Source organism: Panicum virgatum, chromosome 5N, assembly GCF_016808335.1.
Source record: "Panicum virgatum strain AP13 chromosome 5N, P.virgatum_v5, whole genome shotgun sequence".
Taxonomy (NCBI): Eukaryota; Viridiplantae; Streptophyta; class Magnoliopsida; order Poales; family Poaceae; genus Panicum; species Panicum virgatum.
The window spans coordinates 8,566,099-8,632,326 of record NC_053149.1 but is presented as its reverse complement, the minus strand read 5'-3'; the positions used below and the strand labels follow the sequence as shown (position 1 = coordinate 8,632,326).

The following is a 66,228-nucleotide window of genomic DNA, read 5'->3' as shown; positions in this document are numbered from 1 at the left end:
ATTATGCTTTAGTTCCTTTTTCTCGGATTTATGTGACATTTATCTGGAGTTAGCCGCAGTGATGTCTGCGCAATGTTGTCTAAATGAGATAGAACCTTAAATAGTGGAGTTTTTCTCTTTTCCTTGACCTTACAAATCTGTGTTTTCCTCTTTACCCAGCTCAGATGTCGGCAGAACAAAAAGACCTTGGAGTCAGTGCAATGGGTGATGGTGAGAAAGCTTGCCCGTGTTGTCAATTCTATGGCGTTCCTTGTCGTCAAGCTCGTGCGACTGAAGATGAAGCTACAATTAGGAGGAACCAGAGGTTGTTCTCCGGTACGAAGAGAAAGAGGTCTCATCAAGAGCAGCTGACAGAGGATTCCCTTTTCCTTGACGGTCCATCGGTCGGAGAGCTACAGATCATGCCAAAGAGAAAGGATCCTAAGTGCTCTAGAGATACACAGGTCGAGAATCAAGCTCTCCATGATTATGTTGATGGGTTGACTATCACTATGAAAGTGATCCAGCCACGCGGTCGCAAGGAGTCCAAAGAGCAAGCAGCAGAAATAATGCAAGATGTGAAGATAAGTTCACAGGGAGGTCGACGAAGAAGCGCCATTCACCGCCACCGCATGTGCTACAAATGCGGGCAGAAAGGTCATTATGCTAAAAGTTGTCCAGCACCTCAGGCTCCACGGCAGGCAGGACAGCAGGGGCGCCCAGCCCAACCCAGGGCACCACGACAGGGGAAGGTGAACCATGTGACGGCCAAGTCAGCTGCTGCGGCTCCTAATGTGGTTATTGGTACATTCATGGTCAACTCTTATCCAGCTATGGTGCTTTTCGATACCGGTGCTACCCATTCTTTCATTTCCAAGTCATTTGCCGAGCAGCATCGTATACCAATTTCTTGTATGAGGACAGCTATGATAGTTACTTCACCTGGGGGCCAGATACACACATGCTCTATATGCTCCAGAGTTAGAATTGTTATAAGGAGGGCAGAATTCTGCACTGGTTTGATCGTCATTGATTCCTCAGAGATAGATGTGATTTTGGGCATGGAGACCCTTACCAGATGGGGAGTCCGTATTGATTGTGCTCAGCGGACAGTTCACTTGTCAGCATCTGATGGCCAAGAGGTGACAGTCAGTGCTACAGAGCCTTATGGTTTTCTTCATCAGATGGAGGCTAGACCCACGGATGATATTCGCGTAGCTGAATGCCCGGATGTCTTTCCGGAAAACTTGTCAGAAGAAGGAAGAGAAAGTGATGAAGGCATACCCGGATCTCTTTGCTAGCCAGCCCAGAATCTCGGGACGAGATTCCTGTAAGGGGGTAGGATTTGTAACACCCTAATCTAAATTTCAGTATTTAATAATAAATTTAAATGGTTTATTTAATTTTCTAAGGATTTAATTTGTTTAGTCTTGCATTTAATCTAATTTTTGTTCCTCAAGAAATTAAAATTTGTCTAAGTTTAAATTGTGTTGTTGCATTCATGCTGGAGCATTGTCTTACTTGTTTGAGTGCTAGGGTTGAATTCGAATTCAAGTTTGAATTCAAATAGTTTGAGTGTGGTTTGAGTTTGTTTGAAAAAGAAGAGGGAAAACAAGAAATAGAGAAAGGAGAAACCCAAACCCAACCCAGCAAGGCTCAGCCCAAACTGCCCTGGAAACCCAACCCAAACCCCACGCGGGCCCAGTTTCCCCCCTCAGCCCAGCCCGCCTCAGCCCAGCCCGCCTCCACTTCCCTCCCTCCCGCTCTGGCCCAAGCCGCACGGGCCTGCTCCCACTGCAGCCCAGCGTCCCACACAGACCGCGCGCGCTCGCTCCCCGCCGTGCACGCCCGCGCGCGCTTTCCCTCCCGCTGACACCGGGCCCCGCTTGCCAGCACGTCAACGCCCGAGCGGACGCGCTCGCGCCAGCGCCCTCCAACCGACCCAGCGGCCCCACACGCCAGTGACATCCCGGCCCACGTGTCGGCGCCGTTCAGTCCCCGCGCGCGCTCTTTCTTTCCCTGACCAGGCGGGCCCATGCGTCACCCGTTTCCCCCCCCCCCGTGAACCGTTTCCTCTGCCGCTGACAGCCTGGACCCACCAATCAGGTCCGCCTTCCCCGCCGCGACGCCCGCGCTGAACGGCTCCGCCGTGATCTTCGCGGCCCGATCCGCCTGGCACGCTCACCCAAGTTGACCGCAGCCGCCCTATAATTACCGCCGTGGCTCCCCTGAACCCTAAGCCGCCGCGCTACGCCCCCTCAAACCCTCGCGCCGCCTCCACGAATTGCTCCGCCCGGAGCAGAGCCCGCACCGCCGCGGCCACGCCACACCGCCACGCCGGAGCCCCGGACGAGCAGCGCGCCAGCTCCGCCTCGACGCCCAGATCTTCCCCGAGCCGCTTCCCTTTTGCTCCGACCGCTGCAGCACCCGTTCCCGCGCATCCGACGCGCACGCCGCCGCTTGAGTTCGCCGCCGACGTCCCTCCGCAGCAACCCCGGCTAGCCTGAGCCCTTGGTAAGCATCGCTCACCCTTCCTGTCGCTGTTGCACTGGATTGGACGGGCCGTAGCACCCTGGGACCTTTAGAACCTCGCACGCCGGCGGGCGCCGCCGCACAGCCCCGCCCCCTTTGCTGCGCACGCCATCCCGAACTCCGGTTCCCCATTTTGAGTGCACAGGTGGATCACGCGCTCCGCGTAGATCCTCCCTAGCCCAAATACCAGCCATTTTGACCATCGGAGCGTCGAGTTCGATGAAGTCCGGCGAGAAAACGAGGAGCGCCACCGCGAGAAGCTTCGCCGGCGACTTGCGCCGCCGCTCCGTCACCACCCAGCCCTGAGCCGTCCGATCAAGAATGGACGCTCAAGATTAGATCCAAATCCCATCGAACCAGAGCCATGAGATCCCGATCTAACGGCCCGTAAGCGTAGATACCGGTTCGCCTGCAAGTTTTGCATAAGAGCCCCCCAGCTTTCTGACAATCAACCCGCGATCCAGCCCTTTTCAAAATTAATTACAGCTTAGGCCTGTTTTTAACACATAGCACCCTGAGTTCCTTTAAATTAGTACCCGCCGTCCAGCCCTGGTTCTTTTGTGAGTTAGACCCTGAAGCTTTAGTTTAATTACGTTTTAGCCCTCGGTTTTTGCAGAAAACCCCCTGGAACTTAGTTTTTCTTGCAAATAAGCCCCTGAACCTTGTTTTAGGCCTAGTTTATGCGTTTTAGCTCCGTTTTTAGCGTTCTTTATATCCACGCGATCGTTGTAACGCGTAGAATAGTTTTAGACTAGTTTAATGTGCTGTTTTTATGTATTGATGTACTGTTTCTTAGCTTTTTGTTAGTGTTTGCCTGTATACTTATTTTGTGCATTGTTTTGGCCATGTGTTCGTGAGTAGACGTTGATCCATCTGAGGAGCCCCAGTACCAGTACCCGGAGCAGCCGTCTTCGGAGCACTTTGAGCAGCAGCAGGAGCAGTACGAGGAAGGCAAGTATAACATGAACAACCTATCACCTTTAAATACAATGTCATACTGCATTTTAATACTGTATGCCTATAAGGACATTCCTAGCCACTTTATATCCTTTATTTATACCTTTGGGTTGCATTTTGGTTAGTTGTGCTAGGTTGCTGCGCTATAACACACTCTGGTCCTTTTTAATTAAATTGATTAATGTTTTACTTGAACTTAATTCTGAGAGTGGCACTCTGTGTGGCTTGAGTGGCTCACTTCTCGTTAAAAGATGTTTTTTTAGAAACATGGTTTAGGGGGCCAGCACGGTGCTTACTGCCTGGTTGGCCACTCTCCATAAGGACCGGTTCATAGAGCGACAACCTGGGACAACAGCGCTACCACAAGGCTAGAATGGGATAGACTTGGCGTAATAACTAGATCTTTTTGGTTTGGAGTAACTTACCTGCGGGGCAAGAGTAGTAAGCTTCAATGGTCCCTGCTCCTCCGGCTTGGTCTGTGCTACGTGCTTGTACCCCTGGAGGTGGGCCCCATCGTCGCCGACCTAACTCTCGCGGTTACGCCTTACCAACGAGATTCTTTTTAAAGGCCTCGTAGTGAGTCGCTGGCCATCTCACCTAAGGAAGTGTGATGAACAACTGGCGTAGCTCACGACTTGTGGGTAAAGATGTGCAACCTCTGCAGAGCGTAAAACTGGTATACTAGCCGTGCTCACGGTTATGAGCGGCCCAGATCCTCCTTTTGATTAGTGAAGTTATCTCCTTCCGACGAGGGAGGTGCTTCTCGGGGTTTACCTTGGTGGCTTGGTTTCAGTTTGGTTCTCAGTAGTTTCTTAATTAATTCTGATTAATTACTATGTAACTGGGTTAATGGTAATTCATCAATTCGTAGTAAATAGCTTTAATAAAATTTTGCCAACACTTAAAAGCTAATGCAGTTGAGTCAGCCAGCCTAGAGCCTCATAGTTTGTGTTATACTTGTTGAGTACAAGTTGTGTACTCACTCTTGCCTCTTCTCTACTTTTTTCTCTTGGTTACGCTACTGCTGCTCAGTTCCTGCCGACACGAGGGAGTTCGTCCAGCGCTACCAGGACTACGAGGACTTCTAGGTGTTCGTCTCCCAGTCGACGTCCCTGTGGCGCCCTGCTTCAGCTTCGGAGAGCTTTATCGTATTTTGTACTTCGCTTCCGCTGTATCAGACATTTTTGTCATTATTGTAATAAATAACATTCGTATTCGCTTTATTATATCTTTTTACGTGATATGTGCTATGATATACTGTTCATTCTGTTGTATATACGTGTGACTTGATCCTGGCACGTATATGATTGCTCGGTTTATGTTCTTTTATAAACCGGGTGTTACATGCCCTAGCGCAGATCTTCACCGACGAACCCGCGGTGGCCCCGGAGAAAGAAAGTAACCTCCCGATCTACACTTAGTCAATCCGATTATTCTAACACTTATGTCATCTGGAAGTGTTTTGAATGTACTACCTGAAAGAACCTAAGGTGATGTAGATGCTTTGGTTTTATTGGCAAAGGACCTGTGATTATTCTCATAGAAAGTAATCGCAAAGAAGTGTATTTTGATGAAGACTGCATCTGCATTGACCATTCAAAAAGTTTATTTGCAAAATATTTTCACAGATGGGTGTAATTTTTCACGACGAATCTAATGACAGTAATTAATCGATGATTGGCTACAGTGATGCTACAGTAACCATGTTCTAATCGTACGATCAAATGCCTTATTAGGTTCGTTTCGCGAAGTAGTGTAGGGTTGTGGAGTTAGTTTTGCAAATTGCCTTTATTTAGTACCCCTAATTATTGGTCAAAATTTTTGTGCTCCTGACAACCAAACAGGACCCTGTTTCGGTGCCCCTGGGGCACGTGCCCCCACATCTTGCTTGACGTCCGATGCAAAAGTAATGGTGAAGATTCATGCTAGGAAAATTAACGGTATCTAACCGAGATAAACAGCATGCAAGAGTATCTTTCTCACTGGTCACGGGCAGCGGGCAGGCTCACCATGTTTAGTTCCAAAATTTCTCCATCCAAACTTCACTATTCACCTATCACATCAAAAATGTTGTCTCATGTATGGAGCATTAAATGTAGATAAATAAAAAACTAATTGCATAATTTTGATGTACACGACGAGGCGAATCTTTTGAGCCTAGTTAAGTCATGGTAGGACGATAATTACCACAAACAAACAAAAAATGCTACAGTGTGCTACAACGTCCCATCTCGATTCTCTGATTTCTCCCTCCCATCTCATCATGTGTTGTCTCTCTCACCTCTCATGGCCACGGGCAGCTCACCTTCTCGATTCTCTCTCCCATTTCTCCCTCTCATCCCATCATCAAACGGCGCTCGTACTTATCTTCCTAGACCTATCGCGCGCCGATGTGCTGTGCATGCTTGTGTTCCTGGCGCTCCTCGTCGCCTGGCGCAGCCGGCGGGGAGCCGTCGTCCTCGTGGTCGGGCGAGCACGGCCAGCGCGGCGACCTCGCGAGCGAAAGGGGCACAACATCCCAAGCCTCCTGGCGACGGGCTTCCGCTCCGCTCCGCTCCGTCGGAAGTTGATTTTTTTTTTGTTGTACAATGAATTTAGATCACAATATAACAATATATTTATTGTAATATTTCGATAAAACAACAATGCCAGCTGATACAGCCTTATGAGTATACATACTACTATCTACACCTTGATCAAATGTTATAGATTTATAACCCTGATTCTGATTGGACTACAGTAAACAGAAGGCTACATGCTTCCTATCGCTCATCTGTTTTCAGTTACAACGGTGGTTGCCCGTTTGAACAATGCATGTGTGGAGTGCACTGCAATGCTCCGCATGAAGCTCCAGACGGACAGACAAATCCACTAATCATCTTCATTTCTGCAACATTTTCATATAGATTGATGAGTCATAGAACTTCTTATTCACTAGGAAAAAATAGAAAAATTTAGAAATGCTACTATTTTGGAGCTTTACAATGAACATTTGTGACTGTATATGCTTTTTTTTTGAATTTATGGTAGCTCGAAACAATGTTTGCGGGTGGTTGTATTGTCAGTTCAGAAAAATTTATAGTACCTCAACCTCGACATGGGGAAGAACACAATACTTTTACAGGAAACCAGAGGGTAAGTAAGCAACAGGGATAACTTGACATACCGAGCCATTGTTGTCCAAGTGAAGGAAACCACCATGGCCACGGGCATTTGTAAACTTGTACAGGGGTCCAAAGGCTGACAAGAGAATTAGTATGAGTCATATAAACTAGAGACACAGTTTGAGCTTTAATTTGTTTTACGAAGGTCTGCATCTTGCAAGGAAGAAAAAGCAGATTTCCCAACAACAAACATAGAAACATCAAGGCATTAGTATTATAGAAGGAAATATCCAAGTTTATAAGCAGCATCAAGGCAACAGAGATGATAGCTCTGAATAACAATACTCCACCAGCTCATAACACTACAGATTTTCACGACATAAATAGTTTCCTAAAATGAAAAAAAATGAGGTACAGAAGGGTTTGGGTTCAGCAGATTGAGTTCAGGAAAAACGTGTCTATGACACAACATGCAGAAATCAAAGCAGTACTGAATCTTTGAGGGCCTGAACATGTACCAAGTGAGCAACAACTGTCGTTTCTGTTTTTAATAATAAAAGTAGCTGTGATGGTAGGATGCCAGTGGCTACTGTCTTTAAAAGAGGAAATGAAGACATATAAAGAGAGTAAGACTACCTTCGTAGCCACCATAAACTGGATCTTCAGACAATAAAAGGGGCGTGTCCAGATCAATAAAACTGCATCCATAAGTTTCAAGAATAACTTTAGCAGCTGAAAACAGATATAAGGTGTCGAGCAAAGTAATTTTTCTTTCAATTTGTGGGCTGGAGCAACCTAATCACAATGTAAAAATAAATGGTTGCATACTTCCACAACAAACACACCTGAAACAACCAAGCCCAGCAGCTAGGTGACCAGCAAAGCCCATGGCGATTCTAGTCTCGACCATGCCGCCAATCATCAAAGCAACATTGGCTTTTCTTGCAGCATCAATTATTTCAAGGGCTCCAAGAACCCCTAATTTTGCGAGCTTGATGTTAATAACATGGGCCAGATTCCCATGTATTATTTTCTGAGCATCAAGTAAACTCCGGCAACTTTCATCAGCAGCGACAGCGACTTTGTATTTCTCCATGGCAGCAATACTAACATCACGGAGACCCTCCCAATCATCTCTGTGAACTGGTTGCTCAAAGAGTACAGGGGTCACACCCATTTCTGAAACCAGTGACAGAATAAAAAAAATAAGTTTGGAGAAATACTTGGGGCGAGGTTGGAATATCCAGATGATGAACAGCTAATAAATTCGAAATGCTGAGGCAAGATCAAAAGGTCAATCCATATAGTAGCACAGAATTTGCAGGAGTACGAACCGTTTAATCTATCGAGAACTTCAATTGCTTGATCAGCTGTGTATCCCTCATTTGCATCCAAGATAAATGAGCAGTCTGGATGGACGAGCCGTATAGCCTTCAGAACTTTTATATCCGAGTTCAAGTTTTTCCCAACCTTGAGCTTCAGCGTTTGAAACCCTTGCCCTCGATATTTAGCAGCCAATTGAGCAGCTTCATTTGGGGCCACGATTGGAATCTAGGTTGGGAAATATGGAATATCAACTTTGTTGAAGGTATTTATAAATTTTGTGAATACAGACAGAATATGATGGGACGACCATATACCGTTATGTCTGTGGTCACAGTATCTGATGCCCCTCCAAATAATCTCCACAGAGGGATGCGAATGCTATTAGCAACTGCGTCAATCAGTGCCATCTCCACTCCTGCTCTAGCCTTAATTGGAAAACATACAATCAAATACAGACGCAACAGGAAATCTTGTGTCGTGTCTGAAGTAAAAAGCAGCAGCCATTGAGAATATCAGAAACATATGGCAATCCATGTCTGTTTTTACACTTATACAGTTATACCTCACCGGTCATTTATAAAAATGGAGCACTTCAATGAGCTAGCTAAACGAAATAATCTTTTTTTTCGCACGGAAAGGACCTTTATGCTTACGGTACAGTTTTAATTGATATAAAACTGTTTGGTTTAGTGGTTTGTATTCTGAACGAACTGGTCTAGCTTGTAAGTAATCAACAATTTACAGGTCAACTGGGTATTCAAGGACAATTCTACCAGGCCCAGTTACCATCCAGAGCAAATATTAGCGCCTATAACCAAGCTCAGTTTTTGGTTACGCATCTGAAGAAACATGGGCAGCACTGGCTGCGGAAACTGGTGATCGAGCACATCACTTCAGTAATTCTGCGCTCGAAAGGCAATTCCCATCTACATCGAGTCATACTTCAAACTGCAGCTAACCCATCAACATCGGGATCATCACATTCGACAAATCCAGATTTCCTCAACATCCTTGACTTTTCAACGCGAACCACGTTCTTCCTATCTTTCTTATACGATGAAACACTATTGGGCCCACAGTGTAAGAGTTGGACGAGAAGGTGCGGATCCCTCACCGAGGCGAAGGCGTGTCCCGGGAGGACACCGGCGACTTCCTGCAGCATCGCGCCGAGCGGTGCCGCGGGCGCGCCCGCGAGCGCGTCGCAGGCCCGGCCCGCGGCGGCGAGCGCGGCCGGCTGGTCCTCGGCCGTGACGGAGGGCAGCACGGCCGCCTCCCCCCAGCCGACGGCGCCGCTGCGGAGCTCGACGCGCACGGCGACGTTGGAGACGGCCTCGAGGCGCGAGGTCGCGATGGTGAAGGGCGCGGCGAGGGGCACGTCGAGCGCGCGCGCCTCGGCCGCCGCCACGTCCACGGAGAAGGTCTCCTTGAGCGCGCCGAAGCCGAACGACTCCACGGGGGACGGCGGGGACGGGGACGGCGAGACGGCGCGGAGGCGCGTGGAGGAGGAGGAGGCGGCGGGCTGGCGGGCGGCCGCGACGAGGCCGGGCCGCGGGCTGGCGGCGGCGGGGGTCCCGGAGAGCCGGATAAGAGGCGAGGACGCGGAGGAGATCGAGGGGTCCATGGCCACCAGTGGAGGGTGCGGAGTGGAGAAGCGGAGACCGGAAGCCGGGCCGGCGGGATTCCCGGGGAAGCGGCGCAGGGGGTGGCGGGGGAGCGACGAACTGGAGCACTCGCGCTCGTTTATAGGAGAGCAGCAGTTGGTGCGGCGCCGGCGCTCGATGGGAGACGAGACAAAAGGCCGGCGGTGACCAACTGAAAATTGGGTTATTTACATTTTTACCATTATAGGGAAGGTCACTCGCTGGTTTAGCACTCTTAAACGAGCTCCTACAGATTTAGCACTACTGTAGCCGGAAATCTTACGTTTTTACCATTTTTGCCTACGTGGCAGGACACGGCGGCAGGCCACGTTGGCGTCCGGTCAGCAAAGCGAGGCGAAATGTCCTTTGTGCCCTGCTCGTGACCTGCACCTCTCTTCTCCATCTCCGACAGCTGGGCCCTACAGATCCTCTCACCACCAAGTGGGCCTCACTTGTCAGATTCATCTTCTACCTCTAGCAGGTGCGCACGGACGCCGCCCGCCTCATCCGGACCCCTGCGCGCGGCCGCCGGCGCCGTCCCTCACCGTGGCTCTCGGTCCGCGGCGACCGTGACCCAGACGACGTGGCGTGGCGTGCTGCGCTCCCGCACACCTTCTCCGCCAACGCACTCTTCACCACGCTCGCCAGGCTCCCCTCGCTCGCACGCCTCTAGCTCGTCGGGCTCGGTGCCTGGGGCCCGCTCCCGGGCGCAAGCTCCGCCGCCTCCCGGCCAGCGTTCCTGGAGGTGGGGAAGACAGTGGCGCGACTGGTCCTCACCGACAACAACTTCACTGGGAAGATTCCGGCGGGGTAAGAAGCACCAATAATTTGAATGGATCTTGGCATTGCTTTGCTTGCATTTCGATGAATTGAATGCATTTCTCCTATTATCTATCTTCCGCGAGTAACTAACGAAAGCACTAGCTTGCTAGCTCTCGCTCCTCTGTTCCTTGCTTGTCCTGCTCTGTTCTGTTCCCCAAGCCCTGTGCCCCTGCCCCTGCTGATGGAGCTAGCAAACCGGGTAGGTTACAGCACGCACACGTGCAGCGACGCAGGCACGAGCGGGCGTAGGCCGGGGCGAGCAGACGGCACCAGACGGCAGCCCAAATCAAGCAGGAGCAGGTCAGCTGTAGCAGCACCAGGAGCAGCGCTGGTCCGAGGGCCAGGGGCCAAGGGGCGCGCCGCGTGCGGCCAGCGAGCAGGGCGGGCAGGTGCCCGCCTGGCCGTGGCGCGGGGCCAGGGCCCAGGGGCGACGTGCTCGCGCGTCTTCCCGCCATGGCCTGCTCCCGAGCGTGCGCCTGGAGAGGATGGCGCTCCCGAGCCATGGCCACCAGCTGTGCGCCGCTCCCAATGCCCCCGGGGCTAGGGCCCAGCGGCACGGGGAGCGGAGGCCGGAGAGGAGGGGGGAGCTCGGTGACCGGGCTGGTGACAGAGGTAGAAGACGAATATGACAAGTGGGTCACGGGCACATGAACAAACGGCAGGGGCACAAAGGACATTTCGCCTCGCCTTACTGACCGGGTGCCAACGTGGTCTGCCGCCGTGTCTTGCCACGTAGGCAAAAGTGGTAAAAACGTAAGATTTCCAGCTACTGTAGTGCTAAATCTGTAGGAGCTCGTTTAAGAGTGCTAAACCAGCGAGTGACCTTCCCTATAATGATAAAAATGTAAATAACCCCTAAAAATTGCTGCTGGGCCCGCGCGGCGACAAGGCACAAAGTGGGCGCCACTAGCCAGCAGTGTGGGCGATGCTGTCGAGGAGGAACGACACGGGAGTGGCGTAGGAGAGAGCGCGGAGGCCGACATGCGGGCCCCGACGTTGCCGTGGCGCGGATTCCGGATTCCTCGACGCCGAGGCGTGGCGGCTCATCGCCGCAACGCTCGTGGTGCTTCGTCGCGGAGCGCGAGGGCACACCAGACGAGACTGTTAGAGAATGAAAATTGTAGGGACAAGAATGTAGTGAATGGAGCCAATTTTCTCATTGATCTCAAGGTCCCTTTATATAGGGAGATTACAACCTAGTTAAGACTAGGCATTTAGAACATCAGTTTCTCTTTCTAATGGCAGCCATAAAACTCATTCATAGCATAGCAATAAACTCAATTTATATCCTTAACCATGGCTGTTACCAAGGTCTTGATAGCTGCTTTGATGAGATCAAATAAAGAGCTTTTGTAACACTCCCCCTTTTGATCGAGTCCACCTTTAAGATCAATGTTTTATCTTGAATCCTCCAAAAACCCTGTAGGGAAAAAAGGAAGAAATATGTGTAGATATGCCATTAAAAACTCCTTAAAACCCAGTGGGAAAAATAAGGATAAAATTGGTATGGCATATGTTGATTATTGTCTCATTGTAAACTCATATGGGAAAAACCTTGGAAGGAAAACCCATGACAAAGTTTAGAGAACAATAAATATGATCTGAGGATCATAATTGTAATTATATGTCTTTGGTACCTCCTCAAAAATCCCTGTGGGGGGAAACAGGAGATATGACATAGGCTATGTCTTTAATATCCCAAACAAAAACCCCTGTGGGGAAAACAAGAGATATGACATATGAACTTGTATTGATATTACCTCATTAAAAACCTTCTATGAGAAACCTATGTGAGGAAAAACTCATAGAGGAAAAGAGTGCAATATAATGTTTTGAGCAGGTTATAGTCAGTGTTACATGGACACGGGTGCGAGTGTCAGTGTCTGACTCGGGTGCGGGTGTCCGAGTAACATAGGTTATAGTTTCAAGAGGAGTCTCCCCCTGAACCTTGCAAATCTCAAAGTCATCGCATACCAATCTCAACAACATATTGTGATATGTGGAAATTGGTAGGGGTTTTGTGAATAAATCTCATGGAGTTATCACTTGATTTAGTTCGCAAGGTGTTTATCTCCTCACTTTTGTGGGAATAAACATTTCTAGAAGGCAATATAGTAATATTGCTCTTATGTAACCTATTGACATCCAAGCAACACAAGTTGCATTATCTTAAATGTAATGGCTAGGGATTCGATGGAATCAAATGTGACCATTCGATGAAGTTATACATGTTCATGTAATACTTTAGAATGAGGAGTGGAAGTAGCCATTAGAGCCAAGTTTGATGACTCCTATGAGAACTTTACCACCATAACATCAGTATGTGATATGTTAATATAGGGGATTAAATAGCCAATATCTTGATACCCCACATGATCATATCTTAATTTAGATAATAATAAATTAAGATCCTTTGTACCTATAGATATCTGTGGATATCTACTTTGACTCCCACCTTTCTGTGGTGTAGAAGTAGCACTATTTTGAGCTATAGTCAGTATCTACAAATGCAATATCAGGCCTATTGCGATATGCAAGATACATGAGCACTTTGATGGCACTAAGGTTGCAATCCCAAGGGTCATCATTGATAGTGATCCATATTTAGGGATTGAATGACCATATTGTTGGTAGTATGATTGTCCAATATTATTTGGATATTGGTATACAATATCAATGGAATATTGGAAGACTGATGTGTGCTTAAGTTATGGACTCAAGCATAATTTGGTTTTACCTAAATATTTCATCTCAAATCCGTCTTATATGATGACTACCTGTTTTGATGTGTCATATGAGATGTATAAAATCCTTGGGATTCTATTATGAGTACACAGGTGGAATCATCAATATGGGAGACATCCTTCTGTGGAAGGAACTCACCTAGTCAGTTGTACCACAATCAACTTGACTATTTCAAGTCTTGGCGTGACTTGATTATACACAACGTATGTTGCGATTTATGTTTTGATTCAGAATACAAAGTGCATTGGGACCTGTAATCCAAATCTATCCAAATCAAATTTGATCTGCCAATTATTGATATAGGAACATAACTTCCACACATACCAACGGATATGTTATGCTTGGTCTCTGCGTGAAACCATTTGCTACAAGCTTTCACGTCTTCACCACCTTATGGATTTAGGAATCCATAATGCTTCCATTGGGGAGCATTGTGAGGAGAAATCATTACGAAGTAAAGACTTTCCACTTTTTAGTGAAAGCAATTCTCCTTAATTGCCACCTTTGTTTGACCCAATGTGAGTGTTAAGACACTCTGCCTAGGACTTGTGGTCTGGATCCAGATAAGGTGCAAGGCATTTTGAGGAGTATGCCGGCAATTTGTAGTCTTTGTGTGATTGATTCATTAGAACCAATTAAGCATGTGGAAATGTTTACCCTTTGAGCTCTATGTTATTTCCCACAATAACAGACTTAGGGGGTTCCAATGACCCAGCATCTAAATTTGTGCACATTGTGCTGGGTTTTTGAATGTTGAACATCCATAGGCTTTGGATAGTAAATATCCATAGTGTCTATCAACTTGATGTTGATATGCATGTATTGACTTGGAGGATTTCTCCCCCTAATCCAAGAATGCTTGCAAAAAGCTGTCTCCCCATGTGGCCATACTTCTCCCCCTCTTGTTCAGATTCGGGAGATGAGTGGTTTTGTTAGGTACCTCCACTCTTTCTGGCACATTAAACGGGAATAGGATTTGGTGACAAGTAAATACATTTGGCAGACAATTTGCAATGTGTTGCAAATATTAGATGGTCTGAACTGTTGGTTCAGAATCTTTGGTACGTGGGTATGAGGATCGAACATCAATGATGACATTCTCCTTTTCTGATTCCTGGCATTCGATGTGTGGTAAGTATCTCCCCCTAATGCCTGGAATCTTCCTCAAAGTTGTGTTCAACATACGGGCAATGAATGAATCCCCTATTTGCAATCTGAGATATTATTGAATGACGGATAATGATACCTCATGTCGATCTCAAAAATGCCCTTGGATGTATGTTGCGGTGGTGATATTGGTACGTGCAAAACGTTACCAATTCGCAGATGGGAAATGATTTGGTTGTAACCAAATTTCCACGTACTGACTGCAACGGAGGGAGTCGTATGATTGTAGTTTGATAGATTTGGATCTATGTTGCGTTGTGTAAATCCGCATACGACCAACTGAATGTTGGTAAATTGCAATTCTATTTGGATCATCAAACAATTTGATTCTCTTGACAAGAGATATAGTTTTGCCATTGTGTGTGTGCACACAATATACTTTATGATGAAGTCCAAAAAGCCAAACAGTTCCATGTTAATGGATTTAATCTCGTGTCCAGGATCATTTGCTCTAAATTGAAAATTTGAGCAACGAGTTTAGCAAATTTGTGATACTTTATGAGTAAAGCACACATTTAGGACAGCAATGAATATGCATTGAATAGTATCTTTATGTTCCATAAAGTAGCAAATAGAGTCACATAAATGTTCTTGAATTTCTTCTAGAAATTTAATGACTCATATTTATGTAGTGACTTAATAGAATTGATAATAATTTTCTCATCATTGTAGATGTAGAATGGTCAAGGCAGATATGCCCAATCTTGATGCGATCAAGAGAGAAAATTATTTGTATGCTACATGTAAAGGAATTGATGTATGTATAATACACCCCAGATGATGGAAGGATTTTGCACAATTATGTAGTTTTCAAATGTGTTGCACTTATGTGAGTGAGATTTTCATCATCGCTCCATAGTATTCGGTTTCCAAGAAAACCATGCAACTTGATAACATGAAAAACATCATATGGTTTTTCTAGAATCAGGATACTTGATGTATCCATGATTTATTGAATACCATAGAGAGCATGATCTCTCACAATTGTGTTAGTAGTATAGTGGTACACTATACATGTTTAATTTCCATCTGGTTGAATCCCATATATAAGCAAGGCAAAAGAATATGTATATCATGTCTAAGGTACATGATATTTTTGTAAAGGACAACATACCACATGTGGTAGTATGAATTTAGGCTAATATTATTTCCGATGGAAATATTGACTTTTTCAAGCGTTGCTTGTTGAAGTGAACTTCAAAATATTCCAAAGAACTCGCTTGTCTCCAATGAATTGGAGGTATAGTTGAGCCAAATGTTTGATTTGGCGTTTCTGTGTTCATGAATTTGTACAATCACACTTTTGTTAAAATGTGATATTTGTCACACTTGATCATTTTCCGATGGAAAATGATAGCCACATTCAAGAGCATCCATTCTGATATAAATTGCCATAGAACGAAGATCCTTGATAAATGAATGAGTGAACAATCATTTATGATTTTGGCAATATCACATCCTTTGTTGAAATCCTGATGAGGGACTTGCAAAAGGTAGATGGATGTCTTTTCCTCAGATTTGTAAAATCCAAGTGTTGGAGTTGCATAAAAGATGCAAAGCACAAGTGTGGCAATATCCAGAATGGAGTGAGCATTTTGTTGGCATTGAGCAACAATAGCAGTGATGCCATATGCCTGAATGATATCGTTGGTATCTTAATGCTCATGATAGGAAAAAATTTCATTAAATGCGACTTTGGAAAAATTCAAAAATAGAAATATTAGCCATGTCTATAATTTGATCATGTATGAATTTACTTGTTAGTAAATTATATAGCAATAAAGGCAAAAATTTGGGTTCAAGTTGATACTTGATTAGCGTTACCAATATGTTGGATCCATTCCTGTGGGAATAGGTGATGTAAAATCGTTGCCAAAACAAAGGCTATGTGTAACCTCCAAAATAATGTACCATATATTGCTATTTATTTAAGCAAATGATACTTAAATAACTTCATATTTAAGATGTGTCTTGAATTGGAATATGCAAATATTGTAAAAATCAAGATGAGTCTTGAATCACATGTAGTGTTTACCTCATATTGGATAAGTGATTGAAAATCACCATGAATAGTAAATATTACCAAGACCAATCCGAAGGATGGATTATGATAATCACCCGAAGGTGTAGACCATTTTACTATTCAATTCAAATTGGATATGCACACTGAGGATGAAATCCCATGGTATACTGTGGTACACCTTGTGTATGACCAATTTTGTGTATGAATAATTTAAATTTGCATAATACTTGTAAAATAAATATCATGGAAATGCATAAAGTGCTGAAAATAAATGAAAAACAGAGAAATTTACATGATGCTGAAAGCATAAAGTCTCTGATTATTTGCGGAATTTAAATAGTTCGTAGTACAAAACTCGAATTTAAATTCATGCTGAAATTGAAATACTGAAAAAAGTAAATCTTATTGGGCGGTGGGCCGAGACAATCTCGATTTCGGCCCACTGCCGATTTGGGTCCAGGGGAGGGCAGGGCCAGCGCGCAGGCCGGCCCGGCCTATCGGGCCGATTAGGCCGGCCCAGCAGCCAGTGGCCTAAAGGCCGGCTTGGGCTAGGGTTGGGGGAAACCCCCACCCCCGCCACCGCAGCTGCCAGGCGGCCGCCGCCGCCGCGCCTGGAGGCCGTCGTCGCCGCGCCTGGAGGGTGCCGCTGCCGCGCCTGGAGGCCGCCGCCGCCGCGCCTGGGAGGCGCGCTGATGCGTCGCCGCCAGGGCAGGCCGCCTCGCCGTCGCGCTGATGCGCCGCCGCCCCGTCGCGCCGTCCTCCGCCTCCCGCCCTTTTCTTGCTCGGGTCTTGCCGGCCTAGGCCTCCCCCTCGCCGGAGTGAGGTGGGCGCCCCTCGAGGTCGCCCCGGCTGGGTCATGCCCGGTCGGGATGAACCTGCGCAGCCCTGGGCGGCGGTTCGCCGCCGCTGTCGCGTTGCGACGTGCCGGGACAGGGGGTGGAGGCGGGATTGGGAGCGGAGGCGCCATGGCCGGCTCGGCGATGCCGAGTTCGTCGACAGCCGCCGGCGCCTGAGGTGGGGGTGGAGGGGCGAGCTCCGGCTCATCGAAGACGACCTCATCGGCGACGTAGGAGCTCTCCCCCTCGCCGTAGAACGGGAGGGCGCCCCGGCGCGCGGCCCTGGTGCGCGGGAGCTCGAAGCCTGGCGGCTCCAGAGGCGTCGGGGTGTACTGCGGCGTCGCCGGCGAGTACGTGGGCGAAGCAGAGCGGACCGGCATGTGGATCGGCGAGTACACCGGCGAGGAAGACCGTCGCGGCATCACCGACCGGCGTGGCGAGGCGACGCCATGAGTGACTGACGCTGCCGGCGACCCTCCGTGCTCCACCCGCACCCTGGCTGTCCATCCATGGGACAGACAGTGGCGCGGGGAGCTCACGAGGACGCGCCCCTCGGCGGTGCAGTGATCAGGCGGCACCGGGGGGGCCTGGCAAGCCGCGAGGTCGTCGACGCGGCGAGCTCCATCGGCAGGAGCTATGCCACGGCGACCACGACGGCGAGAACGGCGCATTGGAGCAAGCAGAGCCTCAAGGAGCTGCTCACGGAGAAGACGACGGAGTTGAAGCATTTTCGGTGAGCGCTTCGGCATCTTACACTTGCTAATGTCGTCGATCTCCTCCTTCTCTTAGTTTGCTCAGTGTAGAGCAGGGTGCTGATAACGTGTTAGAGAATGAAAATTGTAGGGACAAGAATGTAGTGAATGGAGCCAATTTTCTCATTGATCTCAAGGTCCCTTTATATAGGGAGATTACAACCTAGTTAAGACTAGGCATTTAGAACATCAGTTTCTCTTTCTAATGGCAGCCATAAAACTCATTCATAGCATAGCAATAAACTCAATTTATATCCTTAACCATGGCTGTTACCAAGGTCTTGATAGCTGCTTTGATGAGATCAAATAAAGAGCTTTTGTAACAGAGACGACATCCCCCGTTCGGGGCTAATGGTTCTGCCCTCCGTTAGTCCGAGCCCCGTTCCGTTTGACTGGCCGGAACGTGCCCGTGACAGGTGGGCCCGCTACAACGGGCCGGAGAATATATACAATTCACCGGCGGGGGCAACTAACCACTCATGATTAGGATCGCAAGGCATCATTTGCTTTTCATTTCATATGCAGTGCAGCGACAACTACTCCCTCCGTCCTAGATCTTTTGAGCTCAACGGTTGCATCCCGTGGAGGAGGATTTGCAATTTAGGACCGGGATTAGGTTTGCCTAGCCTTGTCTAGACTGGCCATTGTTTACCTGAATTGACAGGCTCGAGCTAGCACTGGCTGCTGATTGGGAGTCTGAAGATGAGGAGGTCGTGGAGATGCGGATATCTGAAGCGGTTCAGCCTGCAACCAGTCGTCGTCTTCCATGTGGTCAGCACTTGCAATCACTATGCCGATCTGGACATGTCGTTTCCGTAGTTTTCTAACATGGAAAGCTTTGTGTCGCCATCGTGGTGGTTAAAAAACGTAAACTAACCGGCCAATGGTACTACTAAACTACTGCTAATGGCACATTAGCTTTCAGGAAAAAAAAATAATGGCATGCTAGCCTGGCCACAACTCCCCTCAGAGTTGATCGTTCTCGATCTCATCTCTTTCAACTTTCAAGGGTGTGACTCTGCTGCATGAAAGACGGAGAGGGGAAAAATACTAGCACGGCGGACAAAGGGACCGGGGAATGGGATGCAGACTTGCGGTACCTTTTGTGTTATCTGTGATTCACAGATCTAGAAACTGGACCTGGTTGTTCTGTAACACCCAGGAAACTGCGAACGGTCCGCTAGGGAGCGGCGGACGGTCCGCCAAAGTAACGCCCGGATATGTATTTGGTTGTGGGTCCGGTCGTCATCTCCTCCTTCCTCCTTCCCCCATCGATCAGAGACGAGCTCCGCTCGTCCGCTCGCTCCGCCGTCGCCCCCTCCCATCGATCTCCCTCCTCCGGCCACCATACCTCGATTCCTTGCGCGAGCATCTTCCCCAGCACCTCCTCCACCTTCCCCAACCCCTAGCCCAGCTCCTCCCGACCGGAATCGCCCCCGCCGCCGCCGGTCACCATTGGAGCCCGCTTGAAGCTTTGCTCTACCGTCGATCCGCTTCTCCGGTCATCCTCCGCCCGAACCGATCGCAAGAATGGATTCGTGGTGAGTTACTTGTGCTCCCCGGCCTTTTTCCCCTTCCGTTGTGCGCCGCCGGCGCCGGTGAACGGCCGCCGCCTGTCGCGTGGCGTCAAAGAGGCGAACCGCGGACGGTCCGCCCAGGGCGGGGGCCGGACAGTCCGCCAGTAAGATTAGGGTGGGTCCAGAGACGTCGTTGGCTCTGGCGGGTCTGCAAAAGTGAACTGCGGACGGTCCGCCAAGGAGGGCCGGACAATCCGCAAGTTAGGTTAGAGTTTGTCCAGAAACGTTGTGTTTCTGGTGGTCACGCGTAAATGAACTGCGGACGGTCCGCCAAGGAGGGCCGGACGGTCCGCCGGTAAGATTAGAAGTTTGTCCAGAGACGTCGTTGCCTCTGGCCGATTGGCAGAGTGAACTGCGGACGGTCCGCTAATGGAGAGCGGACAGTCCGCCAAAGAGCTTGAATTTCATCCAGAGACGTTGTAGGTTCTGGCGAGTTGGCAGAGGTGTACTGCGGATAGTCCGCTACTGGATCGCGGACCGTCCGCCGTATAGTTGTAAGTTTATCCAGATACGTTGGTAGGTCTGGTAGGTCGGCAAGTTTGAGTTGCGGACAATCCACTGCTGCATAGCGGACAGTCCGCCAACGAGTTCATTTTTTAGTATGATTCTTTTGTAAGTAGGGAATTTTAGCTGCACTAATTTGTGTCATATGCATGTGCATTAATTAGCATTTCATATATATTCTTGCATATGCATCATTGCACCTCATTTAGGTGCGCTAGATGTACACGTGTGGATGTGAAGCACGTGGTGTTGGAATCGACCCACAAGACGGTGCTCGACGGATATCGCCAGAAGATGGAAGGACCCACTGAAGCAACCAAAGACCCGGCCCAAGGTCGGAAGGGCCCAAGGCCTTAATAGCATTAACACTGACTCAGTGTTACCCCAGGCAAGCCCCGGTGCATGCCCTATTATTTCAAATTTATGACACCTATATATGTTTCTATTACTTGTGCATTAGGTTTAGGAATTGTTTGAAACTCTAGCTGCATGATCCCTAGGTTCCCTGGAGTTACACTAGAATGTATAGGACGATAGAAATGCTATGCTTACGAAGATCTTGGTAGAAGTCGAGTGATTCTGGTCACTCGCGAGATATAGGATATCTCGTTATTTGAGTATATGGAATATTGGAATAGGTTGGAGAAGGAAAAGAAAATAGAGACCGGGCGGGGAAAGGCTAACCCCGTCTGTGTCGGTTAAGGACCGTTCGTTGTCTGGCCCTGTGATCGAGTTTGAATTATACTAGCCTCATGCCGGGAGTAGGAGGTAGTCGAAACCGGTAAGCCGAGTACTGCCTTGCTTCGAAAGTACAGGAACCCGCACCCAACTCCTGGGGTGGTCGAGTAGTCGTGGAGAATTGGGGATACATATGTTTACTTTTGGTGGTCTCACGTTGAGCTCGGCTGACCATATGTCGTTGGGCTGGTTCCTGTAGTTCGAGGCGGGGAGGGGAATGGTTGGTGTGTGTGGTCCGACGGAGCATACGCGTGCCGTGTTGGTTAGGTTCACCTTGCAAGGTTATAACGGATCGATTCGCCGTCAGTCGCTCTCAGATATGAGCACCTTGATCGCAGCACCGCATCGTAGTAATGCTTTATAGAATATAAGTGATGTTTGGAAGTTGTTATCCTGGATTAATATTCTATGTTTGTTATGGTTGCTTAGAAGATGCAAATACTAGTCGATGATTTAAACATATAGAATATGGTGCTAAAAGTTGAAATTAAGGATTCACTTTAGAGGCTTTTTCTGCAAAATTAACCACCAGCCAAATGACTTACATGTATAGGTATGTGGGTTAAGTTATACCACTTGTCGGGTAAGTCTTGCTGAGTATTAATTGCTCAGGGTTTGTTGTTTACCCTATTTCAGGTATAGTAGCTAACTAGGTTTCACATTAGTGGGCTCGATGTGGCGCCTTGTCTTCACGTCTCGGTAGTCCTCGTCTTATTTAGTTTGTTTCATATATTCTCTAGTAAAATGCTCTGTAAATTAGATTCTTCTCCGCTGCTATATTTTCTTTTGTAAAGTTTAAATTTAAAGCGGTTTTGTAAAAGTTTTGATATTATTTACTATTTTTGTAAGTTTTTATCATGCTGGTACCTTCTGCGCTCGCCTTCGAGCGAGACTTCTGGTGTGTTTCGATCGGCCTGTGGGTTGGAAACAGCTTGTCAAGTTACACTTAATTAAGCTAATGCGTCAGATGATGTCGGTTACGCTTAATTAAGCGTTTTAACTCGGCGGGTCTGTCACAGCTCGCTCTTTCTGTAAAGAAAGGTTATTCGCTGTTTATAACACATCTCCCATGTTTTGAAACGAATTAGATAGTATTAGTCTATCAACTCGTGCTCCCGCACGGGCTAGTTAGAGATATGTAATAATTATCTATCTCACGCTCTCTTTAACCTATTAAATATTCTAATCAAGTACTGTAAAAATACATATTTATCATTATGCAATTGTAATAAATGTAATAGATTTAGTTACTAACAATTTTTTCTCACTTTGCATCTCACATTCATATATGTTTAATATGTATTTAATTGAACACTTTGTTTGACCAATGTGAACAACCTGAAATGGGTATTCTTATTTCTTTTCTTATACATGAATATATGGTGACACACACGTATGGTTAGTGTTTTTATATAAATAATAACGAAAAATAATATATTAATAATGATAGAAATAGTAATTTAGAATTTTTTTAGTCTATTTGCATAATAGAAAAAATTTATTGAAAAAAATAATAGATCCATTGGCTATTATGATTAGAGTTGCCGAATTGATGGTCGGATGTTTCTGATTTTTGTAAGAATTTGTAGAATTTCTCTATTTCTTTAAACTGTCCACCTATGATCCTAGGTGGCTTCATCTCGAGACTTCAAAAGAAACCTCCAATTATTATACTAATTAGTAATAGTAAGATTTAAGATTAAAAACGTTTTAATTTCCACTCGATCTGAATGAGGGATGGAAGCGTGATGCATCGGATGCTGGGTGCGGTTTTTGCGGGCACGGCGAAATCCAACCGAAAATGTTTCCTGACAGATCCCTGAATCTACTCAACTTTGCCTGCAACACTATTCGAGCAGTCTGTCTGAGTCGAGCACAACGGCAACCATGCTCAGATCTGAGAGTACCATTGGAGCTCCAACTTCTGTCGCTCCCTTTCTTTTAGTTGTTTGTTGTGGCGATATACAAGCTAGTAGATCTCAACGGATCTTTTTTCCCCTTTAGAAAGGAATCCAGTTTTTGAATTGGTGGTCATATTATAAACAGCCTCCATATAATAACATAACTAGGTGAAAGATGCAACTTTTCAAGCTTTGCACGGTAGATCAGCCGCTAAAATTACTGAAAACTCTTTGACAAAGGGCAGAGGGGACTTGAACAACTCTTTCCGCGCAAGTAAGGCATGTTGCATCAATCCATCCAAGAAACGAAAGCCTGAATAAACGTCAAGCAGCCTATCGATCGAATCCGGGCTCGCAAGAATTGGATCGGATCCCAGTTCCAAAAGGCACTTTCACAACAAAGTATCAATGCCGAAAACAAAGGCCATGAGGCAAAGCTATGCTTTCCTTTCCCCGGCACCGGAGTACTGGACGCCGTGTGGTGTGGATCACTCAACCCAAGTCCGGAGCCCAATGCCGGCTATAAGAAGTTGCGTCCTGAGTTGCATGGGTGATCACAAAATCAACCAGAGATGGCAACGACGATGCACGGACACAGCGGGCCCAGGCTCTTCGGCAGGGAGAGGACGCTCCACGCGGCGCTGGGTGGCCGGAGAGGTGCCGAGACGCATCGCCTGAGCTCTGAAACTCTGAACCGGCGGCGTGGGTCCGACCGATGCGCGTAACTGAAAGCTAGTGTGTTTTTTGGGTTGGTGGTTGCAGCGGCGGACATCATCCTGTGGAGGGACAAGAAGACGTCGGGGGCCATCCTCGCCGCCGCGACGGCGGCGTGGGGTCTGTTCGAGGTGGCGGAGTTCCATTTCCTGACGCTGGTGTGCTACGCGGCCATGATCGGCATGCTCGTCTTCTTCGTCTGGACCAACGCTTCCTCGTTCTTCAACCTGTAAGCCCCACTTTCTAGTTTCTAAGCCCATCGAGTAGTGTAAGGCCCAGAAAACAGGCCGGCTGTATTTCAAGTAGGCCTTTGGTCAGAAATCCCACACAGAGGCCCGTGAAATTCTGAGCTGGTTTCTTTTTGTTTTTTTGTTTTTCGTGTTGATTCCAAACCTAGGAGTAAGAAAGAAATGAAGGAGAGTTTGGTTGTGATTTTACCTGCAGGCCGGCCCCTCGAGTGCCTGACCCGGAGACACTCCTGTCGGAGAGAGCGACGAGGCAAGCGATCCAAGGCGCGCACAGAGGGCTGTCCAGGTTGGTCGAGACGCTCTACGACATCGCCTGCGGCAAGGACCTCAAAATGTTCATCCTGGTGCGCCACCAATCTGCCCATTCAGTCTCCATCATACCTGCCCCACCCAAAACTACTGATCAGTACCATCTCCCTGTGTGCTAAAACAGACGGTGTTCTCGCTGTACATCGCGTCGGTGGTCGCGGACTGCTTCAGCTCCCTGACGCTCCTCTACCTCGGTAGCCTGCTGAATCATTTTCCGTCAGGAACTCCCAGCGTTGTTCAGCAACGAACCTGATGCTGAACTGAATTGCTGATGATGATGTCTCTGTTGCCTGCGCAGTGGTGTTGGGCGCGATGACGCTGCCCGCGCTGTACGAGCGGTACGACAGCGAGGTGGACCACCTGGTGGCGCGAGGCGTGCACGACCTGCGGACCCACCTCGCGGATATGGATTCAGGCGTTCTCAGGAAGATCCCGAGAGGGTCCGGAGCTGCAGCCAAGTGAGATCAGAGGGCCACGGCTGAATACACGTTAGGCGCCCGCCGCGTGATGTACTGAAACTGGTCGATACAAGTGTATTCATAAAGCGCCCCAACCCGAAGACCAAGGCTAAACCATGTATTAATTACCGAATAAAATCTCCGGCATAATACATGTTACATCAAGCGGAGTCCAGAGTCATACAGAGCTTTATTTAACACGTACATAAGGAGTAAAGTGACAACACAAAGCTACACAGAACAACTATAGGATAACAACTAGCATAACGACATGCAGGACTAGCTCTTCATCCATCACGGCTCCACTCGAAAAACTTGGGTGCGGACACGATCTACTCGCAGTCTTCTGGCACAAAGTCAGAATCCTCTGGAGAAAAATCAACAAGGGTTGAGTACAAAAGTACTCAGCAAGTTCCACCTCACCCTACGGGAGGGGACTGACATGCACGGCACATAATAAGCACATTCTACTAATAATGCAACTAATGGTATGCAACTCTTTCCGACACAACCCACAGTAGGTAGCTCACTAGTTGTCAGGACCACACCGTAGCCTGTCCATACCGTAGACATGGACCATTCGAATGGATTATATACTCTGCAGAGGTTGTACACTGTACCCACACGCTCGACTGTCTGAACGGACAACCGACATAGCCGACACCCAGCCGTGGTCACGCCCCAGCCCGGCCGCACAAACCCTCGGGCCCTGACCCCAATGGTCTATACCCGTAAATCATCCCTGCGACCGTCAGGCTAACCAGTGGGATTAGGCTAAGTCCGGCCCATACCGGAACCTGTGGTCGTACTAAAGTAAGCTAGGTGATATGTCAAAACAACTCGGTTCTTATGGTTCACCAGGGTAGCAACCATCCTTCAACATGTCAACTCGAGCCTACCACCACGGTAGCACTCACCTACCAGTCTACCACCACAGTAGCGCCGGCTCCAGCATACCCAGCTGCGCTAACCTCAGCCAAAACCCTTCATATCCTAGTCTCAACTCTGGATATGCATAACTACTCATATGCATGTATGAGCACACTCAATCACTCAAGTACCGGTATATGTAATCGATCCTAAACCAGGGCTACAACTAGACGTCCGCACATGGATGCAACCTCTCACGTAGTGGTCGATGAAACTTGCATTCGCTTACGTACGAGTCGGCGGCGGCGGCATTCTACTCGCGGTACGGGTCTTCTGGCTCCGGCTCGCGGTACTGGCCTTCGTACTCCTTGGCAGGCTCCTACTCGGTCACTTCGTGATCTACGGGCGAAAACGGCACAACCGGCAAACAAACACAAGTAAGCTATAAAATAAACTCAAATGGAGATGAAAATAGGAGGAATAGATAGTATATGATTTGAGGAGAGTTTAGGAAAAAGAGTTACGTGAAAAGGAGTTGATATGAATGAGATATTGAGTTTACAGTATTGGTTGGTATTTAATTCCGAAAATAGAATGATTTGGATTAAGTGCTCACGACCTGGTGGGTGTTTTGGGCCTTTATTATTATTGCGGAGTTAATGGTCGGGGAGCTGCCTGCCATCTCACCTTGGCGCGGAATAGCTCGAGGAAGAGGGTCAGCTGTTGGAGCTTCGTCTCGTGAGTGAGCTGGGCTCGTGAGGAGTGGTTCAGCTAGCGGAGTGAAGCGGCTCGGTGTGCTTGGGCTGATGATGGGGCTAGTCACGGCCTCGCTCCTTTTATAGGCGAGGAGAGCAGCAGCGGCGTCGCGCAGGGACGGGCGACGGCGTGGGCTGCGGCAGCTCGTCGTCAACGCGAACAGTGGCAGCGCTGAAGGCACGAGAGTCGAGGCGGCAAAGCCGACGAGGACGCTGCAGCGGCGTGGGCGAGGTGGGGACGCGGGGGGTGGGCGGCACGGCGTGGTGCCGGCGGCAGTGCGCGGTCCCGTCGTGGGGTCGGCGTGTCGCGCGTGCGCGAGCGAGAGCGAGCGGGTGAGGACGGCAGAGGGGGGCGTCGGCTTCCAGGAAATTGAGTGAGTGCTGCCATGACGGGTCATTTCAAGGTCAATGGTGTGGGTACTCTGTGGCTTCCAGGGGATGATGAAGTTATGGCGAAGGAGGTAGGCGCTTCTATGATTGTCTGGGAATTATGGCGTGGTACGGTGACTCAAGAGGCTTCTATGGAAAGAGACGAGATGATATTTGTTGCGGGTGCAAGCATGCATATGTTGGTTACTGGAGGGAACGAATGTACTAACACAAGGCAAGAGTATAAAACAAGGTTCAAGAAATCGCGCTTAATCGCGAAATTACTCGCGCTTATGCGCTACGCGCTGGGTCAGCGCGTCGATTACTAGGTAATCGCGCAATTAATCGCTGGCCGCGCTCAATCGAGCGCGTAATCGCGCTCCGCCGCGTAATCGCGCGAAACGCGCGCGTAAGCAAGCGGAAATCGTCGCATGGTCACCGGCGGGCGGGGGAGCGGGAAGGTTGGCGCGCAGGCGGGAAAGTTGGTGCGCGGCGGTAAAGATTGGCGCGCGCGCGGGCGCTACCGCTACCGCTGCGACCTTCCCAATCGATAGCCGCCTCCTTTCCCAATCCAATCTCCGCTGCGCCTCCTACTCGTCCGTTGCGCCTCCCTGCTCGTCCACCGCGCCTCCCTACTCGTTCGGACGTCCGCCGCGCCTCCGCCGCGCCTCCCTGCGCCGTCCGCCGTGGCGTGCCATTCCGGTCCACCGCGACTCTGCTTCCCCGCCTCTGCAATCCGCGCCTCCCCGCGCCGTCTTCCACGCCTCTGCAGTCCGTGCCTCCCTGCGCCGTTCGTCGCGTCGTTCTGGTGTGCGGTTCGCGGCAGGGAAAGGTCAGCCGCAGCCCGCGGCCGTGCCTCCCCCTCTCCACCCCTGACTCCACCGTGGCTGTCCCTCCCTGCCTGCCTGTTCGCCACCCCACTTGGTATTCAGCCAACAGCCATTCATTTCAGGTAATCCTCTGTTCCTCTTATCCTCTCTATGGACTGCTACTATACTAAGCCTATTTCAGTATTTCTTATGCTCTGCAATGCTGTAGCCTCTAGCCTGTAGGATTGTTCATGTACTTTGCTTTGCTGATTGCTGTAGATTGTGCTTGTGCTTGTGCTCTGAATATCTTATACATGTTCTTGTGCTCTGCAAATCTGCAATGTTGTAGCCTCTAGCCTGTAGGATTGTTCATGTACTTGTGCTCTGAATATCTCTGCTCATGCTCACTGCTGTGATGTTGTGCATGTCTTCCTAGGACTGTTCTTGTAGTTTGCTTTGCTGATTGCTGTAGGATTGTGCTGATGTGTTCACTGCTATGTTGTGCATGTCTTCCTAGGATGGCTGGGACAGAGGGGCAGGCTGCTGTGGATGCCCAAGTGCCTGCAAGTGATAACCAAAGTGAGTCTGTGTTTCACCTTAAGAGAAAATCAAATGACATTGGATGGAATTGGGGCAGCCTATGTGATCCAAATGACAAGAATAGAATGAAGTGCCTACTTTGTGGCAATGAGAATAGTGGAGGCATTAATCGATTCAAACAGCACCTTGCACATGAAGGGACTACAGTGGTCCATTGCACCAAAGTGACTGATGAAATTAAAAAAAAGTGCAAAGAAGATCTTGACCGACCAAAAAAGAAGAAAATGGAGAAGCAGAGGGCAGAGGCAGATCTGAGAGAAGATGTGGTAATTACAGGGAGTAGAGAAGGATCAGATGCTGAATCTAAGGCTGCAAGCTCATCAGGTGGTTCCCCAACTCAAAAACTAGGTCCCATGGATCGATGGACACGACCTATTAATCCTAAAGCAACCAAAGAAGAAGCCAAGAGGCAACAAAGTTTAAATGAAGCACTTTGGAAGGAGAGGACACATCAAGTGCATCAATATATTGCTATATGGGTATACACTCATGGTATACCATTCAATGCAGTTGACAATGATGAGTTCATAGAGATGGTTAAGGCCATTGGTTGCTTTGGTCCTGGTTTGAGACCTCCTTCTCAATATGACCTTCGAGAGAAATTGTTGAAGGAGGAGCATGCAAGAATGAAAACTTTGCTGCTGGACCATGAAGAAGAAAAGAACAAGAATGAAATCTTATGAAGTCCTCCTAAGCAATGATGCTGCTGAAGCACAAGGTTTTTTTTATGAGGGAGGGGATGAACAAGCTTTGGTGGGGTTTAGGGACCCGGATGAGGCTGAGGCTGAAGTTCCTGGAACTGGGATGACATGGCGTATCCTTGGAGATGCAGTGGGAGCAGATGAGCAGCTTCAACCTCGTAGGAGTGGAAGGAATCAGCCTAGAGATTTACATGAAGAAGAAGAGTTCGAATCTGAAGACGACAGTGACTATGAGGAAGAGCAAATTCCTTTTGAGGATGATGAAGATGAAATACTAGGAGCAAATTCCTTTGAGGATTGAAGCTGCATGTTGTGTTTGCCTATCATATTTTGCTTGATTGTGCTATGTACCATCAGCTGCTAGCAGCTAGCTGCTGCTATGACTTTTAAGTTTTTATTTTCTTTGAGTTTGAAGTTTGAACTATGAACTATGCTATGTTGTTATGTGCTACTTCATGTGGTGTGCTGCAGTCTGCAGCTGTTAATTTTATCATGCTCATTGTCATTCGTTCTTACTTTCTTGGTCATAATCTATTGTTAATGTCTAGCTGTTATGTTCTTTTTTTTCATGAACTCTAAACTAATTAGGTTGTTGTCATTTATGTAGGTACAGTTGCTGTCCAGCAAAGAAGATGGCCAGAGGGAAGAATTTACTGTTGTAAGACATCTTGAAAACCTTCTTTTTTATTTTTTTGGCAATATTAGTACAAACGATTAATCACGATTATTCACGATTACTCTTTTTCCATGCTCGAGCGCGCGCAGCGCGTAGCGATTTTTTGAACCTTATAGTTTGCCTAGTAATTATGTAATACCTCATATAACGTTAGTATTATTTTACGTTACTAGTTTAATTGCAACATAAGTTTTATTTTAGTGATTGTTGGAAATTGATGTGGCCCTACTAAGTTGAGGATCTACACCAACTCACTTCAGAGTCGGTCAGCTTCTAGTACTTAGTGTACCGGGTCCTTTTGACGGCAGAGCCGCCTTTTGCTTCCGGGAGGCAGAGCCTACCAACAGATGAAGCTGGCTTCCAGGTGGCAGAGCCAACCTTCGATGAAGCCCAGACCCTTTTGTGATCCCGGGTGACAGAGCCAACCTTCGATGGATCACAACTTATACACTAAGTACTAAGCTTAACCGGAAGACTAACACTTATAAAGACACTTACTTTATTGGAGTAACAAAGTTACAAAGGAACACACACCTTGTGGTGGCTAATATAGCATACTCTACCTATACTCACTTCTACCATGCCCTTGGATGTGTGTGGGATGGAGTGGAGTAGTATGGCATGGCAAGGGGTGGCACCCTCCTTATATAGCCACCCATGCCCTCTTGGATGAGTGACACATGTCACACTCTAGAAAGTTCCCTACAAATATCTATTTCTAGAAAATTCTAAATTTTACCATGACAAGGAAATATCCAAGCTTCATGTCTTCTTATGATTCTTGTGGAGTATTCTAGAACCTTGTCATGGTGAACAAAATTATGCCATGGTTTATCCTTATTTTTATAGAACCTTCTAGAAGTTTGCATTGTATATTTCAACACTCCCACTCAATAGTGATGAAAACTGGAACGTTACAATTCAGCAAAGATGAGTAGGAGTATACATGTATCTACTAAGTGTACATAGCTGAAACTGAATTAAGAGCACTTGTCAAACTGACCCTGGAAACCCCAACAAATAAGGAGATGGGTCGCGACGCACAGCTCATCTGTGCTCAGAGTAAGAGCTGCGCGAAAGTCGAGAGCATGAGTTGGGAGCTGAGGCCGTGTTGCACAGTACATGCTGCGGAGCACTGCTAGCTAGTTTCAGCATGTGAACTTCCACAGAGATTTCTCGCGTTGCCGCTACGTCTCTGTCTCCCACCGCCGCTGCTCTTTCCCTTTCGCTTTGGCATCGATCGCCACGGAGACGACACTACCTCCGGGGGGTCATCAGGCGGCCGGGGGGCGCCGGGACGGGTTGTGTCGAGGTGCCCGGCCGGCAGCGGCACACATGACGGGGTCCAGAGCTTAGTGGCAAACCGGGGGGACAGCGACGCACGCCGATTCGGATAAAGATGGGCGTTCCGTGCGCGTGAGGTAACCAGCACGCTGGCCGCTGAGGCTTGGGAAAGCCCTTTCTTTGTCTGCTCGATCTCCTTTGTTTTCCTGGCTGCGCTATCATCCTCGCAGGTGTCGGGTAATCTCTCATTGCACGCCTCGCCACGCGACCTGACATGCCTCGCAAGGCGACACGTGACCCACCGTGACATCGGCCACAGAGACGGCGCCCGTCTTTGCTTCACCGCTGCTAGTGTGTGCCCTGCACATCTTGTCAGCTGCTCGGCGCTGCCTCCGCCGGTCCTTGTGCTTTCCCCTGTGTGTCCACAGGCTGCATGATTCACCATGCCGCAGCTGCAAGCGCGCATGTCGTCGGGACTCATCGCAAGCTGAAAGCTGAACTCTCAACTGGGTCTGGGTGGGGCGCGCAATGTCTAGGGCACTCGGCCGAGCATCGAGGCCTACGCGGCTCTTGCTTGTCACGTCATGGCGAACTTAACCTTTGTTTTTTTTAAACAAAAAAAACTCAACCGTTGTTTAAGCGCTAGCTTTGCTGTTGCCATCCAACTTAACTTATCTGATCCATTGTTTGCTACCAGCCACAGCCAGTTTAGGTACCCACGTACATCCATCCAATAATCCTCATCCTGCGGGGGTTGGCCGCCGGAACCGTCAACGTGTGTGCACGCTAAAGGACAGCGACACGGAGTGGGTGGGCCGTGCCGTGAGCGCCCTTCCGTGACTGGTGCACAAGCCTAACTGCTCAAGCAATCATCTTCGGTTTATGCTGGCACTAAACAAGGCCGGCCACACTAATCATTGTCCAGTCAACAGATGGTACACCAGCATGCATGCGTCCATCCATGGAGCCGGAGCGCGAAACTACCGAGCCGCGACAGCACCGGTAGATGGCGCTGTTTCCTGGGCCGGGGTGCGGGTGGTGTGCCGCCGTGCCGGCGGTTTCGGTGACCGGGTCGGGGAGCACACGGGATTGCGCCGCCGGCCGCGAGGGGAGCACGCACGTACGGAGGGGCCCGCTGTGCGGCGTCGCGTCGCCCGGGGGACCCCAGCCTTTTGGGCTTTTTCCGGCGTTGGCGTGCGGCGCGCACCGAGGGCACGGGCAGAGGCAGCAGGCAGCCGAGGCCGGGCGGTCAAAAGGAGAAAGAAGAGAACAATGGCCAATGGGGCCAGCAGTCGCAGCACCGCACGGCGGACGGCTGCGTGGTGGGGTGGTCCGCCGCGGCATCATGCGCGCTCGCCCGCTTGCAAAGGTGTGCGTGGAATGGGATGGCGATGGGGGAGAGGGAAGCCGCGCGGCGCGCGCACCGGCGCTTTCCGGAGGGCACGCTCGTCGGCCCCGCTGGGGAAAAAAAAAGATCACGGGAGAGACCCATCGCCGCCTGTCGGTCGCTACAACCCGGCGGCCGGCACGTCGCGTTCTGGTGGACAGGAGGCTGCTTGGCGTCCTGGCATGCGCCCGTTCCGGGAACTAGTTCCGCGGTCGATGCCATGCTGACGCAGCGGCGCTGTTCGTCCAGCACCGGGGCATGGCGGCCAGGTGGGGACGCGCAGGCCGCTCGTCGACCAGCGGAGCCTCACCCGGGCATGGCGGTACATGGGTCGAGGTGGCGGCCGCATCCTATTCCAGTATTCCTAGCTCCTATCCTCCGGAGCCGCTCGGGGACAAGCGGGCCTAGTCACCCCGCCCGCTTTATGACTCCGAGCCGCGGACGAGATCCCGGGCCTCGGCCACGCCAGCTTCCGGAACAGCGAGAGAGATCCTCGTGCGCGTCCCGGTGTCCCGACGCGCTCGCACGGGCCGAGGCGCGGGCGCTGCCGGCCTGCCCGCCGAGTCACCGTCACGCGCCCCCACGTTGGCTTCCCCTGCGGCTGGCTGGGCGGCGCGGCGACATGGGCGAACGGGCCGTGGCCAGCAGCGGCGGTGCCATGTGCCACGGGAGTGGGGCGCGGCAGCCTGTGGCTGAGCCCCTGACCCCCCCTGTGGTCGCTCCGCCACAGCCCCACGTGCGGTGCGAGCGTGCCGCGCTGCGACTACGCGACCCCCACGCCCAGGTCGGACCGCGCCACCGGCCGGCCGGCCGGCCAGCCGACCCTCGTGCCAGCGGCGCCGACCCGATCCGATCCGATCCGGCGCGCGCGACGCCGTCCGCCGCGTACCCCGAGACGTGCGGTGGCAGGCGTTGGCACCTGCCCTTTCTACGCCGGATCCAACACCAGATCTCTCCTCTTCGTACTCGCTCCGCGTGTACACGCGCCAATAACGGCTTCAGCTTCCAGCACCTTGAAGGAACGAGAACGATTTTGACCAACCCAGCAGCTTCAGCTCCCAACACCTGATTTGATTTTGACAACCCCCCGAGACGACTCAGCGTTGGCCGGGGCCACGTCACACACCCAAATCATGGAGCCACGAAAGAAGGAACAGCAAAGGAAAGGCAGGAGCTGGCTGATTACTGATTAGGGCTCCTGGACGTGCTTGCCAGGCTCTCAGAACCCTTTAAATAGTAGTACCACTTTACTTGTAGTACCAGTACAAGGAAAGCCATAGAAACCAGCAGAGATCGTTGTCAGGCTGGTTCCAACAGTGGGTCTGCAGCCCCAGCCCGCAGCCACAGCCGCATCAGCGCCACGTCAGCTCTCGCCAGCCCACTCGACCCCAGCGCTCCATCAGTGAGCCTGCAGCCTCAGCCCACAGCCACGTCAGCGCCACGTCAGCTTTTCCATTCCAGACTTAACCATTTCAGAACGCGTTCTTTTATAATTTAAATGGACACAATAACCTCATTTTATTAAATTTAAAAATTCGGAAATTACATAAAATTTCGAAATAAAAATCGGGGACGAAATTTGTGATTTTTTGGAATTTTTTTCGAATTTTTTGGAGTTCAAATGGTCAAAAATGGCTAATTGCAACGGCTAGCTGACGTGGTAGCCGTTGGCCAATCACAGAGCGCCATGTGGCAGCCGACCGGACGCCGGGTCGGTACCGACCGGCCGGGTCGGTATCGACCGGCCGGTACCGACCGCGCGCGGCTCCAACGCCGGTCGGTACCGACCGCCCGGCCGGTCGGTAGCGCTACCGCCCCGCGCTCTCGGTTTCCGCGCTTACCGACCGGCGCGGGTCGGTAGCCGGGTCGGTACCGACCGGCGGCGGTCGGTACCGACCCCGTTGGAACCAGCCTTATGCCATGGTAGCAAGCGACCCTGTTTGTTTATAACCCCCCCCCCCCCCCCACCCCCCCCACTAAACTTTATATAGTAGTACGCGGCGATGGAAGCTCGTCGTACGTGTGGCCGCACATCCGTAAAGCGACGGCGGCCGAGGACGATCATGAGATGGATCGACTAGTCTTTGACGCTGGCGCCATGCCAAAAGGAAGTGCCTCGCTTCTTCTTAGGCCGAGGCGATCATCGGCTTGGGGCCATCTTGGTTGCTCGGAAGATCGTAAGATATCGCCCGGCGAGGAATAAGATCCCAGCCAGTGGCAGATCACATCATTAGCACTGCATAACCGAGGATCTGGAACACGAGGACCGCCGCACCTACCCGGGTGGCCAGAGATTATCCGCACCACGACTCCCTGTCTCGGTCAATTGGCGGATAAAATACCGGTTTACCTTCAAAGCAGAAGCAAATTGCAGCTTTAAACTTGGTTTCGTGAAGATCTGAAACTATATCTGCACTAAGCAGTTGTGAATTAATTCGGAAAGATCTGCCCCTCTAAAACAGGCAATGCCCCTGATTGAATTGGTTGATCCATCACATCGTCAAAATGACCCCCATCCAGATCTCACGAACATTATTCCTCCTTCAAGTGAGATCCAGACACAGGGACCATCGAGTGCGTGTCAATCAATCCATAGGGCAATATCTGATGGAAAAACCGAACGCTACAGGGCAGCAGTTTAACTTCGGATAAGATTATTTGCAAATCCAGAATCACAGAAATGGTGGTGGGCAACAGGACCGTACGAAGAAGAAATATCAATCTGCGGCTTTGAATCTTTCTACTTGTCTTCTACGGGAACGATGGATCACAGGGTGTACAGTATGAACATAAGACTATGACCCTGTTGATTTCATCTGCAACCAGACAGCCCACGACAACGACGCATAACATCGACGGGAAATAACTCTGCTGCACTTCAAAGCGAGATCATTTGAACGCTCTGAAAGCAAACCGGGAAAATACACGGAACCAGGACGACCCAAGTTGCAAGAGAATCAGGGTCAATGTATTAAACGATAAGAAACATATCAACATCAACATCAAAGTACAAAACCGGACCGATGTATACATATGATATTTTAACTCGAATGAAGTTTCTACAAGCAAACTAATAACACTTATCTGCACCTCAACCTGAATGACTTCCAAGAGTTCAAATTTACAGAGGGCTACACAAATGATGAGTTCTTCATTTTTACCAAGTTCTTTTGGACACTATATATTTATTCAAATTAAGAAGAAGAAAAAGACAGCAATTGGAACTGGATCCAACAACACTTGGCTCTCCCCAATCTAATCCAGCAATGTCACCCTTCTTTCAGTCTCACCAACACAAGAACCATCCGGTTATAATCTTATTTTCAGTCCATGGTTGGATGCATACTTGGTTTGACCCCAAACGCACAGCTTCCTAATAGCAACACCTTGCCACATACTCATGTAACATGCAGGAGCATCAATAATGATAACAGCAGGGTAACTATGCCTCTAGAGTTTGCAACGTACCAGAATTCACCAATCCTCCTCAAGCTATGAAGGGCGCTTCAGCTTAATGTTTTTCACCCTGACCAGGATCAGGAGAGACAATGGGCTGATACTGAGGTGGCAATGCTGGAGGTGCTGCTGCTTGCGAGTAGTAGACTTGTGGGCGATTCGGATCAGTGTATTCATACCCATAGTTGCCTGTCATGTTTGCAATGGGTTGCTGGGCTGGGTGGTGGTGGGATTGAATAACATGGTGGTATCCCACTCCGGCATATCTAGGTGTGGCATTGGGCGCAGGTGCAGGTGCGGCAGCTGCTGCTGTTCGGTAGACACCAGGTTGCTGCTGCAATTCAGGCTTTACAGCCATCTGAGGAATCGGAATGGTTGGCTTTGGCGTTGTGTCAACAAGGGTCGGCGGTGGCAAAGAGACTTGTGCATTAGGAGGCATGCTATATGGCTGAGGTGCATTCTGCTGCATTGGAATGTAATAGATCCCAGTGTTCGGGTCGAATGCAGGTGCCTGTTGTGGCCGCGGCACAGGCTGGGGTGCCTGCTGAGGAACAGGTTGGTGGTAATATGACTGGATTGGAATGAAGGTCCCAGTGGCTGGATTGTGGATGAAATGCTGATTTCCAGCAGTAACAATCTGTTGTGGAGCTGGCTGCTGTGGTTGTTGTGGTGGCGGCTGCTGCTGTGGCGGAGGCGCATGCATCTGGAAGACATATCCAGGTGGGGGCTGTGTTGCTGCTGCAGCTGCAGCGGCGGCAGCAGCATCCGGAGCTGATACTGGGAGGCGGTAGCTGGCAGCTTCAGTTCCCACCGGCATATCTCGCTTATGTTCCGCTGGTGGAGACCTATCGTTGTAGTAGACAGCTCTGAAACAATTGATAAAGCGCATGGTCCGTGCAAGGTTTCATCCCAACTAATAATCAAAGCAATATTTCTCATCCTATCAAAGAAAATATTCAAAGCATAGTAATATGTATGTAAAAGTAGGCCAAGATATAAACAAACTACCTATTGGTGGGATCAGCAACGGGTGGAACCTCCTGCTTTGGAGGTTGTGGCTTCCGACTTCCGCCACCGTGATCGGACTTATCATCGTCGGAGAACACTCGGCTCGACGCCTCAGAGGGGCTGGCAACTGGAACAGCCATGGCAGGGATCGGCACCTGCGCTGGCGGCTGCATGTAGGCCACAGCAGGCGGCAGCTGCTGCTCGGAGATCCCCATCTGCGCGAAGTGGTCCTCCACGGTAGCAGGTGGCATGACGCGGGCGTCCGGCGGGCGGTCCTCCGGCCGCACGCGTATAGGCGGCAGATTCGATAGCGACGGCGCCGAGGAGGTCGAGCCGAACGAGGAGTTCTTATCCAGCATCGGCGAGTCCGGCACGGACTGGACGTCGTGCGGGTGCCTGCCGGCGGCGACGGCGGCGGCCGGGAGCTTCTGCTGGGTGGCGCGCTGGTCCTCGGAGGGAGCCGAGTTGGGCACCCCGCTGCGGGAGTGCACGGATGAGTCGTCCTCGAGGCCGAGGAGGCAGTTGACGGAGGCGGAGTCGGTGGAGATCCCCCGGGGGATGCCGTCGAGGGAGCCGGAGATGGCGCTGTTGAGGGCGTCGACGAACCAGTTCTCGGACTTGGAGGAGTCGTCGAGGAGGGAGCCGAGGGAGGAGGAGGACTCGGGCTTGGCGGGGAAGAGGAAGACCCGGATCCGCGAGGTGCGCGAGGATCCGCCGCCGGAGGAGGAGGCGGCGATGCGGTCGTACTCGTCGACGAGGTTGTCGAGGTCCTCGTCGGTGGAGACGGAGATGAGCGAGTCGAGGTCCTCGTTGGGGAGCTGGTACTTGAGCGTGAAGGGCCGGCCCCCGAGCAGCGACCGCGAGAGGCGCGCGTGGACGTCGGCGAGCGAGGCGTGGCGGTCGACGGCCACGATCCGGGTCTCCCCGCCCAGGTAGCAGAGGGACTTGTCCGTCGGGCGCGGGACGATCCGGCCCCCGAAGCTGCACATCAGGCGGAGCCGGCCCCCGCCGCCGGCCGCGGCCGCCGCGGAGGACGGGAAGGGCTCGTCCCACGAGTCCCCGCCGCGGCTGCGTGGGGAGGACTCCGTGGACTCGGGGTACCCGGGCCCGGGGCCAGGGCCCCCCATGCCGGCGGCCGTCGCCGGCGGCACCGGCTCCATGGGGGCGAAGCGGCGGGCGCGGGGAGGAGGGGGCGGTTTGCTGCTCCGGCTGCGCTGGCTCCTGCGTGGGTTTAGGGTGGGGTATTTTATTAGATTTTGGGGGAGTGGGGAATATATGAGATGAGAGGAAAGCAAAGGGGGAAGGGAAGCGCGGAAAGGGGAAGGAGGAGGAGGGAGGGGTGGTGGGCCCCGCGCCAGGAAATATCGCTGGTTTACGGGAAGCTGTTTTGCGGCCTGTGATCTAAGCCCGCCGGGGCCAATTCTTTTAATGTTATTAAAATTTTAGTTAATTTTTTGATTGCCATTGATCTCATATGTCATGGAAAAAAAATTTCAATATTATTTAGTGGCATTAAAAAATTGGTGAAAATTTCAATGGCATTCACGGAATTAACTCGTCCGCCCGGTGGTGCCCTATGAGGCTACGACGCTATCTACCCGTCCGGCGGCGGCTGCGGCGGCCTGGCTGCCTACTCCTTGTGGATTGGTTTTTCTTTGTTCTTCTCCCACGCTTTTTTCTGTTGACGCCACGGCGAGCCCCATCCGGCCGAGTTGTTTTCCTTTCGTCGTCAAGTGGCGTCTACTGTTTGATTATTCCAACTGAGGATTGGTTGGTACTAGGGATGAAAACAGTCGGCCAAAGACTACCACTTTTACTTTTAATTTTTTTATCGGAAACAAAAACGGTACGGTATTTTCGGAAACGAAAACAGCGCCGGTATTCCGGTAATTTCGAAAACAGAAATATACGGTCGAGAATACATCGATAATGGTCGAAACACATCAAAACGGTATTTAAAAAACGATAAACATATCAAACAATAGAGCATAACATTAACTATATGACTTGACACATCTCATATGCAAGTAGTGAAGATTCAGTTAAGATATTAATCCAAATATGGAACTAATCTGTGATAACTGACACATAGTAGCATTCACGATATATGGCACAAAGTTGCACACAGCATACGTGACATAGTCATACATGATCATTAACCATATTCAAATAGAGACTTAAACATATACTAGCATGCCATTAAGAATAGTACTAGTGCAGGGCCGCAGATATAGCAGGAAAGCCCGCGAGCTATTGGGCCGAGAAAATATGTGTTGAGTTGGGCTTCAAATACGGTAGGATCCCTAAAATATGGTAATATCAGCGGTAAATTACCGCATAAATACGGTAATTTTTTAAAACGGTCGGTAGAGGTTGAAATCATTTTCGCTTTCAGTTTCGGATAAAAATACCATTTTCGTTTTTGTATTTTCGGTAGCCGTTTTTATTTTCATTTATACCAGAATCTCGGTAAAATCTCGAAAACGGTAGAATCTCGGTAAAATCTCGAAAACGGTTTCCGGTAATCGAAAATTTTCGTTTTTGTTTTCAACCCTATTTGGTATAGCTTTTAGACTAATCATCGAGAAATCGACCCTCGACCAGAGCAAGTTCCATGTACGCGCTTGAGTGGTCGAGTGACACTCAACCGGATGCTATGCATATGTTTGATCATGGACAACAGTTCTTGAGATCTTGCGATCAAAAAGATTATTGAGCTCATGGTAGATAAATTCAGGACGTGACTAGTGTCTTCATCTCTACTAGATTCTATGACTTACATTGGTATTTACTGTGAGGATACAATGGTCCTTAACGAGGACTGCCTCAATTATCTCGACTAAACGGGTTACCATCCATCGATCAACCAGTTTAAGCGGAATAATCCCAATAGTCAACGATATGTGCCTTGAGCATTGTCGAGGAACAACTCACATATCGTTTGTACATATCATAGCAACTATCACCATGATACATATGAGAGCAAAATTCAAAATTTTTTATTGCATGTTTTAATTATCTTACAAAACTAATGAATTTAACTATAACATAAACAATTAAACATGGGGTTTTCAGCAATTTAAAAGATTATTTACAAACTAAGATTAAACAACTAAACATGAGGGTTTTCAGTAATTTAAAAGATTCTTTACAAACTAAGATCTATCCTAGATCTAGGCGGGTATCCTATCATATTTTCAGTAATTAAAAAGCAGCGGGGATACAGTGTTAAGTAGCAATAATGATGTCCTTGCCCATAGTAAGCTTCGAGTGACTTTCACCATCCATTCACATTGTCGGCTCCGGCGGGATGAACATGGCCACCACTCCTTATAAGAAAATTTGCAAAACAATTTAACGGCAACACTGTAAATACATTTAGTAATTGCAGGACTTATCTATAATACTAAACGTTTGGTAATCAGAACCAACTTTCGTTGTGTCGCGAGCGCGTACGGGTTAGATTCGCGCACATGACGTATGGATCATGTGTGGTCACGGTATGACACATGGTCATGGCTAGGAAAATTAATCCTGAACTAGTGTCCTATACGGATAACCTAGTTTGATAGCTGAGGAGTGCGTGTGTAGCTGTTGGGCTAGACCCAACAAGCATGCTAGTGCTGGGGCACTAGCTGGAGCCATGGATATTAGTCTTATATTGGAAGTCAAGAGTGAGCTTGACCAACTTAAATAGATGGTCCAAAGAAATTATTAACTCCGGTTGTAATTTTTTGTGCGAAGCGAAAATAAAAAATACAAGAGAGTTAATTAGTAGGTATGATTCATCCAATATGTAGAATGAATCTTAACCTTTTTCTATGGCACTAGCTTCTCCGACATCCCACGATCAATCACCACAGTCCCTTTTTCATTGGACTCGTCACCACTGTTCAAGGCATCCTGCGATTTTCCCTCTAATCCCACAACAGTTGCAGCTCGATCAGTCAACTACTAGGTACTGTCGGTCAATGATATTGGCATTTTTCAGCCGATTAGAGAGCCCGAGAACACGAAGCGGAAGAGCTACGTACTGCATAGAAGTGGTATGGAGAAACCGGTTGAGCAGAGCACCCCTGGTTTGGCAAGTTGGACGAAGGTGTTGGCAGCTCAATCCTCGCGGTCAGTGGACCACCTTGCAAGGGACGAGTGCAGTTTCCTGATGAACGTTTACAACGTTACTATACAAATTATTATTTTTAAAAAAATGCAAACACGCAGCCTGTGCGTCCAGTTTCTTACAGGCACAGTCCTGTTTAGTTCCTAAAAAATGTGTACAGTATCCATCACATCGAATTTTCGGACATATGCATAAAGTATTAAATGCAGTTGAAAAAAATAATTAATTCACAGTCTAACTGATTAGCGCGAGCTGAATTTTTTAAGCCTAAGTAGACTATAATTAGATATTATTTGTCAAGTAATAACAAAACCTAATACAATACCAAAACTCAAACTTTTTCACCAACTAAACACACCCTCCCATCCCAAACCAAAGCAGAGCACCCACCCACCAAGCAAAATAAGAAAAAAGTAAGGGAACAAAGAACTACACAAGCAAGTAAGAGCAAAGCATCGAAACCATTTCCTCGTTTCTTCAGGTTCGACGAGGTCCGCCCGCCCGCCCGCGCCGGCTCGAAACATCCAATCCAACACAGGGTGCGCTGCATCTCGACACCAAACAGGCAAACACACGCGGCCGGAATTGCAGCACCGCCAGGCTTTTTTCCGGTGCCAATGGACGGACACCCGCCCACAAGAAAACGGCAGGAAATCCTTTTCTTCTTTTTTTTTTTGGGGGCGGGGTGGGGGAGCAGGAAATCTTTTCGAAGAAAAAAAAATAGAAAACGGCAGGAAATTACAAGTGCCAGATCCAAAGCTGCGATCGGACGCGGCTCGCCGCCTCGGGAATTGGATCCGCTGCGGCTCTCTGGGCTCTGCCGGCTCGCGAGTGGGTGTTTAGTTCTTGAAAAAGTTTCGGTTTGGATAATGTAGCACATTTCGTTGTTATTTGATAATTAATTTCTAATTATAAATTAATTAGCATCATTAGATTCATCTCGTATAAATCAGTTAGACTATGTAATTAGTTATTTTTTCAATTGCATTTAATGTTTCATGCATGTGTACGAAAATTCGATGTGACGTATACTGCGCAAACTTTTTTGGAAACTAAACGCAACCCGGGGTGTGTTTAGTTGGTGAAAAGTTTTGATTTTGGTACTGTTGCACATTTCGTTGTTACTTGACAAATAATATCTAATTATAGATTAATTAGGCTTAAAAGATTCAGCTTGTGGTAATCAGTTAGACTATGTAATTAATTATTTTTTCAACTGCATTTAATGCTTCATGCATATGTCCAAAAATTTGATGTGACAGATATTTGTGTAAATTTTTTTGAGAACTAAACGGGATTTTTTTCGAACAATTCGGGGGAAGATCCCCACCTACTTCATTTCATTGATCGAAAATAGCATAGCCCAATACAAAATATAATCCTAGCATTCTAAGATGAGATTACATGAGCTCTTACACATAGGAAGATAAAAAAGTGAGAAACGGAGGATAACATAGAAAGTACATTCTACCTATCGTCAATGGGAGCCGCAACCGAACAATTTGCTTGCCAGATTCACGAGAACCAAATTGTATCCACCCACCCCCTCCCAATGCGATGACAACCGCCGTGCAGCGCAGGGCAGCTTAACTGCGCCAGCGGCGCGACGGTATTGGCTGTGTTTAGATCTGTAAAATGGTGGTAAAAAAAGTCACATCGGATATTGTAGCACAGTGTAGCACTTTTTGTTTGTTTGTGGTAATTATTATCCTACTATGACCTAACTAGGCTCAAAAGATTCGTCTCGCTATGTACATAACAATATGTAATTAGTTTTTTTATTTACCTATATTTAATACTCCATACATTAGATAAAAGATTTGATGTGATAGGTGAATAGTGAAGTTTGGATTGAGAAATTTTGAAACTAAACACAGCCATTAATTTTGTGACGGATGCCGACGTGACGCGGCACAAGTTAGGTATCGCGTCGTGCAGAATAATGCAGCGCTAACGCCTCGTGTAATCGTGTTGGGTTGAGTACCCCGTTCGCTCGTGCTCTTCTTGGGCTTGCTTCTCCGGTCATGCTTTTTGTTAGGTCTGCTTGCCAGGAACGGAAGGCTGCGCCTGCTGCACTAGCTCGTGTTTTGAGCGCGCGTCACGATCGCGCGGTGCGTGGGTCTCCGTTTTCTCCAAACGTTTGCGGATGCTGGGGCGAGCTGATTGGTCAGCTTGGGGGGATGATGCGCGTACCTGACTAGGGAAGCAGGAAAAGTATACATTATCATCGAGCGAGGTGTCCCCGGATGATTGATGCAGCCGACTCACGGAACTGAATTGAGAGAGGGAGGTTGGGGAAGAAACAATTTCTGAGAGGGATCAGGGGTGGAGGCAGCGGATCGAGCGGACAAGTCTTCCTCTCTGTTTTTCTTTTGGGTTTTCGTTTGTCAGCTGGTGTCGCCTTCTGCTGATGCGTCGATGAATGCTTGCACGCATGCACTGAACGGGGGGCACGGCTTCCCGCTTACTGATCTTCGCCGTCAGCCAACCAACTACAGTATTAATTTCACTGGGTTACAGAGGAATCCGAATTACCCATGTCAAAAAAGGGAATCGGAATTACCCAGGGTGGAAAACATCAAGCACTTGGAAAAAAGAGTAACCCAACTGATGCCGGGGGAAGAAGCACTAGCATCCGTTGGATCAAGCCCATTACAGGCAGGCGCCGTCTTTTGCTTGAAGCAAACGCCTGGAGCGATCGATGGATCGGTCGGTCGTCGGTGGATGGAGATGCCACCTCCTCGTCGCGACCGGTAGCTAGCTAGCTGCGCGACGACAGGCGTATCGATGGATTCTTGCCGAGTCCTGACTGACTGACCATCCGAGATCGATCGCCGTCACCGGCCGGCCCTACCTGCTTGGCCGCGCAGCAGGTATCCGGGTCGACCGGGAGGGTCCTTTTCGATGGCGCACCGGAGGTGGCCGGCCGGGCACGGTGACCGCCCCGGCCGGAGCCCCGGGAACGCCAGCACCGGACCAGGAGTCCAGGAGCCACCAGGCACCAGCTGGGCGGCGGCGGCCGAGCTGGTGATGAGCTCCGCCCGCCCAGCGCCCGCGGTGGTCACGTGACCCGTGAGTCGATCCAGATGCCACCATAAAATCCGGGGCCCGTACGTGCACCAATCAGCACTTGCTTATTTATTGTTTTTTATTTATAATTTTATATGAGTATACATGATAGTATTCCATTACTAATACGGAGTAATACACTAAAATTAAAAGATTAAGTACTGGTAACCAGCGTGTTGTTTCCACTGTCCGGTCGATGGTCATGCCCGGTTTGTTCCATGGAGGCTTGTTTCAAGGCCGCCAATGCAGGCACACAAAAGTGAACGAAAATCACAAAAAGCTGTTGATACGGTGGTTGAACGTACGGAACGGGACAGTAGTAGGTTGAGATTTGCCTGTCGAGATTAAACCCCCAGCGCATTTGCAGGCTGAAACGTGCGTTTAGTTCGCCGAGGATGAAGGCTTTATGTCACACGCACGTAACATCGTGTCTCTCGAGTCTGACCTTGTGATTGTGATGCGGTTAACGACAGCCTGATGGCGTTACTGTCGTACATTCATGCCGTCCCAAGAGCATGGCTTTTGTCTTTTCCGAGTCGGAAGAATTTCTTTTTTTTTAAGAAAAGAGGGTTAAGCATGCAAGAATCCGACGATATGCGGCTGCTGCAGCTTGTTCGTGCCAAAGCGAAACCGCTGGGGGCGTGACCTTTGGAGCATGCAAAAGCGAAACCAGCAGGGGGCAGCGCTGATGCGGATGCAAGTTCCCGGCCGCATGCAAGAATGCCCAGGGCAGGCAACCATAGTTTTTCGAACGGGACCGGAGATCGAACCGGCGAGGCCGTCGGTTCAATGGTTCATTGGTCCAACCGTTTAGAACCGGTTCAACCGCCGGTTCGTTAAGGTTGGACCGTTTTATCGAACCGGCCACAAATATTGTATATATATATAATATTGAAGTAGAATATATAAAAATATATAATGAAAATAAGGCTCACAGATCACGAAAATATAGGATGACATGGACTTTAAATTCAAAATACATGAAGCATAAGGTTCGCACACACACCCACAAGGTTCACAGGAACATAGTCTCACAATCACAACCTTACATGTTCACAAAATCAAATATCAAGTGCGTGATAATAAGATAAAAACACATGAAGCATGGTACTCAATAAAAATCTATTGGATTCCATCCATCTTGAGGTTGTTCTCCTCCAACATCAAATGCCATTCCACCATAATCATATGCATCTTCGTGACTGAGGTTCTGATCATCCATAATATCATCACTTTCATCCATGGCATCAGCCTCCACCAAATCCAAGTCAAGCTCCAAATCTGAAATTTTATTTATCAATTTAGATGTGAGAGTATATAGTCAAAAAATTGTATATATGTTAAACTGATTTTACAAGAGACAATACCATCACTGCATTGTATATTCAAGTCGTACAGCTTAGTGCGAAACGCTTCTAGCTTTTCAGAGGTAAGGCGAGGTGGATTGTCTTCTACAATCCAAGTTTCATTTCCGGTTGCAATTCCTTCGATCATTATTGGGTCATAATTGCGAGTAGACAACTTGCATCTAATATTTGAATTCACAGATATGTATTATTTATGCAAACAATTAAAGAAAGACCATGTAAGAAACAAGATAAGTGGTACCTTTGTCGCAATCTCAGATTACTATGCACATACACAATATCATTTAGCCTTTGATGCTCCAATCTATTTCTTTTTTTGGAGTGCACATGCTCAAAGTAGCTCCAGCTCCTCTCACATCCAGAAGCACTACATGTTTGGCTCAACACACGAAGAGCAAGCTTCTGTAGATTTGGTGCACTACAGCCATAAATTTGCCACCACTCATCTGTGAAAAAACAGAATTTAGTGCTGCTGCAATGTGTGAAAAAATAGAATTAAGTGTTGCTGCAATGTGTGAAAAAAATAGAATTTAGTGCTGCTGAAATGAACTAGAACAGCTGACTTACCAGCAAGCATGAGTTGACGATCATGTTTAGCAGTTGGACGCCCAAAATCACCTTCTGCATTTCTGAACATTTTCATTTCTTTTGTCAAAGCACTTCTAAGGGCAACATCTTTGCCAGCATATTTCTCTATGACATCAAGAACTCCAGAAGTGATGAAGTTGTACTTGTCTCTAAGTTCAGTGTTGTATTGGTTATTTGGATTGAACCAAAAGCCAGCAGCATGAAGATTCTTATCAAAGTGTTTATCCCACCTTGCATCCATGTATTCCAAGAAAGGCTTTACTAAGTCTTTCTTTCTCTGAAACCTCTTCACAATTTCTTCTCTTGCAGCATGGAATGCTCCAAATAGGTAGCCCATTGCAGGTCGTTCATCGCTGTCTACTATTCTCAGCACTCGAACTATTGTGTTGTGGTTTGTGGAGACCCACAGCCGGGTGGCGTAGTGCACCCGTCTAATCCCAGAGGGTGAGTACTCGGGGAAGCGCTAAGCGATTCGGCAGGTCTACCTAGGGAGCAAGAACACAAGAACACTCGAGGATTTAGAGTGGTTCGTGTAACACCCCTGTGTTAATCGTCCTGCTAATCACGATTTATCTCGCTAATCGTGGACTCAAATTCGTCGTTAACGCTAATCGCGTCGCTTAGTAAACATCTAGTTAGCCGTGTTCGATCTCGTTTTTGTCCTTGATCTGAGCTCCAAATCAACTTCCGCCCGAAACGAAAGTTGTAGATCTTTTAATCCTCTACAACTTCTATTTTGGCCAAATTTCATGTTCCCATATGAAAATTTGAGTTTCAACTGGTCAAACGCGAGCTAAAATCATTTAAACGAGTGAACAGTGTCTCCACTGTGCTCGTCACTGTGACGTTCGACGCCATACCGGCGACTGTGGCCGGCGGCGAGCTTCCACGCGTCGGCCATCGCGCTGAGCGCCGCTCTTCACCTCGCGGACGACCTCGAAGCTTCTGGTGCCGTCCCCATCCTCCTTTCTCCTCCTCAGTGCACGACGAGCCAAGCTCGAGCGAGCAGCACCGAGCAACCGCCGCCGCTCGTCGCACCGGCAAGTCCTCGCCGCCGCAACTCGATTCGTCGCGCTCCAAACCACTACACCTCGCCCCGAAGCTCGTCCATCCCTCCACGGGCGCGGCCGTGCCCTACCCCGGCCGAATCGACTTAGCACCGAGCTCAGACCGCCGCTCGCCATCGTCGTTCCCGCCGAGCTCCGCCCCTCTTCGTCGAGCTCCCTCTCCGAGGTCTCCTCCGCCCAAAATCGACCCACGGTGAGCTCAATCGCGACCTCCCCTCGCTCACCGGCCTTTTCCCCACCCGAATCCGCGGCTGTCGCCGTCGATTTCCCGCTGCGCCGCCGCGGAATGCGCCGCCGCCGCCCGCACACGCCGCCGGACCTCCCTGGGCCTCCCCGTGCGCCGCTGACGCGCGCCCTAGGGCCACCCGGGCGCCCTGGTGCTCGTGCCGGCCGCTCCCGCGGCCGCCGAGCTCCGCGGCGGCCGGAACGCCGCCGCCGCAAGCCGCCGCCGCGTGCCACCGCTGCCGCACGCCGCGGGGGCCCCCTGCGCACGCTCGTGCGGCGCCGCCGCGAGCCGCACGGCCGCCTGGGGCCCCTGGCCCTCATCCGCCCCTCCCCGCGCGCCGCCTGGCCTTGCCCTGGCCGGCCCGGCCGCGCCGCCACCGCGCCACCCCTACCGCCGCCGCTCCAAGCCGCGTGCCGCCCTGCGCCCGCGCCCCTGTTCCGCGCCCGCGCCCTGGGCCCCGCCCGTGCGCGCCGCCTGCCGCCGCACCTCCGGCCGCCCCGGGGCCACGGCTCGGCCCGCAGCGCCGCCGGCGGGGAGCGCCGCCGCGGCTGCTCGGTCGCGCCCCGCGCGTGCGGATGCGAAGCAGAGGAAGGGGGCGGGCCGGGTCGCTGACGGGTGGACCCCGGCTGTCAGCCCCCTTTAAATGTTTTCCATTTTCTCATTTTTTTTTGCTGAAACTTTAAAAATCCGTATAAATTCACAGAAAAATGCGAAAAATGCCAAACTAATTTTGTTAGGTTTCTAAAATCACAAGCTTCTGAGGAAAAATACTTGTGCCTATATTTTGTTACTTTTTCTCTGATGAAAAATTCAGTTTGCGTTAAACCTAGTTTAATTATTGTAGGTAGTTCCATGGCTCTAAAAATTATGAAAATTTTGCAGTAGCTTACTCTTGATATGTGTAGTTCACTGAAAAAGTTTCAGGTGCTTGTTCTATATGCAAGTGTGTGGATCTAATTGTTGTTTAATTGCTTTGCTAGGGCTAGTTACTTGTTTTATGCATGCAAAGCAAACTCCTGTTAATCCATGCTAACCTAAGTCGTTTTAGTAGTTGTTTTCGTTGGAAGCACTTCAGGTTAAATGTTGATCTTTGGTTTTCGCATCGTAAGCACGTATGCATTGCACCATATCCTAACTGTTGCATGTCATATTTTATTCGTGTAGACGCTACGAACGAAGCTGTCCACGAGCTGATCGTTGAGCCGGTCCAGGAGCCACGACCAGGAGCGCAGCAGGAAGACGCCGTTGAGCACGCCCCCGGAGACCTAGTTAACCCCGCTGACCTGCAAGGCAAGCCCCGGAGCATAACCATAATTTAAAATTACTCAATGTTTATTTAAGTATTGTGCATTTATGTTCTAGGAGTTGAATGGAACCATAGTATGCATGTTTCCCTAGGTACCGTGGGCCTATACTAGTATGCAGGTGTCGATGGAAATGCTTTGCTAAATAGGATTTCGGTAGAAGTCGAGTGATTGCTGTCACTCGCGAGTTTAGGATCTTGATCCCTTAGCTTTGGCTTGGAAGTACGTTGTTGAGTAAAAAGAATTGGAGACCGGGCGGGAATGAGTTGGTTTATGTGAGAAAATGGACTCCCGCCTGTGTCGATTGAGGACCGTACCGTTGTTGGCCCTGATGACCGAGTTTGAACAGTACTAACCACATACCGGAAGTAGGAGGTAGTCGAAACCGGTAAGCTGTGTACCACATTACAGCGGTGATTTGAATTCCGCCATGCTACGCTGGGCGTGGGAGTTGGCGGGTGTTGGATAGGATGCCGCCTCCGGGTTCTCCGGGAGTTCACCGCGAGGGGCCCATCACCTGGGTTTTAGCAGGCGTAGTTCAGATGCCGTGGTAATGTGGGAACAGTTGACGCGCATGGCCCGGCGGGGCTTACATGTGTCGTGTGAGTTAGGTCCACCTTGCAAGGTTAAATCGGATCGATTCGCCGTCTCTCTCGGTTAAGAGAACCTTGGTCACTGCGTCACATCGTAGTAAGAAGTGGAATAAGTATGGAAAGGTAGCAATGGAATGCTTTACCTGTTGTTCTGAAGATTTAATCTAATCTACCATGTGTGCTCTAGATGATTAGGCAAACTTAAGTTAATACTTGAGATACTAAACGGAGCTAAAATATTGAAAGTAAGGATTCACTTCTAGCAGCTTTTCAGCAAAGGAACTTCAGAGCCAAAAAAGCTTTGCATGTCTAGGTAATGGGCTAAGTATACCCAGAGTCGGGTAAGCCTTGCTGAGTATTAGTATACTCAGGGTTGTTGTTGTAAACCTTCTGAGCAGGTTGTGTCCCGGCGGACTTCGAGGAGATCTGTGCGTCCTGGATTGGACAGCCGCTTCCTCCAGGTTGGACCGTCGAGTGGGCCCCGTCTTCCCCGTGAAGATTGGGCAGGTTGGCATCACATCGGTAGGCAGGATGTGGAGCTCACCTTTTATCGTCGTCGTAGCTATCGTTTTGTATTTCAAACTCAGTTTTAAATTTCCGCTGTGCGTTTGAACTCTGTCGTTTGTATTCGAATCTTTTATGTAAAACTGGTGTTGTAAATTAATTTAAAGACTTCTGTGTGCTGGTATCACCTGTGCTCGTCTTCGTACGGGTCTAAGTGCAATTGTGATCCTGGAGTACGGTAGTTTAATCGGGATTTTACCCGACAGCCTGTCAGGTTACACCGTTTTAAGTGCACAGTAACTGGATTAAGTATTAAGATGATGGTTAGTGCATTTAAGCCGGTTTAATTTGGACGGTGCTGCTACAGCTGGCATCAGAGCTCTAAATTGCACTGGGGTGATTACCTTGCAACGATTTAAGGTTTTCGAAAAGTTGACGCTAGATGCGCTAAGGAATAGAATAGATAGTTCGTATGCCCTAATTATGTTTTATATAAGTTAGGTGGCAACTAAGTATCTATTTTATTCCAGCACTTCCAGCTTTTCCTTTTTGTTAAACCTTATTTCGGTAACGACGCACCTACGCTGAGGTAAGCAAGGTAAGCATTCTGGTAGTCCTTAGAATAGCCCACGTGTTTCATACGTGCGCGGGTCCCGTATGTTGAGCATACGAGGAGGTGATAAGGCTCGATTCAAACGAGCCTGTCGCTATCTGCCGCCTGATATGGAGTGCGGATTTCATGTCGTGTGATTGTGATCACGGCCATTTCGTAAGGCAATGTTACGAGATGTAAACCTGTCATGCGGTTGGCCATGACCGTGACCCTTGGGACACGTCTACCCTTGGATGTCCCGTAAGGCGAGTGTACGGGAAGTGAATACGTTGTTATGACGTATGCAGCGCTGCCCATTCAGCGTCGAACGTCTGGGTGCCATCTCTATAGTGGATGGTAATGTATGTGTGAATATGTGGGAAACTGCATATGCGTTACCCGTGTGGCGTAGGACACATGGGGGCCGTTCGTGTGTGCTGGCACGAAGGGTCCAGAAATGGATATTTATATCTGTCTCTGTGTTCTTCTGCAGGAAACTAACTCCGTAAGCGCGTTATAAAATCCTTGATTGTAGGAACGACTAGTCTATATATAGGGAGAGAACGTAATTGTGCCACCGATTGCTCTCGTATACCATATTTTGGTACTTGTTTGGGTGAGATACGCTAGAACGTGGCATGCATCTTGCATCTTGCATTCCTGAGTTGTTGTTTATTTTTGTTACCTTCGGTTGCGCTTCACAAAAATTTATTTGGATCACCATGTTTTTACTGTGTGTTTTTAAAAATTTATTTGTGTTGCGTTGCCAAGTTTAAACCTGTTTCTTTTGAAAACTGTCACTTACGTCAGCGCTATGTATTCTTACAGATGGCTAGCTTCACGCACGTGATCGTGGACGCTGAGGGTTGGGCGCACTCCAGTGCCCTCCACACCGGCCACTTTCCTCGTCTGCTGTGGCAGATGCTCAGGGCGTTTGACTACACTGAGCCCCCACAGTACTCCGGACACGAGTCTAGCTTGCTGGGCACCGAGCGCTGTCAGATGATTGTGAAGATTCCTGCTTGCCCCGCTCGCTTGGACTGGGACTCGTGGCAGCTCACTGTCTATGGTAGGAAGCTGGCAGACTCCTGGGAGATTGCAGCTAGGAGGGCTATTGAGGAGTTCTCAGAGAAGCATAATGCAGAGGTGATAGATACTCCTTACAGTGTGTTTCCTCTGAGGGATGAGACCACTCAGGCCTATACAGATCGGGTGAACCGCAACCTGAACATCATGATGCCCGACTATAGCGTCAGGACAGCACTCTCGTTCAGCTACTCCTCAGCTTTGAGCAACATGTATGAGCAGCTTCGTGAGGAGAATGCGATATGCAGGAGCAAGGCTCGAGAGGCTCACCTTCATGAGCAGCACATGATTGGTACCCAGGACAAGATCAAGACCCTGAAGGCCAAGTCCAGAGCAAGGAAGATCAGGATTCAGGAGTTGCAGGAGGAGTTAGAGAACAGAACTCAGATGGTGCAGCACCTTGAGGGGCAGCTTCAGCAGGCCCAGGAGTGGATTGAGGACGCCCAGGCTCAGGCGCAGGCAGCAGCAGAGATGGAGGCTGATGCAGCAGAGGAGGAGCCAGAAGAAGAAGAAGAGGAAGAGGACCCTGAGGAGATCGAGGGAGTGTCTGGAGTCGAGTCGGGACCCGGGACTCCCTGAGGACGTGGATGGATAGTGTTGATTCTCCCCTTGCAGTGTAGCCTTACTGTAGGATAGTTGGGTAGGATGACCAACATAGAGCTTTAGGCTAACCTTGGATTGAGAATTCTTTTGTGGCTCAGTAGTTCGAGTCATGTAGGATAACCCTCCTAGTGTGGTGTGTAGCCGGGTCGTGTAAGACCCCGTAGTGGTGTGTTGTAGGGTCGTTTGTGAACCCTTCTCCCATGTTAGTTTGTTGCCGTAGCACGGCTTGGTTTGTACTGAACCTTGTTCCAGCTGAAGCAGCGTGGCTGCTTAATGTAAATTTTACTTCCGTAATGATCTTTTCTGTCAGTGTGTGAATTTTCAGATTTGAGTTGAGTTTGGATCGTCTTCGAATCTGAAACATTGTTGAGCGAGGTTCAGTTTTGCATACGTTAGAGCTACGTTGGACGAAACTTGTTGTGTTGATGCATTTTCAACCAAAGCAAGTAAATTTTAATTCCCTTGGTGAACCATCTCGCGAGAGAAATGATTCATGCCGTGTGTTCATATTATATATGCACATTCTTTACTTGCATGGATTAGTCTTGCTAGCGAAATGGCTAACCAGGGGAATGATTCTTTTTGCAGATGGGTGATAATCATGACAATGACAATCACGAGGCACTGCCCCAACAACCTCCCTCTTTGGCTCAAGCTGTTGCAGCTCTTATCGCGGATCGTAATGAGCAGACTGAGCTAATAAGGCAACTGGTGCAATCCCAAGTCAATGCCGGCAGAGGTCGACATGCTCCCCCGCTAGCACCAGCAGAAACTGACTATGTCGGTTTTCTGGCCACCCAGCCACCTCTGTTCCACAAGGCCGATGATCCCCTTGAGGCTGATGCCTGGATTCGCACCATTGAGGATAAGTTCAGCATCCTCAATTGCACAGAGATGGACAAAGCCGCCTTTGCAGCGCAACAGCTGCGAGGTCCTGCGAAAATATGGTGGGTCAATCATAAGGCTTTACTTCCCGCTGGTACACGTCTCACTTGGGATGAGTTTGTGGCAGCGTTTAAAGCTCACCACATCCCTACGAGCTTAATGAGGCGAAAGATGGCAGAGTTCCTAGCCCTGAAACAAGGAACTAACACCGTGCTGCAATATGCTCAAACCTTCAATCAGCTATCTCAGTACGGCGGTTTTCATGTGGATACTGATGAGAAGAAGCAGGATTGCTTCAGAAGGGGACTCAGCACAAAACTTCAGGACAAACTAGCTCTCACCACGTGCAACAACTTTACCGATCTGGTTAATAAAGCTATCACTCAGGAAGATGCCACACTGGCACACAAAGCTGATAAGAAGAGAAAAGCACCTGCTGGATCCTCCAGCAATGCACCCCAGAGGTACAAGCTGGTTCAGACAGGGAATCAGCAGGCTTCAAACCGTCCTCCACAGCAGGGCCGTTGGGTCGCTAGGCCACCCCAGCAACAGCAACCGTGGGTACCTCGTTTCCCGACACAGCAGCAGAGGCCGCTAATGCTACCAGCTCCACGCCCCAACAACTACCCCTGTTACAACTGTGGTAACCTGGGGCACTTTGCACGTGACTGCCGTCTGCCACCTCGGCAGAATATCTACAAGACTCCAGCACTGAGTCAAGGTTCCAGCCAGAAAGATCAGAAAAAGAAGGTTGTACCTGCCAAGACTGGTCGTGTGAACTACACTACTCTGGAGGAAGTTCCGGAGGGCACCCAAGTGATGGCGGGTACGTTCTCCGTTAATCACTGCCCTGTTACTGTGCTATTTGATTCTGGAGCATCTCATAACTTTATCAGTGAAGCATGTGTGACACGACTTCACTTACAAGTAACATGCTTAGAGAGACCATACATTATTCAGACACCTGGCACCCGGTTAAATGCTGGCCAAGTAGTTCGAAATGTTCCCCTTACCTTGGGTGGGAAAAATTTTCCACTCACTCCCATTGTCCTTCCAAGTCAAGGGATAGATATCATACTTGGAATGAATTGGATGAAGAAGCATGGCGTTATCATCAATACCTCTTCTCGTATCCTTCAGTTCAACTCTTCCATGTATGGTTCTATGGAAATTCATCTTTCCCAGCATGCAATTCCAGCCACTGTCATATACCATCTTGAGGGGAAAATCCTAGAGGTAATTCCAGTGGTTTGTGAATACCCCGATGTGTTTCCGGAGGACTTGCCAGGCATGCCTCCCGATCGGGATATTGAGTTTGTCATTGAGTTACAGCCTGGCACAGCGCCCATATCTCGAAGGCCATATAGAATGACTCCCAGTGAGTTAGCTGAATTAAAAATCCAGTTACAAGAGTTGCTGGATAAAGGCTATATCCGACCGAGCACCTCACCTTGGGGTTGTCCGGCTCTGTTCGTGAAGAAGAAAGATCACGGACTGAGGCTATGTGTGGATTATCGACCTCTGAATGCAGTCACCATCAAAAACAAATATCCACTTCCTCGTATCGATATTCTTTTTGATCAACTAGCCGGAGCTAAGGTATTTTCAAAAATAGATCTTCGATCTGGCTATCATCAGATAAAAATCAGACCGGTGGATATACCAAAAACAGCATTTTCTACTCGTTATGGGTTATACGAGTATTTGGTGATGTCCTTTGGATTAACCAATGCTCCAGCGTATTTCATGTACCTCATGAATTCGGTATTCATGCCGGAGTTAGACAAGTTCGTCGTGGTCTTCATTGATGACATCTTGATCTACTCCAAGAATGAGGAAGAACATGCCCAGCATCTTCATATAGTACTTCAGCGTCTGAGAGAGCACCAACTTTATGCCAAATTCAGCAAGTGTGACTTCTGGCTGAAGGAAGTACCATTCCTCGGTCACGTCATATCTGCTGAGGGCATCTCTGTGGATCCCAGTAAAGTACAGGATGTACTCGATTGGGAAGCTCCCACTTCAGTTCCTGAAATCCGCAGTTTCTTGGGTTTAGCTGGGTATTATCGACGATTTATTCCAGAATTCTCCCGAATTGCGAAGCCGATGACTGAACTTCTGAAAAAGGGTGTCAAGTTCTATTGGAGTAATCAATGTGAGGAAGCTTTCCAGAAATTGAAGACACTTCTCACTTCTGCTCCAATCTTGGCCCAACCAGATACTACAAAACCATTCGATGTGTACTGTGATGCCTCAGGCACAGGACTCGGCTGTGTCTTGATGCAGGAGAACCGAGTGATTGCTTATGCTTCTCGATCACTCAAGAGGCATGAAGAAAATTATCCCACTCATGATCTTGAATTAGCAGCTGTGGTCCATTCACTAAAGATCTGGCGACACTATCTCTTAGGTTCATTGTGCAACATCTATACCGATCACAAGAGTCTCAAATATCTTTTCACTCAAGCTGATTTGAACATGCGTCAAAGAAGATGGCTTGAATTGATTAAAGATTATGAACTCGAAGTGCATTATCATCCTGGCAAGGCGAATGTAGTTGCCGATGCGCTGAGTCGCAAAGCTCACTGTCATTGCATCTCAGCTATACCATTAAGCGAATCTCTTTGCTTTGAAATGGAAAAGCTGAACTTAAGTATTGTACCACATGGCACATTGACTCATCTAGAGTTTACTCCTACTCTTCGTGACCTCATCATAGCGGCACAAAAGCAAGATAAAGGGGTGAAGGAAATTCAGAGAAGACTGTCAGAAGGCGACCCTAAAGTGAATTGCTTCCACCAGGATACTGAGAATGTACTATGGTTCAAGAACCGACTAGTGGTGCCTAAAAATTTTGAGCTTAGAAAACAGATCCTTGATGAAGCCCATACTTCACGACTATCAATTCATCCGGGTAGCAACAAGATGTACCAAGACCTGAAGCAACGATTTTGGTGGACTCGGATGAAAAGGGAAATAGCCAAGTATGTGTCGGAGTGTGATATCTGTCGGAGGGTTAAAGCCAGTCATCTCAGACCAGCTGGGACTCTCCAGCCCTTGAATATTCCAGAAGGGAAATGGGAAGATATAAGTATGGATTTCATCGTCGGCTTACCTCGAACTCAAAAGGGTTATGACTCTATATGGGTTGTGGTCGACAGGCTAACCAAATCAGCACATTTTCTTCCAGTCAGTACTCGTTATTCCACAAAAAGATATGCTGAGTTATATGTTGAACGTATCTTAAGCCTGCATGGTATACCCAAGACTATCATCTCTGATCGTGGTAGCCAATTCACTGCTCGCTTTTGGGAACAATTGCATACTTGCTTAGGAACTCGGGTGATTCGCAGTTCTGCTTACCACCCTCAAACAGATGGCCAAACAGAGAGAATTAATCAGATTCTGGAAGATATGCTTCGTGCATGTGTCTTGACCTATCCACAGAAATGGGATCAATGTTTGCCATTAGCTGAATTTTCTTATAAAAATAGTTATCAAGAAAGCATCAAAATGGCTCCCTTTGAAGCCTTATACGGTCGTCGATGCCGTACACCTCTGAATTGGTCTGAAACCGGGGAAAGAACAATCTTTGGGCCCGACATGGTTCAAGAGGCAGAAGAACAAGTCCGCCTTATCCAAGCCAACTTAAAGATTGCACAGTCCCGACAGAAGAGCTATGCGGATAAAAGAAGAGATCCACTCATCTTTAAAGTCGGTGACCATGTATATTTAAAAGTATCACCTTGGAAAGGCGTGCAAAGGTTCGGAATAAAAGGAAAGTTAGCTCCCCGCTACATCGGTCCATATCCAATTGTGGAACGATGCGGTCCTGTGGCTTATCGGTTGGACCTTCCAGCAAATCTTTCTGCAGTTCATAACATCTTCCATGTATCGCAACTCAGAATGTGCCTTAGAATTCCGACTGAAGCTGTGGCAAGTGACTCAATTCAAATAGAATCTGATCTCACTTATTCTGAGCATCCTATCAAGATTATTGATCGCAAGGATCGAGTTACTCGTCGCACAACCAACCGATTCTTCAAAGTACAATGGAGTAATCACTCCGAAGATGAAGCGACTTGGGAGAAGGAGGAATTTCTGAAATCCAAGTATCCGGAGTTTTTAAACGCTCATCCAGGTAATTCGCCTTCGAACCCTCTCATCTATCTTTATTCCTTCATGCCTGAATCTCGGGACGAGATTCTTTTAAGGGGGGAAGGCTGTAACACCCCTGTGTTAATCGTCCTGCTAATCACGATTTATCTCGCTAATCGTGGACTCAAATTCGTCGTTAACGCTAATCGCGTCGCTTAGTAAACATCTAGTTAGCCGTGTTCGATCTCGTTTTTGTCCTTGATCTGAGCTCCAAATCAACTTCCGCCCGAAACGAAAGTTGTAGATCTTTTAATCCTCTACAACTTCTATTTTGGCCAAATTTCATGTTCCCATATGAAAATTTGAGTTTCAACTGGTCAAACGCGAGCTAAAATCATTTAAACGAGTGAACAGTGTCTCCACTGTGCTCGTCACTGTGACGTTCGACGCCATACCGGCGACTGTGGCCGGCGGCGAGCTTCCACGCGTCGGCCATCGCGCTGAGCGCCGCTCTTCACCTCGCGGACGACCTCGAAGCTTCTGGTGCCGTCCCCATCCTCCTTTCTCCTCCTCAGTGCACGACGAGCCAAGCTCGAGCGAGCAGCACCGAGCAACCGCCGCCGCTCGTCGCACCGGCAAGTCCTCGCCGCCGCAACTCGATTCGTCGCGCTCCAAACCACTACACCTCGCCCCGAAGCTCGTCCATCCCTCCACGGGCGCGGCCGTGCCCTACCCCGGCCGAATCGACTTAGCACCGAGCTCAGACCGCCGCTCGCCATCGTCGTTCCCGCCGAGCTCCGCCCCTCTTCGTCGAGCTCCCTCTCCGAGGTCTCCTCCGCCCAAAATCGACCCACGGTGAGCTCAATCGCGACCTCCCCTCGCTCACCGGCCTTTTCCCCACCCGAATCCGCGGCTGTCGCCGTCGATTTCCCGCTGCGCCGCCGCGGAATGCGCCGCCGCCGCCCGCACACGCCGCCGGACCTCCCTGGGCCTCCCCGTGCGCCGCTGACGCGCGCCCTAGGGCCACCCGGGCGCCCTGGTGCTCGTGCCGGCCGCTCCCGCGGCCGCCGAGCTCCGCGGCGGCCGGAACGCCGCCGCCGCAAGCCGCCGCCGCGTGCCACCGCTGCCGCACGCCGCGGGGGCCCCCTGCGCACGCTCGTGCGGCGCCGCCGCGAGCCGCACGGCCGCCTGGGGCCCCTGGCCCTCATCCGCCCCTCCCCGCGCGCCGCCTGGCCTTGCCCTGGCCGGCCCGGCCGCGCCGCCACCGCGCCACCCCTACCGCCGCCGCTCCAAGCCGCGTGCCGCCCTGCGCCCGCGCCCCTGTTCCGCGCCCGCGCCCTGGGCCCCGCCCGTGCGCGCCGCCTGCCGCCGCACCTCCGGCCGCCCCGGGGCCACGGCTCGGCCCGCAGCGCCGCCGGCGGGGAGCGCCGCCGCGGCTGCTCGGTCGCGCCCCGCGCGTGCGGATGCGAAGCAGAGGAAGGGGGCGGGCCGGGTCGCTGACGGGTGGACCCCGGCTGTCAGCCCCCTTTAAATGTTTTCCATTTTCTCATTTTTTTTTTGCTGAAACTTTAAAAATCCGTATAAATTCACAGAAAAATGCGAAAAATGCCAAACTAATTTTGTTAGGTTTCTAAAATCACAAGCTTCTGAGGAAAAATACTTGTGCCTATATTTTGTTACTTTTTCTCTGATGAAAAATTCAGTTTGCGTTAAACCTAGTTTAATTATTGTAGGTAGTTCCATGGCTCTAAAAATTATGAAAATTTTGCAGTAGCTTACTCTTGATATGTGTAGTTCACTGAAAAAGTTTCAGGTGCTTGTTCTATATGCAAGTGTGTGGATCTAATTGTTGTTTAATTGCTTTGCTAGGGCTAGTTACTTGTTTTATGCATGCAAAGCAAACTCCTGTTAATCCATGCTAACCTAAGTCGTTTTAGTAGTTGTTTTCGTTGGAAGCACTTCAGGTTAAATGTTGATCTTTGGTTTTCGCATCGTAAGCACGTATGCATTGCACCATATCCTAACTGTTGCATGTCATATTTTATTCGTGTAGACGCTACGAACGAAGCTGTCCACGAGCTGATCGTTGAGCCGGTCCAGGAGCCACGACCAGGAGCGCAGCAGGAAGACGCCGTTGAGCACGCCCCCGGAGACCTAGTTAACCCCGCTGACCTGCAAGGCAAGCCCCGGAGCATAACCATAATTTAAAATTACTCAATGTTTATTTAAGTATTGTGCATTTATGTTCTAGGAGTTGAATGGAACCATAGTATGCATGTTTCCCTAGGTACCGTGGGCCTATACTAGTATGCAGGTGTCGATGGAAATGCTTTGCTAAATAGGATTTCGGTAGAAGTCGAGTGATTGCTGTCACTCGCGAGTTTAGGATCTTGATCCCTTAGCTTTGGCTTGGAAGTACGTTGTTGAGTAAAAAGAATTGGAGACCGGGCGGGAATGAGTTGGTTTATGTGAGAAAATGGACTCCCGCCTGTGTCGATTGAGGACCGTACCGTTGTTGGCCCTGATGACCGAGTTTGAACAGTACTAACCACATACCGGAAGTAGGAGGTAGTCGAAACCGGTAAGCTGTGTACCACATTACAGCGGTGATTTGAATTCCGCCATGCTACGCTGGGCGTGGGAGTTGGCGGGTGTTGGATAGGATGCCGCCTCCGGGTTCTCCGGGAGTTCACCGCGAGGGGCCCATCACCTGGGTTTTAGCAGGCGTAGTTCAGATGCCGTGGTAATGTGGGAACAGTTGACGCGCATGGCCCGGCGGGGCTTACATGTGTCGTGTGAGTTAGGTCCACCTTGCAAGGTTAAATCGGATCGATTCGCCGTCTCTCTCGGTTAAGAGAACCTTGGTCACTGCGTCACATCGTAGTAAGAAGTGGAATAAGTATGGAAAGGTAGCAATGGAATGCTTTACCTGTTGTTCTGAAGATTTAATCTAATCTACCATGTGTGCTCTAGATGATTAGGCAAACTTAAGTTAATACTTGAGATACTAAACGGAGCTAAAATATTGAAAGTAAGGATTCACTTCTAGCAGCTTTTCAGCAAAGGAACTTCAGAGCCAAAAAAGCTTTGCATGTCTAGGTAATGGGCTAAGTATACCCAGAGTCGGGTAAGCCTTGCTGAGTATTAGTATACTCAGGGTTGTTGTTGTAAACCTTCTGAGCAGGTTGTGTCCCGGCGGACTTCGAGGAGATCTGTGCGTCCTGGATTGGACAGCCGCTTCCTCCAGGTTGGACCGTCGAGTGGGCCCCGTCTTCCCCGTGAAGATTGGGCAGGTTGGCATCACATCGGTAGGCAGGATGTGGAGCTCACCTTTTATCGTCGTCGTAGCTATCGTTTTGTATTTCAAACTCAGTTTTAAATTTCCGCTGTGCGTTTGAACTCTGTCGTTTGTATTCGAATCTTTTATGTAAAACTGGTGTTGTAAATTAATTTAAAGACTTCTGTGTGCTGGTATCACCTGTGCTCGTCTTCGTACGGGTCTAAGTGCAATTGTGATCCTGGAGTACGGTAGTTTAATCGGGATTTTACCCGACAGCCTGTCAGGTTACACCGTTTTAAGTGCACAGTAACTGGATTAAGTATTAAGATGATGGTTAGTGCATTTAAGCCGGTTTAATTTGGACGGTGCTGCTACAGTTCGGGCCGCCGGAGCGTAATACCCTACATCCACTATGAGCTGTAATTGCTCTTGCATATGAATGAATCTATCCTCTGCCTATGTCGTGGTGTGGAAAACCACAGCTGGGTGGCGTAATGCACCCGACTAAGCCCAGAGGGTGAGTACTCGGGGGTTAGCTAGGACTAGTTCGATCTCGTTGGAAGAACACGATGAACACAGCCGGTTTAGAGTGGTTCGGGCCGCCGGAGCGTAATACCCTACGTCCACTGTGTGTTGTATTGCTTGTGTTCCCTTAGTCTCGAGAGAGTCTGAGAGAGCCTGAGAGAGCTCGGTGTGTGCAGCGAGCGCCTCCCTTTTATATCTCAAGGGAGGCACGTACATGGCCGTTGAGTCCCCGACAGGTGGGCCCAACGATGTAGTATATAATAACATATTGTACAGACATTATGGCATTGCAGGTGACGGAGATCTCATTCCTGGATTCCCTTGCTCTGTCCGTGAAGATCCTCCGTCCAGCATATCCATGCCCTGTCTTGTCGAAACGGCGCCAGGGTGTAGCTTGCGGCGTTGCCTGCAGCGTAGCTGAACGGGCCGTGTAGCTTGCGGCGTAGGCGGCATGATGGAAAAGCTCCGTGCCGTCGTATCTATTTAATGCAGCAGATGGGCTCTGCGCGGATGCGGCGCATGCGGCTGCACTGTGTACCTCGGTAATATGCGGTCTACAGTGAGGCCTGATAAAGACTGCCCCGCGTACCGCGGCAGCAGACCACGCCTCAACCACCCGCATTGAATGCGGTGGGTGGGCGAGTCTTCCAGCGGAAGACCCGCGCCCGCGCCCGCGCCTGCGGGACACGTGGCGGCTCCGGACCCCCCCCGGCGGTATGTTGGTTCTACGCGCATGGGAGGTCTGGATGGACGCGGGAGGTCCCGGACCCATCTGCGGGAGTCCGGATGGCACGTGGAGGTCCCGGACCCACCTGCGGGGGTCCGGGTCCGCGGCCACTGGTGCTGAACATTTCCACCTCTGGGACACGTGGTGACACCGAACCCGTCCTCGAGCGGGAAGCGGGTCCGGGACCGTTGGTCCGGTGAGATGGAGTCGGACCCCAGGGGTCCGGCTGCTCAGCTCCTTAGGGCGTAGTTACGGATAACTACGCGAGTCTTAGCACAGTAGGAGTGGGTACCCCAGTTGCAGGGTACCGACAGAGGCCCCCGGTTCCGCCTCGAGAGAGGCAACGAACCCGCAGGTGGGGCCACTACGGTGAGCAACTTGGCTGCTTCTGGCGCCCAGCGGTGCGCGCCGCAAGGGTCTTATCCTGCGTCATCCATCCTTTGGGTCACCTACTGCATCTTCACGATTGGACCTGCACATGACTCAAGGTAGATGCTTAGTAGCGTGCCCACGGGTCCCAAATCCTATTGGTTGTGATCCTTTGAGATAGACAGCTAGGCTCAGTGAACGGAGCTCAAGGGGCCGACCTTTAGGTTAAGAGAAAGTCCAGACATTCAGGTTCCCAGTCCTAGGTACTACGACACTCATTCACAGGAGGTGGTGCGTGCAGGCTTAGGGTACGGAACCAGACTAAGCGGCTACACGGCTCCGGACCTCCCCGGAGAATGAGTGTGCTTCCCTAAACCTGCAGGTTCCCAGTGGTCCGAACCCCTCTCTTCCATGAGGGGTCTCGAGCTAAGTCACTAGCTAGCCAACTCATTTCGGACCACAATCACCACACAAGAGTAAGAAGCCACGTGGGGGTTAGCGCAAACAGAATGCATAGATTGAAATTGGAATGTAACATCTTTAGAGGTGAACTGAGAATAAACTTTTCCTTTATAACTAGATGTACATGAGATGTGCGATGTAAGCCAGAACACGAGTTTATGAGGCCGGAGCTGTCCGGACCTCCGGGCCCCCAGTCTTAGGTACTACGGTACTCGCCCTAGAGAGGTAGAGCATGCAGGCTTAGGTACGGAACCAGGCTAAGCAGCTACACGGCTCTGGACCTCCCCGGAGGGTGAGTACGCTTCCCTGAACCTGGTTTGCAGAGGTCTGGACCCCTCCACTGGGGAGGCTCACCGGATTGGACCATACGGAAGTACTACCTAGTTACAAAAGAAAATGTTTTATTCCCTGCTGGGCCTCTAAGGGTAGGACTTATAGAGATGTAGAGTCGGAGGGTGCGGCCGGAGTCGGCTTAGTGCTACCTGAGTGGGCTTTCCGCCGGAGAGAGCCACCAGAGTCGGCTTAGTGCGACCGGAGTGGGCTTTCCGCCGGAGCGAGCTTGATGCGACCGGAGGCGGCTTTCCGCCGGAGCGGGCTTGGTGCGACCGGAGTCGGCTGTCCGCCGGAGCGAGCTTCCTCACATGAGTGAGGTATGCTGCGAGCCGGGATTTGTTGAAGCTGTGCTTCCCCCAGACCTGCTTGATAACGAGCTGGGAGAGCACGACCCGCTATCGCCGTCCTGCTGACGAGGGCGCTTGCCACGCGAGTTCTGTCCCCCAGGCGCTCGCCACCTGAAACATGGTGATGCCGATCCAATGATCAAGCGAAAGCCAAGCAGCCCCCTACCTGGCGCGCCAAATGTCGTGGTGTGGAAAACCACAGCCGGGTGGCGTAATGCACCCGCCTAAGCCCAGAGGGTGAGTACTCGGGGGTTAGCTAGGACTAGTTCGATCTCGCTGGAAGAACACGATGAACACAGCCGGTTTAGAGTGGTTCGGGCCGCCGGAGCGTAATACCCTACGTCCACTGTGTGTTGTATTGCTTGTGTTCCCTTAGTCTCGAGAGAGTCTGGAGAGTATGAGAGAGCCTGAAAGAGCTCGGTGTGTGCAGCGAGCGCCTCCCTTTTATATCTCAAGGGAGGCACGTACATGGCCGTTGAGCCCCCGACAGGTGGGCCCAACGATGTAGTATATAATAACATACTGTACAGACATTATGACATTACAGGCGACGGAGATCTCATTCCTGGATTCCCTTGCTCTGTCCGTGAAGATCCTCCGTCCAGCATATCCATGCCCTGTCTTGTCGAAACGGCGGTAGGGTGTAGCTTGCGGCGTTGCCTGCAGCGTAGCTGAACGAGCCGTGTAGCTTGCAGCGTAGGCGGCATGATGGAAAAGTGCCGTGCTGTCGTATCTATTTAATGCGGCAGATGGGCTCTGCGCGGATGCGGCGCATGCGGCTGCACTGTGTACCTCGGTAATATGCGGTCTACAGTGAGGCCTGACAAAGGCTGCCCCGCGTGCCGCGGCGGCAGAGCACGCCTCAACCACCCACATTGAATGCGGTGGGTGGGCGAGTCTTCCAGCGGAAGACCCGCGCCCGCGCCTGCGGGACACGTGGCGGCTCTGGACCCCCCCGGCGGTATGTTGGTTCTACGCCCGTGGGAGGTCCGGATGGACGCGGGAGGTCCCGGATCCATCTGCGTGAGTCCGGATGGCACGTGGAGGTCCCGGACCCACCTGCGGGGGTCCGGGTCCGTGGCCACAGGTGCTGAGCATTTTCACCTCTGGGACACGTGGTGACACCGAACCCGTCCCCGAGCGGGAAGCGGGTCCGGGACCATTGGTCCGGTGAGATGGAGTCGGACCCCAGGGGTCCGACTGCTCAGCTCCTTAGGGCGTAGTTACGGATAACTACGCGAGTCTTGGCACAGTAGGAGTGGGTACCCCAGTTGCAGGGTACCGACTTATTGGCTCTGATAATTGACAAACAATAGCACAATCTTTCCAAATTTTTTGATCTAGCACAACTTTGGTGAATTTTTTGGCTGAAGATTCCTTATAATATGCACAACTTGTCCACCCATTAGAGACAACCATTGCTTGCAGTTCATTCTTGTACTTATATATGCTTTGCAATGCAATAAAATTAGTAGCAAAACGAGTTTGGGCTGGACGGAGAATCTCATGACCTTTAGTGAACTTTCTCATTAGATACAATGGGAAGCAATGGTTATAGATGTTGGAATTTGGTCCATTTATGGCCCATTCAAGAGAATTCTAAAGCAGCATGTGGCTGATTGGTATTGTCCCATACTGCTAGTACAAGCAAGTGGACACCAATTTAAATATTGGAGCACTTTCCATGCGTTGAATGGAGCAGCCAAAAGATGGGGTGTGTAAGGATTTGCTAAACACACACCAACGCACGCACGCGTGCGCGTATCCGCATCTTTTCGCGTGTATATCCGCGTGACTTGTGGCTTGCGACATGCGGTTGTGAGGCTGTAATTCAGCCAATACTTTGCCACTTGTGTCTTTCACATTTGAACCATTGTGCATTGATTAAGTGCTAATTAATGGCCGGTTAATTCCTTAATACCCAGTAAATTGTCATGACCATCCTGAATGAGTTTTAATGTCTTTTATGGGCGTCATCAAAGTGATAACGGCTCCTCGAGGGCAGCCACGCCTATATTAGTGGACTGAAAATATTCAGGAAGCTCTCTCCAATTTTCTCAGCCATTCTTCCACCTCTTGCTGTGCTGTGACATCGAGCTGCTGGATCTCGCCGGCCCTTCCCTTGGCGTGCACTGAGGAGAAGGGTGAGCGGTATCTCCGAACCCTTGCCGTCGTGAAGCCTGCACGAGGGATGGCAATAAGGTTTCTGGGCAGCGCAACTGCACGATCGCTCGAGACCGATCGACTATGTTCTGCACTGATCTGCACTGCATCGTCTCTTCACGAGGGCGGAGCGTTGCTTGGTAAGAGTAATCGAATTTAACATGAGTATGTTTTGGTTCGTTTTGCTCGTTCAATTTTCAATTCTATTTGAGATAGCAGTAGCGTTGCTATTTATATTTTGGCTCAAATTGAAATCTGGTATCTTTAAATGCATATTTCCAACAATAGACATATTTTGTAATGACTGAGGCACGAGTGTATGCATCTAGGCCCTCTAGGTATGTTTCGGTAATTAATGACAACCATTATTGTGACTAATGAGTTTGTGCAGCTTAATGAATCATTATCGCTCATTTGGTCATATGTCAAAAGAAGCCCCTCAATTTCGTTATTCAAAAAGGTGATCTCGTTATTCAACTCAAATATATGTCAAGACTAAGGATCTTTCTAGTCCTAAGTGTCATAAGGCTGAGAAGGACACTTATGTTAGTATAGGTTTTATAGTTTTGTAGTGATCGCACTATTAAGAGGGGTTAAGGTCAAGTAACTTGAGCATGGACATGGTCAATTAAAAATGGATGCACACTATGGTCACTCAGGTTCCTAGAAGTTCAAATAAGTGGTTTTCAACTTATATCTCAAGAATATTTGGATTTCACTCAAGACTCAAATCAGAAAATGCAAAATCAGAAAAAGTCTATACACCGGTTTAACCGACGCTTCCATTTTTCTATACGTCGGTTAAACGCAGTCAGCAGAGTCTGGACAGGTTCTATACACCAGTTAAACCGATGGTGTTTGAATTAACGTCGGTGCATTAGTCCAGAGTTAGTTTTTCTAGGGTATTTCAAGTTCTATACACCGGTTAAACCGACGGTGTTTGAAATGAAACGTCGGTGCAATTGACCAGTGAGATGGTTTTTCCAGGGATTTCAGAAGTTGTACTCACCGGTTAAACCGACGATGGATTTGAGTTAACGTCGGTGCAGTTGTCCATAGACTTGGTTTTTCAGTTGATCAGTGGACAACTACACTCACCGGTTAAACCGATGATACGTCGGTTAATCTGCCCAAGTTGTAACGGCTAGTTTTCAGAATGGGCAGTTTACATTCATCGGTTAAACCGACGCTGACTATTGGAGGTACGTCGGATTAACCGACGCTAAGCAGTTTTCTGGCAGCTTTTCTCCAACGGCTCTATTCGTGTGAGCTGCCTATATATACCCCTCCAATGGGTCATTTTGCACTCTCTTGACACCAGACAACATTTCATACACTCATATATTGTTGAGAGCCACCTTGAGCTTCATCATTCACACATTTGTTCATTCAATCATTCAAGAAGCGAGACTAAGGACTTGAGTAGAGAGAAGCTTGTGTGCATCCGTTCTTGGTGATCGGTTTTTGCTCAAGTGAAGACCCTAGCTTGTTACTCTTGGTGATTGGCAGCACCTAGGCGATCTTGGTGATTGAAGGTGTTTCTTCCGGAGCTTGCTAAGGATTGTGGGAGCCCGAAGAAGGTTGTACGTGGCTTGAGCTCCACCACGCCGGGATGGTGAACGGAGACTCTTAGTGAGCGCCCAAGTCTCGGTGACATTGGAAGTGACAAGACT

General features: G+C 49.5%; 4 protein-coding genes across 4 annotated transcripts; 2 read left to right on the top strand and 2 right to left on the bottom strand.

The window, feature by feature from the left end:
* Positions 1-6,061: 6,061 nt before the first annotated feature.
* On the bottom strand, positions 6,062-9,636 carry LOC120675782 (L-Ala-D/L-amino acid epimerase-like). Its single transcript, XM_039956991.1, has 7 exons — positions 9,013-9,636; positions 8,213-8,323; positions 7,907-8,123; positions 7,418-7,751; positions 7,209-7,270; positions 6,635-6,708; positions 6,062-6,355 (listed from the first exon to the last, which is right to left on the bottom strand). Exons 1-7 carry the CDS (start codon positions 9,517-9,519, stop codon positions 6,350-6,352), a joined length of 1,311 nt encoding a protein of 436 aa, XP_039812925.1. The 5' UTR covers positions 9,520-9,636; the 3' UTR covers positions 6,062-6,349.
* A 13,525-nt stretch (positions 9,637-23,161) lies between these two features.
* Positions 23,162-24,494, top strand: LOC120673981 (reticulon-like protein B8). Its single transcript, XM_039955045.1, has 5 exons — positions 23,162-23,260; positions 23,366-23,546; positions 23,762-23,909; positions 23,999-24,068; positions 24,173-24,494. Exons 1-5 carry the CDS (start codon positions 23,176-23,178, stop codon positions 24,334-24,336), a joined length of 648 nt encoding a protein of 215 aa, XP_039810979.1. The 5' UTR covers positions 23,162-23,175; the 3' UTR covers positions 24,337-24,494.
* Positions 24,495-27,093: 2,599 nt separating this feature from the next.
* Positions 27,094-28,418, top strand: LOC120674512. Its single transcript, XM_039955681.1, has 2 exons — positions 27,094-27,278; positions 27,653-28,418. Exon 2 carries the CDS (start codon positions 27,654-27,656, stop codon positions 28,416-28,418), a length of 765 nt encoding a protein of 254 aa, XP_039811615.1. The 5' UTR covers positions 27,094-27,278; position 27,653.
* Positions 28,419-34,729: 6,311 nt separating this feature from the next.
* LOC120672421 (leucine-rich repeat extensin-like protein 2) lies at positions 34,730-37,502 on the bottom strand. The gene is made up of 2 exons (XM_039952809.1): positions 36,248-37,502; positions 34,730-36,105 (listed from the first exon to the last, which is right to left on the bottom strand). Exons 1-2 carry the CDS (start codon positions 37,405-37,407, stop codon positions 35,295-35,297), a joined length of 1,971 nt encoding a protein of 656 aa, XP_039808743.1. The 5' UTR covers positions 37,408-37,502; the 3' UTR covers positions 34,730-35,294.
* Positions 37,503-66,228: the final 28,726 nt, after the last annotated feature.

Bases quoted from the DNA above. Each gene is read 5' to 3' on its own strand.
- LOC120675782 (XM_039956991.1), bottom strand. From the start codon at position 9,519: ATGGACCCCTCGATCTCCTCCGCGTCCTCGCCTCTTATCCGGCTCTCC. The intron at 8,124-8,212 runs GTATATGGTCGT...TTCCCAACCTAG, and splicing joins CTGTGACCACAGACATAACG to ATTCCAATCGTGGCCCCAAA. The intron at 7,752-7,906 runs GTTCGTACTCCT...CACTGGTTTCAG, and splicing joins AGTTCTCGATAGATTAAACG to AAATGGGTGTGACCCCTGTA.
- LOC120673981 (XM_039955045.1), top strand. From the start codon at position 23,176: ATGGCAACGACGATGCACGGACACAGCGGGCCCAGGCTCTTCGGCAGG. The intron at 23,547-23,761 runs GTAAGCCCCACT...TTTTACCTGCAG, and splicing joins GCTTCCTCGTTCTTCAACCT to GCCGGCCCCTCGAGTGCCTG. The intron at 23,910-23,998 runs GTGCGCCACCAA...GTGCTAAAACAG, and splicing joins ACCTCAAAATGTTCATCCTG to ACGGTGTTCTCGCTGTACAT.
- LOC120674512 (XM_039955681.1), top strand. From the start codon at position 27,654: ATGGCTGGGACAGAGGGGCAGGCTGCTGTGGATGCCCAAGTGCCTGCA.
- LOC120672421 (XM_039952809.1), bottom strand. From the start codon at position 37,407: ATGGAGCCGGTGCCGCCGGCGACGGCCGCCGGCATGGGGGGCCCTGGC. The intron at 36,106-36,247 runs GTAGTTTGTTTA...CAATTGTTTCAG, and splicing joins GTTGCTGATCCCACCAATAG to AGCTGTCTACTACAACGATA.